General features: G+C 36.2%; 3 protein-coding genes and 1 non-coding gene across 4 annotated transcripts; 1 reads left to right on the top strand and 3 right to left on the bottom strand.

Moving 5' to 3' along the window:
• The first annotated feature begins 40,761 nt into the window (after positions 1 to 40,761).
• Positions 40,762 to 44,821, top strand: LOC107607514 (GDSL esterase/lipase At3g14820-like). The gene is made up of 4 exons (XM_088493424.1): positions 40,762 to 41,187; positions 43,725 to 43,855; positions 43,947 to 44,180; positions 44,284 to 44,821. Exons 1-4 carry the CDS (start codon positions 40,884 to 40,886, stop codon positions 44,551 to 44,553), a joined length of 939 nt encoding a protein of 312 aa, XP_088349550.1. The 5' UTR covers positions 40,762 to 40,883; the 3' UTR covers positions 44,554 to 44,821.
• A 69-nt stretch (positions 44,822 to 44,890) lies between these two features.
• Positions 44,891 to 52,279, bottom strand: LOC107609856 (CO(2)-response secreted protease). The gene is made up of 9 exons (XM_016311904.3): positions 51,336 to 52,279; positions 50,906 to 51,156; positions 50,610 to 50,721; positions 46,912 to 47,428; positions 46,377 to 46,477; positions 46,054 to 46,296; positions 45,860 to 45,974; positions 45,574 to 45,787; positions 44,891 to 45,503 (listed from the first exon to the last, which is right to left on the bottom strand). The coding sequence occupies exons 1-9, from the start codon at positions 51,533 to 51,535 to the stop codon at positions 44,938 to 44,940; spliced, it is 2,319 nt and encodes a 772-aa protein (XP_016167390.1). The 5' UTR covers positions 51,536 to 52,279; the 3' UTR covers positions 44,891 to 44,937.
• A 10,641-nt stretch (positions 52,280 to 62,920) lies between these two features.
• LOC148553847 (small nucleolar RNA R71) lies at positions 62,921 to 63,024 on the bottom strand. Its single transcript, XR_015893747.1, has one exon. It is a non-coding gene; the product is annotated as a small nucleolar RNA R71 (small nucleolar RNA).
• A 6,235-nt stretch (positions 63,025 to 69,259) lies between these two features.
• LOC107607513 (uncharacterized) lies at positions 69,260 to 70,324 on the bottom strand. The gene has a single exon (XM_016309462.1). The coding sequence runs from the start codon at positions 70,322 to 70,324 to the stop codon at positions 69,260 to 69,262; it is 1,065 nt and encodes a 354-aa protein (XP_016164948.1).
• Between the last annotated feature and the right edge of the window lie 1,765 nt (positions 70,325 to 72,089).

The raw sequence follows: 72,089 nt of genomic DNA, 5'->3' as shown, positions 1-72,089 counted from the left end.
AATTTGTGTGTTCTGGGCTGAAAACTGGGTCAAAAGCAGCCCAGAAATCGCTTCCTGTGATTTCTGTTACGTTCAGGTCGCGGGCAAGTGACGCGGAGGCGTCGTCCACGCGGCCGCGCGGATTGCTTTCCTGCCAGGTCACGCGTCCGCGTGATCCACGCGTTTGCGTCACCTGGCGTTGGGGCAGCTATGGCAAATTATATATCAAATCGAAGCCCCAAACGTTAGCTTTCCAACGCAACTGAAACCGCGTCGTTTTGATTTTTGTAGCTAAAGTTATAGCCATTTGAGTGCGAAGAGGTCAGGCTGGACAGCTTAGCAATTTCTCCAACTTCTTGTATTCCTTCCACTTTTGCATGCTTCCTTTCCATCCTCCAAGCCATTCCTGTCCTGTAATCTCTGAAAACACTTAACACACATATCAAGGAATCTAATGGTAATAAGAGAGGATTAATAATAAGCAAATATAAGATCAAAGAAGCATGTTTTCAATCATAGCACAAAACCAGGAAGGAAAATGTAAAACATGCAAATAGTATGAATAAGTGGGTAAAGAGTTGATAAAAACCACTCAATTGAGTACAAGATAAACCATAAAATAGTGGTTTATCAAGCAACAACCATTCTACGATGCATCCCAAGACAATATTTATGGTGGACCTTTTCGTGACAATTCATCTCCACCATTTTACTATGAGCAAGAGCCATTCCAAGGTGCGTACCAAGACAATGGATATGGTGGACCCCCTTGTAGTTACCAACAAGCCCCACCATATTCCTATGAACCCTCTCCTCAACATAGCTTTAAACCACCATACTCACAAGCCCCTTTTCACGATTCACCTCCATATGACCCTAACCCTTATCCACCACACCAACCACCATACAAACCATGTGAACCATACCCAGAACCACCACCTCAATATACACCATCTTCATACCCTTATCAAGAAGAACCACCTCCGTATTATGAGCCTTTTCTCCCAACAGATGAACCCTCCTATCCACCCCAAGCTCCCATAGATGATACCTTTAGTGTTATTCACCAAGGGCAACAGGAGCTTCAAACCACACTTACCTCTGCTCTCACCAGTCTCACCTCTACTCTCTATGCTCTTATATCCCATGTGGATCTATTCTTTACCCCCAATACTCAACCCCCAAGATCTGGTGCACTTACTTTTTACCCATATCCATCAATCCAAGAGCAACATGATCCCAATTACGCTATTGACATAGAACAAGAGAGAAGGGATCGTCTTAGGGACGTAATGGATCGGGTTCACGCATACATACTTCAAGAGAAGCAAGAGGAGGCCCAAAAAGTAGAGGTAGGAGAGACCCTTGAAGATGAAAGAGTAGTTGAAGAATTAGGGGAAATTGAAGAAAGTTGTCAAGAGGTGGAAGTTATTAAGGAGGAGTTAGATTTTGTACTAGAGCAAGTGGAGAAAACCAAAATTATCGAAGAAGAGGAAGTGGTTGAGGACTTAGTAGATGCGGAACCTCCCTGGGAAACTCAAGTCATAGAGCCTCCTTCCAAGATGTTTGAATTTGATGTTGAGGAGGGTGTACAACCTCCAAGGCATATCATGGTTGAAGACTTTGAGGAGGTTGATCATGAGATGGGTTCAATAATTAATGAGTTTCTACCTACAATTGAACCCTCTCCCATTAAACTAGAGGAAGAGGTTAATGTTGCAGAAGCTTGTCAAGAGGTGGAGATCATCAAAGAGGAGCCCAAGAGAGTGAAGCATACATTGGCAAGGCTACCACTAGAGATATCTCCCCCCAAGCCATTACCATCCAACACAATATTCAAGTGGGTAAAATTCTTATCCTTAAACTGTACCTTCCCACTTGAATATGGTCTGCTTGAAATGGATGGACAACTTAGAGCTATCTGTGGTTTTAAGAGTAAAAGGGATATTGTTAGCGGTTGGCAAAAACATCCTAGGTTTGTTATGGTTGGAAGCTCAATGCCTAATTGTAAGGGTTGGTATAATTCGCAATTGATTGGGTCTAGGAGGATGTTTGGGTTCTTAAATGAGAATTCCAAGGCAAAACCACCCGGATGAAATCATGATGATCAACTTAAAGACGGGTGTAGAAACAAGATTTGGGATCCCGGCATACAAGAGGATCAACTTTGGGAGCTCGAAACTTGTGAAGAACTTCATCAAGGCTTGGTGAATTCACTTAGAGAATGTTAGAGCTTATTGGAAGTCCAAGCATTGATGGAAGTTTCAAGATGAGTTCAAGCACAAGCCACCATGACAAGGAGCTCGCCGAATGTCCAACTTAAGGACAATAACTAAAAGTGCTAGGTGGGAGACAACCCACCAAGGTATGATCCTCCTTTTTATTAGTTTTAATTTATTTCTGTTAGTCTTAATTTCCAGTCCTGCATATTTACTTTTATTTTGCATTAAGAATAAAAATAAATAAAAGAAGGGGAAATCGACGCGCACGCGTCGTGTGTGTATGCGCAAATGAACATAGAGTTACGCGAGAGCCGAGCGGGAGGGGTGCTAGACGCATAGCCAGACCCATGCGTACGCGTGCCGTACGCGTACGCGTCCCCTGCATTTTTGCCAATCCACGCGTAAGCGTCAGTGACGCGTACGCGTGGAATGAAAAATCGGCATACTAAGAAAATTGAACAGAGAGTTGGGCTGCCACTGTGCTAGAATCGCGCGAGCAGTCGCGCGTACGCATGACCGACGCTCATGCGTCAGTGTGCATTTTGGCCACCCACGCGTACGCATGAGGCACGCGCGCGCGTCGCGCCCTGTTTTTCATTTCTTACTTCTTTCTTCTCTCCTTTCTACTTCTCTCTTTCTCCTTTCTTACTTTCTTCTTTTTCATTTCTTTAACTTCTCATCCTTATTCTCTTTCATTCTCTTTTGCATATTGCATTTGCATACTTTCCTTCATTGTATTTTAATTTTGTTCATGTTTTTATTATCTTTTCTAATTTTCTATTTTATCATTGGTGTTAAATGTTCTTATTCATACAATTGTTGCATTTTTTCTTGCATTATGTTGGTGCTTTGTGACTTGTTTTACATTGTTAGGTAATATTATTTAAGTCAATGCTAATCCTATATGATACTTGTATTCCTTTTGCATTGACATGAATTTATATTGCCTTCATGACCCGCTCTCTTCCCCTTTGTTGCAATTTTTTTTGCACTATTAATATGCCAGTTGCTTCTACTGTTTTCCACACTTGCATGTTCTAGCTACCATGTAATTGAGACCCTCATTATTTGGCATTAACCCACCCATATTTTATTTGTTTTCTATCTTTGTTTCTGGGTTACTTTCCTTCCCTTTTTCCTTCTTTCAGGATGGCCATTAAGAAGGGAAACGGAAGACTTTTACATGGGGCGACAGACAAGTCCATCTGCACAATCGTTGGAGAAAAGCATCACTTGGAGCCACCCGTCCACTAGCACATCTTAGCATGGACCGAGGATGGTGCAATCTTTAAGTGTGGGGAGGTCGATACCGACTTCTGTGGGTTAGTTATTTCCTATTTTAACACCAATGTTTAATTTTTCTTGTTACATTAGTTGTTGCATTTGCATGTTTGAGTGCATGTTTGTTTTATTTTGTGCATATTCTTCTACCACTACTTAGTTGGAGTGATAAGTTCTTTTTCAAGACCCTTTTTATAGCATTTCACTAATTTAAATTAAAACTTTTTTGTTAAACTTGTTTGAAGATTGTAATTTGGAACATGGTTTATAGCTAAGAACACACAACCTGTGAGATTATGAGCTTGATTACATGGTTACATTATTTAACCATGAATTTTTATTCTTTTGTGTTTTCTTCTCTATGATTGCAATCTATGGTTTGTTCCATTCTATATGTCTATTGTTTAGTGTATATTCATGCATACATATGATTGAGGCCATCATTTGTTATTAGCTCACTTATCCCAAATAGCCTACCATTTCATTTACCTTTGTTTGCCACTTTGAGCCTTTTTAATCCCCATTTGTTCTTTATATTACCACATCACTAGCCTTAAGCGAAAAAAAATTAATTACCCGATTTGAATCTTTGGTTAGCTTAAGATAGTGTGTGTCAACTAAGTGTGGGGAAATGTGGGAATTTGGGTTGATGAGAATGTGTTGTGTTTTTACTGACAAATATTGGAAATTTGGGTGCTTACTCATGTGAAATTAGAAAAATCATATGCATTGATATATTATGTTTTCATTTATGATAAAAAAAAAAGAAATAAATGAATAGGGGATAAAATTACCCCAATGCTAAGTTCAATAAAAAGATCAATGCACATGTGATGGAATTAAAAATTGATGCATGAGTATGTAAAATATACAAAAGTGAGATTTTGGGTAGCTAGGCATGATTTTAGAATTATATAGAGTATGTGTGTGTGTTAGGTGAGAACTTAGGTTAGTCAAAGATTCATATTATAGCTCACTTGGCCATACATATATCCTCACCCTTACCTTAGCCCCATTACAACCTTGAAAAGACCTCATGATGTTTGCATTTGTACACTAAATATTTGTTGATTGGTTAGATGAAGAACAAAGTTTTAGAAAGTATGACTAGAGAAAAGTAGAGTGAATTAACCCTAGACACTTGTGCGATTAGAGTACATATACACTTCTAGTGAAGGTTCAATGCTTGATTCTGTGTTCACGACTTTTATGAGCTACCTTCTTACAAGTTTACTTGTCTCTTATTGTGTGATTTGAATTACTAGAATCTGAGTTATGTTTGTCTTGGAGAATTTGTTTACTTTGAACTAAGTAGATAGAAGTATTTTTGCATTTAGTTGCATTCATATAGATAGGTTGCATTTCATAAGTTTTACCATTCCTCTTCACTCCTTTATAGCTTCTCTTGAACTTAGCATGAGGACATGCTAATGTTTAAGTGTGGGGAGATTGATAAACCCCATTTTTAGGGTTTATCTTGTGCTTAATTGAGTGAATTTTATCCACTATTCTCACACTTATTCATATAATTCGCATGTTTTACATTTTCCTTCCTAATTTTGTGCTATGATTGAAAACATGCTTCTTTGGCTTTAAATTTGCTAATTTTAATCCTCTCTTATTACCATTCGATGCCGTGATATCTTTGTTAAGTGTGTTTCAGGATTTACAGTGCAAGAATAACTTGGAGGATGGAAAGGAAGCATGCAAAAGTGGAAGGAATACAAGAAATTAAAGGAATTGCTAAGCTGTCAAGCCTGACCTCTTCGTACTAAATTGATCATAACTTGAGCTACAGAGGTCCAAATGAGGCGATTTCAGTTGCGTTGGAAAGCTAACATCTGGGGCTTCAAAATATATACAATTTGCCATAGTTGCCATGCAGTTAAGTGACGCGTACGCATGCATCACGCGTACGCGTGACCTTGCGAAATTTCAGCGACGCGTACGCGTGACTTATGCATACTCGTGACGTGCGCCACATGCAAAAATTGCAAAAAATATTGGGGGCAATTTCTGGGCTACTTTTGGTCCAGTTCCAAGACCAAAAACACAGATTAGAGGCTGCAGAGTGGAGGAATCAGGAAGACAACTTTCATTCACATAATTTTAGGTTTTAGATGTAGTTTTCTAGAGAGAGAGGCTCTCTCCTCTCTCTAGGTTTTAGGATTCTTAGGTTTAGCAATTTTCAATTCCAGATTTCTACTCTACTTTAATTTAGTTTCTCTTCTACTCTTATTTATTCTAGCACTTTTGTTTCTCTTCTCTTGGTGATTTATTTATTTATCCACTTTAGTTTATGAATTCTCATGTTAGATTTGATTTTCTATTTAATGCAATTTGAGGTATTCCGTATTTATGATTGTTTTCTTCAATTTATGTTATTGATGCTTTCAATTGGTTGTTTGAATTTTATTATCTCTTATTGCTTTTCTATGCTTTTATGTTGTGCCTTCCAAGTGTTTAATAAAATGCTTGGTCGGATTTTAAATTAGCTTTTTATGTTCTTAGCTTAGATTGAGTAATTGGAAACTCTTGAGTTATCAAACTCTTTTGTTGATTAGCAATTGAAAGTTGCTAGTTGATTTGAATTCCACTAAAGCTAGTCTTTCCTTAGGAGTTGACTAGGATTTGAGGAATCAAATTGATTATTTCCACTTGACTTTCCTTCATAGTTAGAGGTTGACTAAGTGGAGCAATAGACGATTCTTGTCACAATTGATGATGATAATGAGGATACGACTTCTAATTATCAATCCTTACTAGGACTTTTCATAATTATTAGTTTATTTTATTATCATTTACATTCCTTGTTCAACCTTTCAAAAACCCAAAAATATACTATCTCATAATCAATAGTGGCATACACTACAAAAAAAAAAGAGTTTAAAATGACACTAATAAAATGGCGGTTTTATAGATGTGCCATAATATTAGGATATAATGGCATATTCTGTTGTTGCCGTATTGAGTTTGCACAAAATGGCAGTTTTTGATAATTATGGCGGTTTAAAACCGCCATTATCTGGGCCATGATTTAAACATACCCACGCACACTATCTGATTCCAACCCTAATTGTGAAACTAACGCGTTGCCGCACACACTATTTCTGTAAGGTAACGACGCCTACCACTGGGATCTACTCCGGCGCGATTTGCTCCAGCGATAACTTTCTCCACCAAGGATCTCCTCAGCGGCGTTCTCCTCCGACTAGAATCTCCTCGCCGTTCACCGCCATCGTTTATCTCCTTGCCGCTGCCTTCAATGAGCTTCTACAATCTTGTTCTGGCTTCGATTTAAAGGTTAGCCATCGCCGCTCATCTCCCTTGCTGCTTCGTTTATCACCTCGCCGCCGCAAGCAAAATTGTTGTTGCTTTAGCGAGCTTCTAATTTTTGGTTCCACCTTCTCTTCACTTTTGTGATTATGTCCTTGCTCTCACCGTCGAGAACTCCCTCGAGCGCCACCTCTAGACTCTCGTCAATCCCAACATGGCCAAGGCAATCCACCACGCCAGGGTCCTGATCCGCCAGTGCCACATTAGGTCTTCCTTTCTTCTTTTAACTTTTTTTCTGAAATTTAGGGTTTTTAAATTCCTAATTTAATATCAATTGTTCTTTACTTTTGCTTACTGTCAAATTAAGAATCTAATTTCCTTGATTTCTAGGCTTTTGATAAAATTTTCTAATGTCAGATTAACCTTTCTGTATAATTGCTCTTAGATATATAATATCGGTATTACTGAAGGCATAGGATCATCACAATTCCGGTTAGATCTTCTATAATTGCTTAGACTTTTTCACTCAAAAATCTAACCAGAATGCCTTATTAGCTTAAAAATATTTTGAAAATATTAAATTTTGTGATTATAGAAGATCTGTTCAATATAAAATTAGGCGGATAATTCCTTCTGAGCATTTTTGTTTGCTGAAGTAGGATAATTCCCATATTCTTAGGATTTTGACTTCGACTATCATCTTTTTTTATGAAACTTCCATTTGCACAGTTACCACGACTATACAATGTATACAAGAATATGGGAATTGTTACCTCCTTCCAGAATATTTTGGATAATGTGTTTATTCCTCTATTTGAAGTCACAATTGATCCAAACTCTCATCTTCAATTACATTTGTTTTTGAAGCAGGTTAGTCAATTTGACCCTTCCTTTGTGCTCATAGCTCTATTATGTATGTTCAAATGTAGAAGTCATAAAGTTAAATGACGTTCAGTATATATCATTTGATTATAGCAGTGAACATTTCTTGTGTAACTATGTCATGTTGTGACAATGATACATCAAGCAACTTTGTGGTGTTTTACCGGTGCCACCATGTAAATTGCTCATTGCTACTATGTGGCTACTAATGACTGACTTTCTATATTAGATTTGAGTGAGCCTGTTCAGCTAGTTGAAAGGCATACTCAATTATAATGGAGCTAAATATTCGTGAGCTTCAGTTTATTTGAGTACTTTGCAAACTGCTTTTTTTATTCATCTTGCAAATACCTTGTTATCCAATAACAGTTATGTAATCAACCCTATATATTTAAAATCAAGCAGTTTTTCTTCTTTTGTTCAAAGATTTTTTTTTAAGTAGCTACCATCTGTGTAGTGTTGCTTTGTAGTAATGAAGGCGTGCTTTTATGAACATTAAGTTTTACTTCATAGTTCATATGTCAGCAGTAGAGGATGAAGTTTGATTTGAGAGCCGGCATTCGATTCTTTAATTCTTGTCTTCATAATTTACTAGGTATAACATGTTACTTTTTTTAAAGCAGGTGGTGGGATTTGACCTTATAGATGATGAAAGTAAACCTGAAAGGTGTCCAACTAAGCACATGCCTACACCAGCAGAATGGACTAATGAATTCAATCCAGCATACTCTTACTATCTTTATTACTATTATGCAAACCTGTACACCCTCAACAAGGTTCTAGTTATTGTCTTCTCTTTCTTTTTCCAACTTATTTAATATATTACTTTCTATTGGTTTCAGCTCCGTGAATCTAAAGGAATGACCACTATTAAGTTGCGGCCCCATTGTGGAGAGGTTGTTTTTTGTGTGCTATAGTAGCTGTATGATTTGATTATTTATTTTATTTAAGATGGTTAATATATTTTACTTGCTTATGCAGGCAGGCGATAGTGATCATTTGGCTGCTGCTTTCCTCCTATGCCAAAATATTTCCTATGGGATTAATCTACGGAAAACTCTTGTGTTGCAATATTTATATTACCTCACACAGGTTAGCCCCTCATGAATAATCAGTCATTTGGTCAACATAACAATATCTATCATGCTCCAGTAAGTCTCCATTTTTCCACTTAGCATGTTCTTCTGGTTTCTTTATAGCTTTTTTTGGTTTCAATTATCTGTGTTTGTATGGGATTTTGAAAAAGTTCAATTTCTATTTGAAGTGATAAAGCTGTTAGTTGAATTTGATAGTAATATACTATGAAGTGATTGCCACTTTGTTGTTGTTGTTGTTGTTGTGGAGGAACATAAATGTTCTAGTATACTTAATTATTGAGGGTGTAAGAAATTAGCTTGTTAATGATTTACTTTCTGTAGAGCACTAGTGCTAACTATATGGCAGAATAATAGTGTATATAGTCCATTTTCTTATATCTTTCTTGTGTCCTGTTTTGTGAAGGGTTTTCAAACTATTTTATTTCTAGGAGTGATTTTTTCAAGTGGAGGAGCAAGAGGAGGTTGAAATTGCAAAGGGATACACTGTGACTCAGTTTTGTGACAAAATCATAGATATATTCTTAAATGAGAAGACCAAATTAAAGGAATGGAGGAAGTATTTGGTATTCAGGGAGGAATGGAACAAATAGATTTATCTTGTTTTATGCATGAGATGTATGTGACACTGTTAGAAATTGGAGCTAATCTAAGTGAAGACATTTAGAATTAAAAAATCATGTTATATTTTATACTTTATTTGTATTGAAGTTATTACTTTCGATTTTCAATACTAAAAAATTTTATATTATATTTAATATTTTATTTATGAATTATGTAATATTTTGTTTATAGGTTATGATTTCTTGTTGTGAAATTTTAAACAAAAAATTATTTGTTTAATATGGTAAAAACGACGGTTAAAACTACTTTTTTAAACGATAAAAAATGTTACTTTTACCCGGTAAAAATGGCGGCTTGTAATTGCCATTTTAAACAACATGAAATGCCATTATAACATGGTAAAAATGGCAGTTTTAAACGCCATTTTAACCAATAAAAATGTCACTATCAGGGTAAAAATGGCGGTTCAAAATGCCGTTTTAACCAACTAAAAATGCCATTTTAATCCGGTAAAAACGGCAGTTTCAAATGCCATTTTAACCAACAAAAAATGCCACTCTGCCAAGGTAAAAATGGCGGTTCACAAACGCCGTTTTAACCAACAAAAAACGCCATTTTACCCTGGAAATAACGGCGGTTTGAACTGCCATTTTAACCAACCAAGAAATGCCATTTTATTTGGAAATAATGGCGGTTTGTACCGCCGTTTTAACCCAACTCAAAAACCGCCATTTTAACCAGGTAATTGTGGCGGTTTTTTAAAAACCGCCGTAATAACCTAATGGCGCTTCAAATTATGGCGGTTTTTCTTGAGCGCCTTCAAGGTAATAATGGCGGTTCAAACCGCCGTAATAACCTTAAAAAACCGCCGTAATTACCAAATTTTTTTGTAGTAATACTTCCCTGCAATTCCTTGAGAGACGACCCGAGGTTTAATACTTCGGTTATTTTTATTGGGTTTGCTTAAGTGACAAACAAATTAAATTTGATTGAGGTTTAATTATCGGTTTAGATCTATACTTGCAACGCGCTTATTTTTGTGAATTCTTTACCGACGATTTCTCCCCCATCAAAGTTCTTTTTCTGTTAAGAGATTTCTAGACCGACAATAATTCACACTATCACAGAGATTCTTTTAATTAATATATTCTTTTCTTTTTTTTCTGTTGTCTTTCCTTTTCTTTCTTATGGCTCGGTGATGAATGAGAAGAAATGAAGAAGATTAAGGCTGATGGTGATTTGTGGTGTAAAAGCTTTATTAGGTATCAAAGTTATACGTATATGTATTCATGCTCCTAAGCCACGTTCCCATTTTCTTTTCTTTTTTTTCTTTATTTGAATAGAATTGAAGAGCTTGACGAAACAAACATGTGACCGCAAATGGTGTGATGATCGGAGCTCCGGATCAGAACTTACGAGGAATTGATTATTTGGGTTGAGTTAGGTTTCGTTTCTTCATTCTCTCTTCTCTCAACGTGCTTCCCTTCATTTTGAGGGGTGACGTGCTGAAACTTTGGTTGAAATGAGGTTATATGAGTTGGGCAGTAAGCTCAGTATGGATTCGGTTCAATCGATTTAGTCTGTTAGTCTAATTTTAGGCCAAAATTTTTAAAATTAGTATTTTAATTCCTATTTTAAATATTTTTACTTTCTTAAAATATAAAATTTAATTTCTTTAATTCATAATTAATTTATTAATTAATTATTTATTAATTTACCGAATTTTACAATTTCTAAGTCATTAGCCAAGATCATGTTATACTATTACAACTATAAGCAATTATTATGGTATTGTATAACTTTTTATACGTTAGCATAAGTTATTACAAAATTTAGTATTAATTTTAAGTCCATAATTTACCAGTGCTATCTAACTAACTATCTCTTAATCTTGTAGTAAACTATATCAACTATATCAATTTTATATATAGTGTCTATACTAACATACCTTGAACATATTGAAACCGTATTTTTATTGATTTTGTCAGAACTCCAGAATAATACCTTAGTTTGAAGCATCCAAATCCATAACATCTAATAACTACATCTTTGAGACTAATATGAAAATGACAAACAAACTTACAGCTACTAATAGATTTAAATAAGCTAGATATGTCAAATTTGGGGGGGGGGGGAAGGTAATTGATACCTCTGTCTCTATTTAAAGGCATTTCTTCTTAGGAAATACTTGGCAGTAGATCTTTGTTGTAGTGGCCGTGCTATTTTGAGTCTGAGATTAAAATACATTAACTTTAGAAAATAAAATAACATTACTGTAAGCTAAGGTATTACAGTTCCATCATACAGGTTCAAATGCAGAACTGATCAACTATTAAAGCTGAAATAAACAACACCTCATTATGATGTACAAATTCTTTTACTCATCTATATGTTCTATATGCATATGCATATCAAATATCTCTCTCATGGCTAATGACTAATGAAAGATCTAAAGAGGTTGTTGAGGTTGATAGAAAACAAAATCAAGCACTAAACAAAAATACAAAAATATATAATATAACAGCACCCATAAAAAATAGCCACCACAGATAGAATACAATATATATATAAGAAAAAAAAATAAATAAAAAATAACTATTTGTAACTTTCATTTTAATTTGAGGAGTGTCGTTTACAAAATCTGCTGTATATTTTATATTTCCATATCATTAGCATGGTTATGAAAAAAGAGTTCATAGAAACCATCATAAGTTGTGAAAAATTCACAATTATAATTTAAACCATAAAATAAATCAAGTGAAAAAAAGATATGAGAGAAATAGCTTATACATTTTTTAATCTAAAATCACAAAAAATTATGGTGTAAATTTCTCTAAAATAAAAATTGAAACCAATTAAATAATTTGATAATCCAAAATCTTTAAAGCCAAAATTTATATCCATCAAATGATAAAAAATCAAAACACAATATATAAGCAAATCAAAATTATCACACAATTCTTTGAAAAATAAATAAAAAAGAAAAGGCACATATACCAAATCTTCTTATCCACTTAATTGCTCAATGGTTCTATCATATCAGATTTATCGATCATATGAGTAAGTCTTTTAAGAACTTCTTAACCCTAAATCATTTTAGAAATATAAATGGTTATTTTTCTAGAAAATTGAATGCACAATACACAAAGCTGAATAAAGAGGACCAAATCACTAAGAAATAGCAGCCTAAATTCTTTACCTAAGATCAGTATATAATTATGTAACATAACATATAAAATACAAAAAAAGAATTAAAGTTATATCAGATATATAATAATTCAACACATAACATTTTTCTATCAACTGATTAAATGAATTTCCAAAATTTACAACATTCCCTAATTATCTAGCTTATATATACGGATATAGTCAAACACACACATAAGCACCAAAAAAGGAAAAAGAAATAAAAAATACAACTTATTACCAATCACAAACCTATAAGATGAAAAATCTATCTTCAAATTTCACCTCCTTTGATAAAACAATATGCTCCAATAGTTTTTTTGTACTAATTGCTAAACTTCTTATTTACATTGCTAAATTATATTTATTAAGAAAATATAAGAATATAAAGTTCCTTGGTATAGCGTTAAACTATACAAAAATAAATCACAATAAAATAAAATAAACATACATGTTTGCTTACAGATAAACATACATGTTACTCAGAAAGAATTGATTTAAAAAAAACAAATGAAAAAGGAAAACATGAACACAAATAAGGCATCACAATTTTTCAATAGAGTAACAATATGCTTCAGAGTTAGGACTCAAAACACACACAATATAATCTTTACTCTTTTAATGCATCCTTCCTTTGAAAAAAAAAATAAAGAATGATCTTATAAATATTTGAACCGTAAATCTGTAAATCTATAAAAAAGAAAAAAAAACAAAAATATTGAATCAATAAGTCAACTAAATTGTAAAACAAAAAGATTCTAACCGACTAATATTCAAATTCCAAATCCAACAAAAGGAGTTGAGCATCTGTCAACAATAATACTTATCTTATATTTTCATTTTTTTCACAGACCTTATTGGTTAGTCGGTTGCAAAATACCTAAAAATCTCATAATTCTAACATGCACGACCAACATCGCATCCTCCATTTTGTCCATCACCACCATGTCGACCATAACCACCGCCCACTGGGACCACCACTACCTTAGACTCCTCCACCACCATAACTGTTGCTGCCACCACCTTATCCACTACCCTTGTTGTCCCTTCTACCGCGACGACTCCTCTAAAGGTTGGAGTCATCGGGTACTGACATTAACCATCTTGGTTTAAAAAAAGAGTAAAGTATCTGATGGTTTCAGTGGCTAAGAGAAGGGGGGTTGAATCTTAGCCCCTTTTTGCTTGCTAACACTTGCTGGATTTAGAGGAGACTTTTCTGTTTTTAGCTCGTCCCTAGCCACGAGACATTTTTATTTTGTCTCATCACTTGGCACGAGACATTTTTTGTTTTTGCTCCTGTGCAGTAGAAAACAGAAATGGAGTATGAGAGAAGGAAAATTACACCCAGATATATCCTGGTTCGGCTGCTAAGTGCAGTGCAGCCTACATCCAGTCTCCATCACAACAATGATGGAATTTTACTATAATCAACCTGATTACAAACTGTAAAGTCCTAACCCAACTTACAAGGGGAGTCCCACAGAATCATGAAACACAACATAGATGAACAAAGAAACTCTAAGACATCTATGGCTTTTTCTTTTAATTTTGCACTCTCTGCCTTTTTCCGCTCTATGGCTTTTTCATTATAAACCTCACTGTTTGCCTTTTACCATGAGACTCAAGACATGACAAAATTAAATAGAAAAATACTAAACAGAATACATTGAAGGAGAAGAGAAACTGCTAGCTTAGGTAGCTCTGAGACTTCTGTGCCTTGCACTCTCAAATCTTACTCCTTACTTCAACCAGTGGCTGTTCCCCCTTTTTATAGAAGAGAGAAGCCTTCACACTTGAAGCCAAAAACCCAAGCCAACTTCTTCTTCCTTCAAGAAACCGGTTCGGCCATACAGAGAGAGAAGAGATAACCATGCAAAACCCAACATGCAATTACCTCTAGTCCCTTCTTGATCATCACCCTTCATCAATCCGAGCTCTCCATCCTTGGCTTGCTCTCCAAGATGGATTTCTGGCCCTTGATGCTTCATGATGATAATGACTTCATCTGCTTTAATCTCTGCCTCAACCATCACTTCGCCACTCTAGCTACTTCCTGTGGTGGTTGAGCAGAATCAAAGACAAGCCATGCTTCAAGAATCTCCCTTTGCTGGCCGAGATCTTCTTCTTCCTTTTTTGGTATGAAGAAGCCAAGATCTCGTCACCATATCTTACCATTCATGGTCGAAGATCTTAGCCACAGCACACTTTTATTTTAGTATGTTTTCTTGCCATCATTGTGATGGTCTTTAGGCTTGCTTTCTCTTCCTTTCGGTAGCTCATTTTTGCTTCCATGGCTGGCAATATTTTCTGAGTAATAACCGAAGAGAGAAAGAAGTGAGAGAGAAGAAGGAATCTGAAGAAAAGCAATAGTGGTTAAACTAATTAATTGAAAAATAGCTTGCTTTTGCTTCCCTTAGTTGGCGTGTAGCAATGATGCCCTTAGTCAAATCAATCTTCTCTCACTTGCTTATATTCCCAATGTTTAAATTAGCTTTGAAATCCTTTCAGGAAGTGTAATGGAATCCGTTGGAAGCATTTGAGGATTTGTTTTTCTTTGCTTCATGGATTCGGACAAACCATGAGGAACTCTCATGGAATTGGGCTTGGTTGCAATAATCAATAAGTTTCTTGGCCCAAAATAACATTTGCTTTCTTGATAAAATTTTGGAACGGATCAAGCATAGGAAAACATTCATCAAAATTAAATATGGGCTTGGTTGCAATAACATTGAGCTTGGCCCATTAATACAACAATTCAGCCACATAATAGATAACATGTAGCAAGATGTAGCAAGGCTGATTGTTGGTTTTAATTTGGGCTAGCAACATATTTATTTTCCGGCCCAATTAAAAATCTGCATCACAAAATTATTAATTAACATATGTTAAGTGAAAATCAAATTAATAATTTTGTAATTAAAAATTTCAATAATGTTTGTTCATCATCAAAATTAAATTAGAGTTTTCCAAACTCATCAATCTCCCCCTTGATGACAAACATTATTAAAATTGAAATGGAAAGAAATTTGAGAAAAATTGAGTATGAGTACTCCCTTTGAAGATTGAATTTCTCCCCCTTTCTAAATGTCACATGGCTCCCCCTTAATATATACCATTTTTACCAAGGGAAGCACTAACCTGTAACATTTTAATCAAGCTTCAAGAACAATGTTATTTAGCATGTTATATGATGCTAAATGCTTAATTTATGAGCAGTTTAAATTGATAATCAAAACTCATTTGATATCATAAACTGATTTACTGCTCAAACTATACAACAAAATAAAGTTGTTTAAAAATTTCAAATATTTTCCAGTCAAGATATCAGAGCCATATTATTCAAGTAAGGAAAATATTTTAAATCACATATGATCATATCAAAACATGGCAACTATTTGAAGGAACTGCCAAAAATAAATTTTCAAACCAACATGTTTACCAAGATGCATAAGAATATTCCTATTTCAATACAAGCATGTTCATCAAAATGAAATAACAATCAGACATTCATATGATCAATACAAACATATTGTCAAACATCATTATAAGCCAAATGCCAAGTGCATTTCCAACAGCAGTAACCATAGTGAAACAAATAACAAGAGAGATCATGAATTTTCAATTTGAAAATTTCATCCCCTGTTTCAGCAAATCCTCCCCTGTTTCATTAGTTTCAATTTCAATTTTGGAAACTAATTTTCCTCCCCCTTTTGGCATCAAGGGGCACCTGCACAAAATAGGAACAACATAACAAAATATCCATAATAAAATAACAAGAGAGTAGCAAAGTATCATAGAGCAGTGAGTATCAAGTCATGCTCCTACAAAAAACAGCTTGAGCCTAATGGAGCCAATATCAAATAAAGTAAAGAAACAGTCATTAATCATCAGAAAGATTGATCTCTGAACCGGAATCATCATCATAATCCCCTGTTCCCATGTCATCATCAAAGCTTTTAATCATGAAACCAACTCTTTCGTGACATTTCTTCCAAGCCCTTTCCTATTCATATTCCAATTTCCGGGCAGCCTTGTGAGATTTACGCATTAACTTGGCCATGTTGCGAAATTCTTTGAGAACTTCCTGGATTGATTGAGTGACATCTGAGGGTTCAGGATGGCTTTCCAGATCGCTGAGAGATGGTTCAGAGGGAACAGACCGCTTGCCTTTTTTGCCCGAAACTCCTCCTCCTTTAATCATGGAAATCTTGTTCTCAACAGATTCATTAGACAAATCAACCTTAAAGTACTCAAATATACATGTGAGAAACATGCCATATGGAAGATTAGCCTTTTTAGTACTCTTTACTGCTTCCCACATATGACGTATCATAATATAAGCAAATGAAATTGGGGTGGAAGTAATGAGAGCAAAAAGGATAATAGAATCAGAAACTGTTACTCTATGGTGAGAACCACTTTGAGGAGTGAGGATATGAGTGATGATACGGTGCAATAGAGAGTTCTCCAGGCCGAGGGATTTGTGAGTTGGGATTAATCCATCTAGTCCAGAGAGGTTTGCACAGATGTGTTGCAAGACAGCTTGTTGTGTAACTCCCACTTGATCATCCCATTTATCAACCATGTAGACTTTTGGTCCTTCATCTTCATACCCAAGAGCAACACCTATGGTTTGAGGAGTGAGGGTTATGTAAACACGCTTGACGTAAGAGTGGATTGAGCCATCAATCAAACGCATGTTTGCATAAAATTCCCGGACTAGCCCCGGGTAAACCAGTTTCTGAATGTGAACTAGAGGGGTCCATTTCAGAGCATCAAACAGAGAGGAAAAGTTGATTCCTTTGGTGGCCAGATTTTCAAGATTCACCAAGTAAGAAGGGCAGAGATGTCTTTTCAGCAAGACCTCTTTGTGAAATTCATAGAACGCACATGAGTAGAACCTAGAGGGATCGAAATGTGAATGAGGCTTGTGAAACTTGTTCTTGAATTCGAGTGACTCCAAATTCGCAGGTTCATTAGTATCATGCAACACAAAGCTTTTCTGCCTCTTTTGAGAGCTCCTTGCATGTGGGGTGGATCTTTTCGGCGATGATTGAGGGGGCAAGGTGTGAGACTCGTCTTCATCTTCTTCAACACTAGGTTCCTTGGCCTTTCCAGATTTGCCTCTCCCTGACGTTTTCTTGGCAACAACCTTACGGCGCATGGTTTCGGTTCTTTTAGAAGGAGGTGAGTGAGTAGAAGATGAGGTAGAATGGAGATGGATGTGTGTATGGGTTGGATGTGATGAAAAAGGTGGGTTTTTTGGAATGGGGGTTCGGCTACTTCTCCTAAGTGCAGTTTTCTTTTTCATGGTAGGAGGAATGAAGAGGTTGAATATGAAGGGTGAGTGCCGAATGAGAAGGGGGTGGAAGGAGGTTAGTGGTGCAATAAATGAGGATTGGAGAGAGATGATGGGAGGTTAATGACCATAATGGCGCGGTTATTATCCAAATGGGAGTTTCAAAAAGTGATAAAGAGGGAGTTTTCCTTGAATCAAGGGATTTAGTTGGAAGGAGAAGATATGATTTGACAACATACTTCTTCCAACAAGATTTGAAAAGACAATCCAAGGGATTTTGTGATTTTATTTTTCAAAGAGGGAATAACTAACTAAACTGCCATGGTGGGGCAAGAATTATTAGGTGGGGCCCATGAGAATTTTAAATCTGCGTTGCCTCCCCCTTGATCATAGCTCCTCCATCAAGCTTGCATTTTTATCTCGTCCAAACCTACGAGACAAAACTGAACAGAGTTAAAAATTCACAAATTTTCAATGAAACTTAAATCAAACATTCCCAAACTTTTTCTCAAGGTACAGAATCTGTCTTCACAGAGTGGTTTTGTAAAAATATCAGCAATTTGGTCTTCAGATTTTACAAACTGAATATCAATAGTTCCCTTTTGCACATGTTCTCTAATGAAATGATATTTAATTTCAATGTGCTTTGTTCTTGAGTGTAAAACAGGATTTTTTGAAATGTTTATAGCACTCATATTATCACAAAATAGGGGTATACTATTGATTTTTAATTTGTAATCTTCTAATTATGTTTTTAACCAAATTAATTGAGTGCAACATGCAGATGCAGAAATGTATTCTGCTTCAACTGTGGATAAAGCCACTGTGGCTTGCTTTTTGCTTGACCACATATTGAGTGAGCTTCCAAGGAAGCAACACATGCCGGATGTGCTTCGTCTATCCACTCTATCTCCCGCAAAATCTGCATCACAAAACCCTACTGCACAAAAGTCATCAGATTTAGGATACCATAATCCATAATCACAAGTTCCCTTAATATATCTAATGATGCGCTTAACAGCCGTGAGATGGGATTCTTTTGGGTGAGATTGGAATCTTGAACATACACCCACACTTTGGACAATGTCCGGTCTAGAGGAGGTAAGGTACATGAGTGAACCTATCATTCCTCTATACCTTGTTTCATCCACATCTTGACCATCATCATCCTTTTCAAGTTTTGTGTTGGGTTGGTGTACCCATTGCTTTGGAATTTTCTAGGCCAAACTTTTTGATAAGCTCTTTTGCATACTTTTCTTGGTAAATAAAAGTACCACTAGGAGTTTGTTTAATTTGGAGGCCAAGAAAGAAAGTAAGCTCTCCCATTAAACTCATTTCAAACTCACTAGTCATGAGTTTTCCAAACTCTTCACACAAGGAAATGTTGGCCGATCCAAATACAATGTCATCAACATAAACTTGAACAAGGAGTATATCATTATTAGATGCTTTAATAAATAAAGTAGTGTCGGTGGTACCCCTTTGAAATTGATTTTCCAACAAGAAGGCACTAAGCCTTTCATATCAAGCTCTTGGAGCTTGTCTAAGACCATAAAGAGCCTTAGTTAATTTGAAAACATGATTTGGAAACTCTTTTTGTTCAAAACCGGGGGGTTGTGCCACATACACTTCTCTATCAATAAAGCCATTAAGGAAAGCACACTTAACATCCATTTGAAACATTTTGAAACCTTTATGGGCGGCATAGGCAAGAAGCAATCTAATTGCTTCCATTCTAGCTACCGGAGCAAAAGACTCATCAAAATCTATACCCTCTTCTTGATCGTAACCTTGGGCCACTAATCTAGCCTTGTTACGAACAACTTGTCCATCCTCACCAAGTTTATTTTTAAATACCCACTTAGTACCGGTAACTTTCTTACCATCCGGATGAGGTACTAGTATCCAAACCTCATTCTTGTCAAATTGAGCAAGCTCTTCTTGCATTGCTTTAACCCATGATGGATCTTCAAGAGCTTGTTTGACATTGTTGGGCTCTATTTGTGACAAGAGAGCAAGATTGCTAGGTTCGGCTTGCCTTTTGGTGGATGATCTTGTTGTTACACCATGAGAGGGATCACCAATGATGAAGTCATGAGGATAACCCTTCATAGACTTCCATTCTCTAGGCTTTCGGACAGGTTTAGAGCTTTGATGATCTTCTGGTGGTCTTACTGTTTCAGTTGCTCGTGCCTGCTCAGGAGCCAAAATGGAAATGTCTCCTCCAATCTGACGAGACAAAACCGGGCTGACAGATTCTTCACTTTGCACAGATTTGGGATTTTCTTTATTTGTTCCAGCCTCTTCACAATCTGAATCAATATCCTTCACAATACTGGGAATTAAGTTAGAATCGCAAAAAGTAACATGTATGGATTCCTCTATTGTCCTATGCTCCTTGAGATAAACTCTATAGGCCTTGCTTGTGGTGGAATATCCAACAAACATTCCTTCATATGATTTTGGATCAAATTTTCCAAGGTTTTCCTTATTGTTAAGTACAAAATATTTGCATCTGAAAACATGAAAATACTTAATATTTGGAGGGGTTCCTTTCCATAGCTCATATGGTGTTTTCTTTAACCCTTTTCTAATGATTGTTCTATTCAAAATATAACATGCTGTGTTCACAGCTTTAGCCCATAAGAATTTAGGAATTTCATTCTCACATAGCATAGCCCTAGTCATCTCTTGAAGTCTTCTATTCCTTCTTTCAACCACCCCATTTTGTTGGAGGGTTCTAGGGCATGAAAAATTATGAGAAATCCCTAAGTCATCACATAATTTTTCAAAATCTTGATTTTCAAATTCTCTTCCATGATCACTTCTCAAATGGGCAATTTTCAAATCCTTTTCATTTTGAATTTTCTTACAAAGGGTGGAAAAAGCATGAAAAGCATCATTCTTATGAGCAAGGAAAAGTACCCAACCAAATCTAGAGTAATCATCTACCACCACAAGACCATAATGTTTACCTCCTAAACTTTGAGTTCTAGTAGGACCAAAAAGATCAATATGTAACATTTCCAATGGCCGTTTGGTTGAAATTCCATCTTTTGATTTAAAAGATGATTTTACTTGTTTGCCCAATTGACAAGCGTCACAAGTAAGATCCTTATCAAACTTAATGTTTGGAATTCCTCTAACCAATTTTCTTTTGACTAGCTTAGAAATTTGATACATGCTAGCATGTCCCAACTTTCTATGCCAAAGCCATTTTTCAGATTCAAAAGATGTAAAGCATGTTACATTTTGTTCCTTTAAATCCTCAAGAGTTAATCCATACACATTGTTGTATCTTTTAGCTTCAAGAAGAACATTCCCAGTTTTCTCACACACAACTAAACAAACAAATTTCTTAAAAATAACTTCAAAACCCAAATCACAAAGTTGACTAACACTAAGTAAATTATGTTTCAAGCCATGTACAAGGAGAACATCATTTATACAAGATGAGAAATTTTTACCCACTTTCCCAACAGCCACAATTTTTCCTTTTGCATCATCACCAAAAGTGACAAGCCCTCCATCATATTCATCAAGCTTTATAAAGAAGGTTGTCTTTCCGGTCATATGCCTAGAGCATCCGCTGTCCATATACCACATATTTTCCTTTCTTTTGGATGCTAGGCACACCTACAAAACAAGCTCAAGTAACCTTAGGTATCCAAATCTTTTTGGATCCTTTTACGTTAAACCATCTTCTATGCCCTAAGCCATTGTAATCAAAAACAATTTTATAAACCTTGTCACCGACCATTCTTTCACCGAAAAAGCATTGAATGGGAAAGTGTCCATTCCGATTGCATAGTCTACAAAATCTTGGAGTTGATGTTTTGTTAAAGTAGGTGGGATCTTGAAATCTTGTGTCATTAGAAGATGAAGCAATATTTTCAAAATGTGAATTTTCAGATTTATAGAACCCCAACCCAGCCTTATCATAAAGAGGTTTTTGACTAGCCAAGATGTGATTTAAACTTTCGGAACTTTGTGTAAACTTGGTTGTCTTCCTTAAGTCTTTTAACCTCTTTAAGCAACTCTTCATTTTGCTTAAAACAATCCACATATGCAAGAACAGAATGGTTACTTTCACAGCTTCTAACTTGGGCTCTTAACTGCTTATTCTCTTCAACAAGGTCACAAGCAATTTCGGCCTCTCTTACTTTTTCTTTTAAAAAACTATTTTCAGCCTTGAGAATTGTGATTTGTTGTTCAAGTTCTTGATTTTCCAGCAAAAAACATCTTATTTTTTCAGAGAGGTGGTCTATCATAAGATGAAGATCTTCAGTATTAGGGTTATGAAAGACTACCTGATCTATGTGGTCTTCCATGAGACATGTTTGTGACTTGGTCTCGGTTTCTTCATTATCATCATCAGAATCATTCTCCAAGTCTTCCCATGTGGCCATCAGTCCTTTCTTCTTTCCTCTTTTTGGCTTTTCCTCTTTTTTCAGCTTGAGACAATCATATTTGAAATGCCTCATTTCCTTGCAATTGTAGCAAGTTACTTTGCTAAGGTCTTTCTTCACTCTCCTTGTGCTGCTGCCTTTGCCTTTGAGCTTAGCCATTTTCCTGAATTTTTTTGCAAATAACACAAACTCATTTTCAGAAGAGTTATCACTAGATTCATCATCCAGAGGGTTAGACACAGAAGAAAATGTAATTCCTTTCTTTTTTGTATCCTTTTTTAAATAGGTATTTTCAAAAGCAAGAAGATTTCCTCTCAAATCATCAAGTGTCATGGAGTCTAAGCTACTGCTCTCAGAAATAATTAAAGCTTTAGTTTTCCACTCTTTTGTGAGACATCTCAACACTCTTCTCACTAGCACAGAATCAGAATGTGTAATTCCCAAAGCATCTAAGCCAACAATGATAGCATTGAACCGTTCGAACAGTTCATTAATGGACTCTCCTTCCTTCATTGCAAACATTTCATACTCTCTATTCAATATGTCTGTCCGAGTCTTCTTTACAATGGTGGTTCCTTCATGGGTGATTTGCAATTTGTCCCAAATTTCCTTTGCCGTTGTGCATCTTGATACCCGTCGGTACTCCTCGAAGCTTATAGCACAGTTGAGCAGATTTATTACCTTGGCATTTAACTCTACCTTCTTCCTATCTTCTTCTGTCCATCTTGCTTCAGGTTTGAGAGAAACAACTCCTTCGGCACTTGTAACAGTTGGATATTGTGGTCCTTCCAAGATGATTTTCCATAGTCTGTAATCCACTGCTTGTACAAATATCTTCATCCTCTCCTTCCAATAGGTATAATTTTTTCCATTGAAAAGAGGGGGTCTGTTGCTTGATTGACCTTCAGTTAGATTATAAGACACCACATTTGCGCCACTGTTTTCTGCCATGAGGATCTTTGCTCCAAGCTACAAAGCTTGATCTCTTTGAGACCAAGCTCTGATACCAATTGATGGTTTCAGTGGCTAAGAGAAGGGGGGGTTGAATCTTAGCCCCTTTTTGCTTGCTAACACTTGCTGGATTTAGAGGAGACTTTTCTGTTTTTAGCTCGTCCCTAGCCACGAGAGATTTTCATTTTGTCTCGTCACTTGGCACGAGACATTTTTGGTTTTTGCTCCTGTGCAGTAAAAACAGAAATGGAGTAGGAGAGAAGGAAAATTACACCCAGATATATCCTGGTTCGGCTGCTAAGTGCAGTGCAGCCTACATCCAGTCTCCATCACAATAATGATGGAATTTTACTATAATCAACCTGATTACAAACTTTAAAGTGCTAACCCAACTTACAAGGGGATTCCCACAGAATCATGAAACACAACATAGATGAACAAAGAAACTCTAAGACATCTATGGCTTTTTCTTTTAATTTTGCACTCTCTGCCTTTTTCCGCTCTATGGCTTTTTCATTACAAATCTCACTGTTTGCCTTTTACCATGAGACTCAAGACATGACAAAATTAAATAGAAAAAAACTAAACAGAATACATTGAAGGAGAAGAGACACTGCTAGCTTAGGTAGCTCTGAGACTTCTGTGCCTTGCACTCTCAAATCTTACTCCTTACTTCAACCAGTGGCTATTGATAAACGAAATTTATCATGCCGATATAGAATTCAATAATGGATATAATCGTGAGTATAGTCTAATCGACATTCAAACTTCGCATCAAACAATCCTACAATCTATAACCGAGAGTACTAGTCTCCCGAGTCGTCCTCCCTTGGAATTGCTAGAGCATGCATCTTATCGATTAGGAAGCCTTGTTGTGGTTCTTTTGAAGGTTTAGCAAAATAAATGGCAAACAAGCAATCAATTTTTAGAAGACTTGGCCTAGGGTTGGCATTAGAAATTCTATCCTTATAGTCCCGTCAATGATGACAACAATTAGGTCTTGCTTCATTTAGTTAACCCCTAGGTATAGAGGAAAGTCAAATGAGAGTAACTAACTTGAGTCACAAGTCCTAGTTTTCACCTTAGGGAAATCTAGCTTTAGTGCACTCCAAGTCAATTAGCAATTTCTAATTCCAAATCAACAATTGACATAAACTATTCAACTTTTTCTAATGACTCAAACCCTATGCCAAGTAAGAAACTTTTACTCCATAACTAATGTTGGCATTTTATCAAACAATTGATGAGCAAGGAAAAAAGGCACAGTAAAAAAAATGAGAAGGAAGTAGAATTGAAAGTGCTTCAACACAAGGAACTAACAACAATTAACAAAGAACAACAATGGAAATGAGCTTCTCAAGAAATTGAAAAAAATCCAAAACTACAAAGTTGAATATAGGATCTATGAGGATTGAGCAATTACAAGCACTAATTGAGATTGGAGAAGAAGATCTATAACATGAACAAATGAATTGAGAATTGCAATGGATCTCACCAAAGTGTGATTGGAAATTCAGAAAATGGATGAAGATGAACCCTAATGAGAGCTTGGAATCTCCCTCTCTCTCTCTCTACCCAAGAGTGTAACTAACAATAGCCAAAAAAATCTAGAACCATCTAAAAAAAATGAGCCAAAAGTCCTTAACCCTTCAACCCTTGGTCTTCTTAAGCTCTTCCCGCCAAGGCACTTCCCCCAAGATGAGATCTCCAACTATCTCCACGCACAGGTCACGTGACTTCTAAAAAAAATCATGTTCGAGCATCGGCGCGTACGCGCAAAGCACGCGTGCGCGCCACTAGGGCATTTTGCAATGTGAACGGAGGCGCAGCGTACGCGTGCGCCTCCATGGGGGTTATGGCCTAGCCGCTACACAAGCCGGCTCGTGGCTTGGCTTCTGGCTTTGACTTCTAGCTGCGCAATCCACGCGGGCGCGCCAAGTACGCGCACGCGCCCTTGTTGAAGTTTCCAAAGCTCAATTTCCCATGCTCCTTTCCTTCGCGCCCATTCTCCTCCTCTCTTCCGGTTCATCCCTGCCCTATATTCTGAAACCACTTAACACACAGGTCACGATATCGAATGGCACCAAGAGAAGATTAGAAATGTATCTAATTTAGTGCAAAATAAGCATGTTTTCATCCATGAGGCAAAAGTTAGGAAAGGAACACAAAGTCTTGTATTTTCATATGAAAAGCGTGTGGAATCATTGATAAAACCCCTGAAATCGATACAAGATAAACCCTCAAAATGGGGTTTATCAACCTTCCCACACTTAGATCCTAGCTTGTCCTCATGCTTAGAGAAATGCAAGAGAAACGCAAAAGACCGAAGGATCATAGAGGTATAAGACTCATGAGGTGCAACCTAATTACGTGAATGCAACTACGACTAGTGCTACCATCTACTTGGTTAGGAACAAATCAACCTTCCTAAGATATATGCAAGCATATAGGGCACGGTGGCGGTCAATATATGGGATTCACCAATTTTTGAGCATCAAGTGCAATATATGCAACTTCGCATGAAGCATGCTCGTGAGAGCCGGGAATCATGAATTAGAGCCTTCGAACCCTCACCGGAAGTGTTTACACTCTATTCGCTCGAGTGTCTAGGGTTGATTCTCTCAATTTTCTCCTAATCATGTTTTCTAAGATTTGTTTCTCATCTAATCAATCAACATATATTTCCTGCATGCATACATCTATCATGAGGTCTTTTCTTTGGTTGTAATGGGGTTAGGGTTAAGGTAGGATGCATATATGGTTAAGTGAGCTTGAAATTTGAATCTTTGATAAGCTTTAAACTTTCCACCTAACCTATGACATCCTATACAATTGAGTTCTAATCTAACTACCCATTCTTCACTTTTTCACATACTCATGTATTTTCTCTTTTTTTTTTTTCATTTCACAACACTTATGCATTGATCTTATTAAGTTGCACTTTGCTTTAGGGCATTTTGTCCCCTTTTCATTCCTTTCTTCTCTCTTTTTTTTTCTTTCTTATTTCTATTTTTTCCTTTCTTTTCATATTATTTATTTTTTTTCTATTTTCTTTTTCATTTGTTTTTCTCATTTTATCAATGCATAAGGTTTTACATCTGACCAATACATGAGTATGTACCCAATTCCCAATATTTTCAATAACAATACAAAACTGCCCCTTTTATTCCCCCAATGTCCCAAGGTTCCCACGCTTGAATGATACTCACACACACACTAGCCTAAGCTAATCAAAGATCCAAATGAGGACAATTATGGTTTTCCGCTTTAGGCTTGTAATGTGCTAATTTAAAGAACAAGTGGGTTAAGCGTAGGCTCAATTTTTGGCTAACAAGGGAAGATATAGGGTAAGGTTATTTAGTAGGTGGGCTAATGAAGTGATGGCCTCAATTATATAGATGCATGAATACAAGGAATAATGGACATATAGACTCAAACAAAGCAAGGATTACACTCATAGAGAGAAAACAATTACACACAAGAAGGAGAATAAGTGACTATAACATGTAGCCACAAAACAAGGCTCAAAGCTCACTAGCTTGTGTTCTTAACTCAAAATTCATGTTCCAAAATACAGTTCTTCAAGCGATTTTGGCATCAAGATATTCAAAATTGGCAATGTCAAGGTTGCCCCAAAGTATTAGTTTCCTAAGAGAGAGTTTCATTGTTCCAACCAAGTAAACTTATCATGCAAATGATATCAAAGAAAACCTAATCATGCAACCTATCCTACTACAAAGGAGTTCAGAAAACGAAAATTTATTTGGGTGTTACCTACGGAGATCGGTCGGCCGACCTCCCCACACTTAAAACTTAGCACGGTCCCCCGTGCTAGAGGTGATGCGCAATGGGTGGCAATGGCTGAGTCCCGAGTGTCCTTCATCTCCGTTATCATCGGTACTTCCGCTTGAAGTTGCGGTGGATGTGGAGATATCTAGTTCCTCCATGGGTGGGGTGACAATGCTTAGAAGTTTCTTCACGTGAGCATATCGGCGTTGGTTACGCCTCTCATAACGGTCCAACTTCTTGTGAAGGTCTTCAAGGCGTTGGGTGGCTGATTTTTGAGGCGTGGATGATGTAGTGGTGTTGCGGGTTGGTGTGGGTAGTCCAATGTCCTTGGTGACTTCCGGAGGCTTGAGGCACCTCTTGGTCGGAATAACATCGCCCTCGACCGGGATTGAGGTCCTCCTATCCTTAGTCTCTCGGTGGACTCCGGCTGCCACCACTAATTCGGTCACCATAGTAGGAAATGGTAGATTTCCCTTGGCATGAATGCGCCCCATGGATTGGCGAATGGCATGCGAAATGTCGACTGGTTTCTCGGTTAAGATGCACCATATCAATAAGGCAAGCTCGGCGGCAATGGATGACCCATGGATGCTTGGGAGCACGTAGTGAGCTAGAATTTGGGCCCATGTCGTGGCTTCTTGAGTGAGGAAGCGTGCATCTAAACCTTTTGGTCTTTGCTCTATGGTCCCTCGAATCCAACATGCTTCGGGTGAGGCAATTACGCGGAGGACTACATTCCAATCGAACTCACGGTCGTCGCATGCTGTCAAGACTTCTTGATAGGCATTATATCCATCCGCTAACGGCCCAATCCCAAGGACTCCTCGGATGGCTTCCACTGTGATTGACACTTGCTTTCGGCGCACAAAGATTGATGTGAGAAGAGGTGAGTGGTAGTTGGTGTAGAATTCCACCACCCATGATAAATTGACCTCCTTGGGTTGCCTCAAGAGGAACCTCCATTGCCTCTGGTCAATGTGTGGCATCACTATCGGAGTGAGGTGGGCCGGGAGGACTAGAAAAGGCTCTGGGTGATAATTTCTTTCAATCATCCTTGAGTAAACAAGTTCGCAGTAGCGGTTAGGGAACTTGTTTGGATCCTTCGGAGGGTTGTCCTTCTCTAGAACATCAACGGGGCCCTTAGCCTTCTTTAGGAGTGGCTTGGCCGTTAGTTCTTGGCGTGCTCTATTGGATGCTGGCTTCTTCGGGGCTTTCCCGTTGCTCTTTTTTATGACCATCCTATGATAGTAAAGAAAGGAGATAACATCAAACCCAAAGAAGCGTAATTGAATATGATTATGCAAATGAGAAATTGTGCCGTAAGAATATGGGTATCCTTATTACATGACAGCTGCAACATGTAACGAAGATAACATGTGATGAGCAAGGCAAATCATTGGCATGTGGTATAGGGGTAGTATAGGCATGCAAGGAAAAGGCATGAGAAGCATACACCCTCAAATACCAAAAGTGGGAAGCAATTTATGAAATGGTGAGTGGATGGATTGTAGAATGTGAAGGTGCACCCAAAAGTGACTAGTTAAGAAGCAAGAGTCACAATAAGTTCAAAAAGTATCATGTATGCATTTCTTCAAACACTTGGGGTGCATCCTTTTGTAGTATGTAAATAGATGGGGGGGAGCAATGTAACATTCCACAAACCAACATTAATCACTACAATGCACAGTGGTTATAAGAAAATCATGCAACACATCTCATTCATCAATGCAAGAGAAGTTATGACCCAAGTGCCTATGAAGAGTTAAATGGAAAAGGAGCCAAAAACACCCCAAAGAAGTGAGGGGCTCAAAAGAGGGGGGGAAAGAAAGAGACTACCTAAAAGAGAATGAAATTAACAGACTAAGAAGCAAAAGAGAGAAGTAGAGCAAGAGGGGAGCCTAGTATAGTACCTTGAGAGAGATGGAAAAGGGTATGGGGGAGGAAGTTGTGGGTTGGAATGATGGAGAATGGAGGCGGCAATGTAGGGGCCACCGGAGGTGGGTGGTTGCCGGAGGTGATGGTAGGGGGTGGTTGTTTGGGAGGAGAAGTAGTAGTAAGTAAATGGGTAGTAGAGGAGGTAAGAAGAAAAAAGGGGGAAGAAGAATGAAGGGAGCAAGTGTGCTCCCTATTATGTTGACGTCGGTCACCCACGCGTGCGCGCACGGGGCGCGCAAGCGCAGCAAGGAAGCGGGGGTGGAGTGATGGCGCGCGCGCGCACGGTGCGCGCACGCGGCAATGTGATTATGCCCCAGGCTTGAGATGGGCTTGGGGTTGGCTTAACTCTCTAGAATATGTACCAGGATTGCACAGAGGCAAGGGACGCGTGTGCGGCATGGGCGCGCACGCGTGCCTCGCGTTGCGGGCATGTGGGCGCGTTGGCGCCTAGTGCGCGCACGCGACAGAGGTGGTGGGCTGGTGGCTTAGTGCAGGCGCGAGAGTGGCCTAACTCTCTGGAATATGTACCAGGAGTGCACAGGGGCAATCGGCGCGCGCGCGCGCGAGGTGTGCTAGCGCGTCGATCTGAGGATTTGTCAAGGAGTGCGTACGCGCCCTGTGCGCGCACGCGTGAGCGGCCTGTGCCTCAGGCATGGTGCGGGCGTGAGAGTGGCCTAACTCTCTGGAATATGTATGGAGGGGTACTTCTTGCAATCCACGCATCCGCGCACATCGCGCGTCCGCGTGGATGGTCGGAAATGCTTTATGGGCGCGTGCGCGTTAGGTGCACGCACGCGCAGAGGGTGCCTTTTTCAAAGTTGCATGTTCTCGCACCACTTTCAGCATTCCAACCCTCCAAACAACCACTTTAGGTACTATAGAAGGATGTTTTGACATGATAAAGTACCAAATGAACTCAACAAATGAAACAAAATTTGAAACGAAATCTAGCTACAACTTCATCGATCATCTAGCTACCAAACATGAAGTCAAGTAGTAAGCAAGTATCAATCAAAGAAGAATTCAATGGCTATGTACAAATGGTAGATCTTACCATGGTGGGGTGTCTCCCACCTAGCACTTTTGTTTACCGTCCTTAAGTTGGACGTCCACTAGCTCAAAGCTCTTGTTCAAGAGATGCATCCCTCAAGAGGAACACTTCAAATTCCTTGGAGTTCTTTCTTTGCTCACCATGGTACAATTTGAGACGGTGCCCATTCACCTTGAAAATGTCCGGACTTGATGGGTGGCGCAAGTGATAGATCCCGTAAGGTTCTACTTTCTCTACTTGGTAAGGTCCATCCCATCTTGATCTAAGCTTTCCGGGTAGTAATCTCAACCTTGAGTTGTAAAGGAGCACTAGGTCACCGGGTATAAATTCCCTTCTCCTAATGTTCTTGTCATGAATGGCTTTCATCTTTTCCTTGTAGAGTCTAGAATTGTCATAGGCTTCTAATCTCAAGCACTCCAGTTCCGCCAATTGAAGCTTTCTCTCTACTCCGGCTCCACCCAAACTTATATTGCATTCCTTTATGGCCCAATAAGCTTTGTGTTCGATTTCTACCGGGAGATGGCATGCTTTACCATATACAAGTCTAAAAGGGCTCATTCCAATGGGTGTTTTGTAAGCCGTTCGATATGCCCAAAGTGCATCGGAGAGTTTAGCGCTCCAATCTTTCCTATTCGGCTTCACAATCCTTTCCAACACATGTTTAATTTCCCGGTTAGACACCTCGGCTTGGCCGTTTGTCTGAGGGTGGTAGGCCGTGGCGACTTTGTGTATGATGCCATACTTTCTCATGAGGCCGTCCATTTTTTTGTTGCAAAAATGGGATCCTTGATCACATATGATTGCTCTTGGAGAGCCAAAACGACAAATGATATTATTCCTCACAAAAGAATAAACAACATGGGCATCATCCGTCCGGGTGGGGATTGCCTCCACCCATTTTGACACATAATCGACGGCTAACAAGATGTAGAGAAAGCCATTGGAATTTGGAAATGGTCCCATGAAGTCGATTCCCCATACATCAAAGATTTCACAAAAAAGCATATTTTGTTGGGGAATTTCGTCCTTCTTAGAAATATTTCCAAACCGAATGCATTGGGGACAAGATTTGCAATAGAGGGAAGAATCTTTGAGAAGGGTTGGCCACCAAAATCCGCAATCAAGGACCTTTCTTGCCATTCTTTGGGGGCCGTAGTGGCCACCTCCTTCGGAAGAATGGCAAGCGTCCAAGATTGCTTGGAATTCGGTTTGAGGTATGCACCGTCGTACTATTTGGTCCGCTTCACACCTCCACAAATAGGGATCGTCCCAAACATAGTATTTGGATTCGCTTTTCAGCTTATCCTTTTGATGTTTGTTGAGATTGGGAGGGAAGGTGCGTGAAACCAAGTAGTTTGCTATTGGGGCATACCAAGGAACTACTTCCGAGATTGCGTGCAAACTATCTAGAGGAAAGGTGTCATTGATAGGAGTGGTGTCGCCTTTTGTGTGTTCGAGGCGACTTAGATGGTCCGCCACTAAGTTTGGGGAGCCACTCCTATCCTTGATCTCCAAGTCAAATTCTTGTAACAAAAGCACCCAACGAATTAATCTCGGTTTTGATTCCTTTTTGGCCAACAAATACTTTAGTGCCGCGTGATCCGAGAACACTACTACCTTGGAACCAAGAAGATAGGCTCGGAACTTGTCCAAAGCAAAAATAATAGCTAGGAGTTCCTTCTCGGTAGTAGTCTAGTTGGATTGGGCTCCGTCTAGTGTCTTTGAAGCATAAGCTATGACATAGGGAATCTTACCCTCGCGTTGTGCTAACGCGGCTCCTATCGCATAATTCGAAGCATCACACATGATTTCAAATGGTTGAGCCCAATTCGGTCCTCGCACAATAGGAGCTTGTGTCAATGCCACTTTAAGTTTGTCATATGCTTCCATACATTCCTTGCTTAGCTCAAATTCAGTGTCCTTTTGCAGTAGTCGAGAGAGAGGTAGGGCTACCTTGCTAAAGTCTTTGATGAATCTCCGGTAGAATCCTGCATGTCCAAGAAAAGAGCGGACTTCCCTCTCGGAGGAGGGGTAAGGTAAACTAGATATAACATTTATTTTTGCCGGATCTACGGAGATACCTTCTTTTGAAACTATGTGCCCCAAAACAATGTCTTGTTTGACCATGAAATGACACTTTTCAAAATTTAAGACAAGGTTTGTTTTGGTGCATCTCTTTAAGACTTTTTCAAGGTTACCTAAGCAATGATCAAATGAATCACCGTACACGCTAAAGTCGTCCATGAAGACTTCCATACATTGCTCTAGAAAGTCCGCAAATAGGCTCATCATGCATCTTTGAAACGTTGCCGGTGCGTTGCATAGGCCAAATGGCATACGTTTGTAAGCATACGTTCCAAAGGGGCAAGTAAATGTTGTTTTTTCTTGGTCCTCTAGAGCAATGTGTATTTGGAAGTATCCGGAGTAACCATCAAGAAACAATAATATGATTTACCGGCTAGTCGATCAAGCATTTGATCGATGAACGGTAGTGGGAAGTGGTCTTTTCTTGTGGCCGCATTCAACCTTCAGTAGTCTATGCATACTCTCCAAGAATTTTGCACTCTTGTTGCTATAAGTTCACCACTTTCATTTTTGATTGTGGTCACCCCGAATTTCTTTGGCACCACTTGGACCGGGCTTACCCACTCGCTATCCGAGATAGGATAGATGATGTCCGCTTCAAGTAGCCGAGTGACCTCTTTTTTCACCACCTCAAGAATGGTTGGATTAAGTCTCCTTTGAGGTTGTCGGACCGGTCTTGCTCCTTCTTCAAGGAATATGCGGTGCTCGCATACTTGGGGGTTTATTCCCACTAGATCCACCAAACTCCACCCGATTGCCCTTTTATTTTTTCTCAATACCTCTAGCAACTTTTCTTCTTGTTGAGGAGTTAGCTCTTGTGCGATTATCACGGGGAGCTTTTGGGCTTCATCAAGATATGAGTACCTTAGGTGGGGAGGTAGTGGCTTCAATTCCATCTTTTTGTCATGATTTGATGTTTGGGTTTTCCGGATGGTTTGTATGGTGTGTGGTGTTTAATTTGCTTGGATCTTCATTTGCCTCTTCAATCATGTACTTCTCATCTAACTTTGCAAGGTGCACTTCGGCAACAATGTTGTCAATTGGGTCACACCGGAATAGAGAGTAATTTTCTGGTGGATGCTTCATTGCTTCTTCTAGGCTAAAACTTACGACTCTCTCATCTATCTCAAATGAGTATGTTCCCGAGTAAGCATCTAGCTTAAATCTAGAAGTTCTCAAAAATGGTCTTCCAAGTAGGATGGATGATGCTCTCTCGGTTTCACTTGATGGCATTTCAAGGACATAGAAGTCAATCGAAAATACCAACCCTTTGATATTCACCAATACATCTTCCACAACACCCGTCACGGTTATTATGCTTTTATCCGCTAGGACAAATCTCGCCGTCGACCTTTTTAGTGGTGGTAACTTCAATACCCGGTAGATGGAGAGAGGCATGATGCTAACACATGCTCCGAGGTCACACATACAATCTACGAATTGAACTCCATTGACGGTGCAAGTGACCATACAAGGGCCCGGATCATCACACTTCTCGGGCAATGCTCCCATTAAAGCGGAAATAGAACTCCCCAATGGGATGGTTTCCAATTCAAGAATTCTATCCTTGTTCATGCATAGATCTTTAAGGAATTTTGCATATCTAGGAACTTGATGGATAGCATCAAAGAGGGGGATGGTTACCTCAACTTTCTTGAATATTTCTACCATTTTGGGGTCGAGTTCTATGCGCTTCCTAGCTTTCTTTGCAAGTGTTGGAAATGGGAGTGGTTGAGCAATTTCTTCTTCCAAGGTTCTCTTAGTCTTGGGGGTCTCTTTTGTTGGTTGAGTTTCATCCTCAACTATGACTTGTGGTGTCTCCTTTTCCACTACCTCTTCTATATCTATTCTCTCCTCCTCTTGAGTGATTATGATGGGATTTGAATCCTTTGCTCCCTTCTCTTTTAATTGTGTTCCGGATCTCAGGGTGATGGCATTGATGCCCCCTTAAGATTGGGTTGAGGTTGAGAAGGAATGACGCTTTGGATTGGGGGTTGAGGAGTGGGATTTGATGATGTGTCCATTCGTGCAAGAAGAGCTTGTAGTGTAGAGGTGAGGCCGGTGAGACCGGAAGCAAGTATGTTTTGTAGTTCCTTTTGGCCTTGGATGATGGTCCGGAGTGTTTCATCTTGGTTGGAGGGGGCGGTTGGATATGTGAGTTGAGGAGCTTGTGATTGGTTGTGTGGTGGTCTTTGATGTGGTGGTTGGTATGTTTGGTAGTTTCTTTGTTGGTTTTGTTGGTTGTATGGTGGGTTGTTTTGGTTGTATGGTGGCCGGTTTTGTGAATTGTTGTTCCATCTTTGACCTCCTCCATTGTTGTTGTTGTCCCTATTTCCTTGTTGATGATTGTCTCTCCAATTTTGATTGTGGTACCCACTCCCTTGATTGTAGCTTCCTCCTTGATAAGGGTGCCCTTGGTTAGGATTACCGCCTTGGTCGTACCCTTGATTTGGACGGTCATAGAAATTGTGGGTAGCCGCCAAAGTGTTGTCCTCTTGAATGCTTGGGCACTCATCCGTGTAGTGGGAATAGCAAGAACAAATGCCACACACTTTTTGAGGGACCAATTGTTGATTGTGTTGTTGAGGGGGTGGAGAGTGTTGTTGGTATGGTTGAGGTTGAGGTTGTTGTGGTTGTTGTTGGCTCAATTGGAGTTGCCTCAAGACGGATGTCATTTCGCTCAAGGATTTGGTTAGAGCGGTGGTTTCACTACTAGTGGATACCTCATTCACGGTTCTTGGGCGGTTGACTCTTCGTCTCATATGTTGATTGGATTCGGCTAAGTCAATGATAAGTTGCCATGCCTCCTCCGCTGTTTTATATTTAGACAAAGAACCATTGCTAGAGGTGTCCAAGAGGGTTCTATCTTGTTCTCGCATCCCTTGACATATGTATCCAAGCAATACTTGAGTGTCAAGCATGTGATTAGGGCATGCGTCTAGTAGCTTACGAAACCGTTCCCAATACTCGTACAGTGGTTCCATTTCACCTTGTACAATACAAGACATTTCCTTCCTTAGCCTATCCATCTTCTCCGGGGGCAAGAATTTATCCAAGAATCCTCGTCTAAGCAAGTCCCAATCGGAGGTAACTTCACTAGATAAAGTGTAGAACCATTCTTTAGCCTTGTCCTCAAGAGAGAAAGGGAAAGCAAACAACCATATAGCAACCTCATCGGATCCTTCCCGTCTTGTTGTTGAGCATATACGATGAAAGTCCTTGAGATGTCGAATAGGGTCTTGTGCGGGAAGCCCATGAAATTTGGGTAGGAGGTTGATCAAAGCGGTCTTGAGTTCAAAGTTTGCATTCAAATTTGGGTGAGTTACATGAAGGGGTTGAAGGATATAATCTGGTGCACCCGCTTCCTTGATAGTAACTCTCCTCGGAGCATCCATGGCGTTAGTACCTAAAACAAGAAAAGAATTGTTAGTGATTTTGATGGGAGAATGATTATTGCCTTCGTTGAGTGACGGTTCAATGTTCACTTTTAGTAAGGTGGTTGAGGTGGTGAAAACCTCTTCACCTTGTCCAAACCTTAACCGCTTCCGAGCTTGTCTAATATGAAACAAAGTTCGTTCTATTTCCGGTCAAAGGGGACTAAGCTCGGATTCGGTTGTGAACGCGTCATGCAATGAAGGGGAAGTGAAATTCATGGTAACGATGAGGGGTTAGTCACTTGGACGAAGAATCACAAAAAAAATGCAACTATATGCATGCACACATAACTACTCTAAGCAATAACATGGCACACTAAGCAATTTCCCCGGCAACGGCGCCATTTTGATAAACGAAATTTATCATGCCGATATAGAATTCAATAATGGATATAATCGTGAGTATAGTCTAATCGACATTCAAACTTCGCATCAAACAATCCTACAATCTATAACCGAGAGTACTAGTCCCCCGAGTCGTCCTCCCTTGGAATTGCTAGAGCATGCATCTTATCGATTAGGAAGCCTTGTTGTGGTTCTTTTGAAGGTTTAGCAAAATAAATGGCAAACAAGCAATCAATTTTTAGAAGACTTGGCCTAGGGTTGGCATTAGAAATTCTATCCTTATAGTCCCGTCAATGATGACAACAATTAGGCCTTGCTTCATTTAGTTAACCCCTAGGTATAAAGGAAAGTCAAATGAGAGTAACTAACTTGAGTCACAAGTCCTAGTTTTCACCTTAGGGAAATCTAGTTTTAGTGCACTCCAAGTCAATTAGCAATTTCTAATTCCAAATCAACAATTGACATAAACTATTCAACTTTTTCTAATGACTCAAACCCTATGCCAAGTAAGAAACTTTTACTCCATAACTAATGTTGGCATTTTATCAAACAATTGATGAGCAAGGAAAAAAGACATAGTAAAAAAATGAGAAGGAAGTAGAATTGAAAGTGCTTCAACACAAGGAACTAACAACAATTAACAAAGAACAACAATGGAAATGAGCTTCTCAAGAAATTGAAAAAAATCCAAAACTACAAAGTTGAATCTAGGATCTATGAGGATTGAGCAATTACAAGCACTAATTGAGATTGGAGAAGAAGATCTATAACATGAACAAATGAATTGAGAATTGCAATGGATCTCACCAAAGTGTGATTGGAAATTCAGAAAATGGATGAAGATGAACCCTAATGAGAGCTTGGAATCTCCCTCTCTCTCTCTCTACCCAAGAGTGTAACTAACAATAGCCAAAAAAATCTAGAACCATCTAAAAAAAATGAGCCAAAAGTCCTTAACCCTTCAACCCTTTGGTCTTCTTAAGCTCTTCCCGCCAAGGCACTTCCCCCAAGATGAGATCTCCAACTATCTCCACGCACAGGTCACGTGACTTCTAAAAAAAATCATGTTCGAGCATCGGCGCGTACGCGCAAAGCACGCGTGCGCGCCACTGGGGCATCTTGCAATGTGAGCGGAGGCGCAGCGTACGCGTGCGCGTCCATGGGGGTTATGGCCTAGCCGCTACACAAGCCAGCTCGTGGCTTGGCTTCTGGCTTTGACTTCTAACTGCGCAATCCACGCGGGCGCGCCAAGTACGCGCACGCGCCCTTGCTGAAGTTTCCAAAGCTCAATTTCTCATGCTCCTTTCCTTCGCGCCCATTCTCATCCTCTCTTCCGGTTCATCCCTGCCCTATATTCTGAAACCACTTAACACACAGGTCACGGCATCGAATGGCACCAAGAGAAGATTAGAAATGTATCTAATTTAGTGCAAAATAAGCATGTTTTCATCCATGAGGCAAAAGTTAGGAAAGGAACACAAAGTCTTGTATTTTCATATGAAAAGCGTGTGGAATCATTGATAAAACCCCTGAAATCGATACAAGATAAACCCTCAAAATGGGGTTTATCAGCTGTTCCCCCTTTTTATAGAAGAGAGAAGCCTCCACACTTGAAGCCAAAAACCCAAGCCAACTTCTTCTTCCTTCAAGAAACCGGTTCGGCCATACAGAGAGAGAAGAGATAACTATGCAAAACCCAACATGCAATTACCTCTAGTCCCTTCTTGATCATTACCCTTCATCAATCCGAGCTCTCCATCCTTGGCTTGCTCTCCAAGATGAATTTCTGGCCCTTGATGCTTCATGATGATAATGACTTCATCTGCTTTAATCTCTGCCTCAACCATCACTTCACCACTCTAGCTACTTCCTGTGATGGTTGAGCAGAATCAAAGACAAGCCATGCTTCAAGAATCTCCCTTTGCTAGCCGAGATCTTCTTCTTCCTTTTTTGGTATGAAGAAGCCAAGATCTCGTCACCATATCTTACCATTCATGGTCGAAGATCTTAGCCACAGCACACTTTTATTTTAGTATGTTTTCTTGCCATCATTGTGATGGTCTTTAGGCTTGCTTTCTCTTCCTTTCGATAGCTCATTTTTGCTTCCATGGCTGCCAATATTTTCTGAGTAATAACCGAAGAGAGAAAGAAGTGAGAGAGAAGAAGGAATCTGAAGAAAAGCAATAGTGGTTAAACTAATTAATTGAAAAATAGCTTGCTTTTGCTTCCCTTAGTTGGCGTATAGCAATGATGCCCTTAGTCAAATCAATCTTCTCTCACTTGCTTATATTCCCAATGTTTAAATTAGCTTTGAAATCCTTTCAGGAAGTATAATGGAATCCGTTGGAAGCATTTGAGGATTTGTTTTTCTTTGCTTCATGGATTCGGACAAACCATGAGGAACTCTCATGGAATTGGGCTTGGTTGCAATAATCAATAAGTTTCTTGGCCCAAAATAACATTTGCTTTCCTAATAAAATTTTGGAACGGATCAAGCATAGAAAAACATTCATCAAAATTAAATATGGGCTTGGTTGCAATAACATTGAGCTTGGCCCATTAATACAACAATTCAGCCACATAATAGATAACATGTAGCAAGATGTAGCAAGGCTGATTGTTGGTTTTAATTTGGGCTAGCAACATATTTATTTTCCGGCCCAATTAAAAACCTGCATCACAAAATTATTAATTAACATATGTTAAGTGAAAATCAAATTAATAATTTTGTAATTAAAAATTTCAATAATGTTTGTTCATCATCAAAATTAAATTAGAGTTTTCCAAACTCATCAGTATCATTTTTGTCCTCAACGTTTGGGGTAAGTCTCGAAGTTGTCCCTAACATTTCAATCGTCCTATTTAAGTCCCTAATGTTTCAAAATTGACTCAATGTTGTCCTGCCTGTTAGGGATCCGTTAACAGAATTGACGGCAGGATAAAATTGTGACGATTTTGAAACGTTAGGGACTTAAATAGGACAAAAACGTTGGGGACAAAAACGATACATAGAAATAAATTTTAATTTTATCCTTCAATAATATCTATTTTTTACTATACACAGTATTCAATTATTTTTTAATCACATATAAGTAAATTACACTTAATCATATTACTTTTATTCTAAATAAATTAATTTTTTTATAATTTTACTCTTAAAGATTTTTATTTATCATGAAATATTTGTAGAATGATTAGTATATAAACTTGCGAAAAAGAAAAAAAATAATATATATATATATATAATAAAATATAAATTATATCTTTTGTGTCTAATGTATCAAAATTTTTTAAAATTATAAAAAATAATTTTATTTAAAATAAAAATAATGTGATTAAGTGTAATTTACTTAGATGTATTTAAAAAATAATTGAATACTATGTACAGTAAAAAATTGATATTCTTGAAAGACAAAATTGAATTAAAAATTATTTTTATGTATCATTTTTGTCCCTAACGTTTTCGTCCTATTTAAGTCCCTAACGTTTTAAAATTATTTCAATTTTTCCCGCCGTCAATTCTGTTAACGGATCTCTAACGGCAGGACAACATTGAGTCAATTTTGAAACATTAGGGACTTAAATAGGACAATTGAAACGTTAGGGACAACTTTAGAACTTACTCCAAACGTTGGGGACAAAAATGATACTTTACTCTTAAAAAAAATATACCCTATAATCTCTACCTTCAAGTCAAAATATGAGCAATAAAATTGAAAAAAATAGAATAAGAGAATTGAGAGGATAATTGAAGAAGATGAGAAAATTATATCCTTTTAGCTGTGATTCAAATTTTAAATTTTAAATTTCACCTTTCTAATACTTGTTAGGTGAAGAAAATAAATATTGAAGTAAAGAATGAAATAAAAGTAAATAAGAGAATGAGGAAAACAGGTACAAAAAGAAAAAGAAAATTAATTGAGAGAACGTGAAAAAGTGTAAAACTTGAAATAAAAGAACAGTGATGCAGAATAAATGATAAGAGAATGAAAGACCACATATGATATAATTTGTAGAGAGAATACCATAACTAATTCAATTTTAAAATTCTCTCTTTTAAGACACGTTGGATTTTTACTACTTGACAATCTTTTATTAATAATTTAGTATTAGATTAAATTTAAAGACAGATAAAATGATAATTAACATACCAATATATTATATTAAAAAATCTAATCAACCATATTAAATTATCTAATTTCTTTTAATACTTAAAATATCATATTTTTTAACTATCATATCACATAAAGATATTTTGACTTAAGTAGTTATGTGTGTGCGTGTGTGCAAGATTTTTTATATTTTTAATTTGTGTGTGTAAGCTGTGCAAGACTCTTTATATTTTTAATTTGCATTTATCAATTTTAAAAATTAATGTGGGCGCCCGCGTTTGTATGCAGTATACTATAGATCGATTGTTTTCAGATTCAAAATCTCTGATTAGTATATAATATTTTATTTTCTATTATTATAATTAGTTGTCTGTCTCCTCACATTTAGTTTCCCATGAAGTTGTTGAGCTGATTTCGAAGTACTTCTTATTATTCCTGTCGTGCAACCTACTTCTTTTCGTTGGCATGATTCCAATTCTAGATCATTCACTACATATTTTTCTTGCTTATAAATATAAGGAACATAGCAATATCTGAGTTATTCTCCTTGCATTGTTGGGGTTCTCCGTTATTACTATTAATTGCAGAAAAGCAATATTATAATTGGTGATACATATTCTATGACAAGATATGTGGAAGTGAATTGGAGCAATAAACTCTGATTTGTATGTGTGGGGATCAGACTTGTGTATGTTTGAAGCAATTATGTATGGAAAATTGGAAATCACACAGAAAATATCCCAGTACATGTTTTATTATGTTAAAAAAATGAGATACATGAACCTTCCTAGCGCTGTGTTTGCTGGACTAATAAATGATGAGAAAATTTGAGCATATCATATAATATTTAATATTTCATATACGAGCATGAATTATGCTCCAAGTATATAGCTCTCTCTCTCTCTCTCTTTCTATATATATAAAATGTTATGGGGCTCACGAGTCACGAATCACACAATTGAGCATTAGCGAATTAAAGGAGAAATAATATGGAGGCACTACAGTGCAGGAACAATAATAATAGTAATACTAATAAGATTATTGTGGTGTTTCTTTCTTATTGGGTTTTGTTGCTGGGTGTTTATTGTTACAGAGCAGAGGGTATAATTAAGATGCCAAGGAATGAAACGGTGACAGGAATGATATTATTTGGTGACTCAATAGTGGACACAGGAAATAACAATGAGCTAGCAACATTGGCTAAGTGCAATTTCCTTCCATATGGAAGGGACTTTCTTGGCGGGAAACCAACGGGAAGGTTCTCCAATGGCAAAGTCCCAACTGACTTTATAGGTACTTGGTTAACTTATGAAGAATGCTTTCTAGGTTCATTTGATTTAGTCATTTTTTTTTTAATTTTTTAAGAGATATAACCGTAAATATATTAAATTATTTAACTATTTTTATCTATTATCTCCACATAAAAATAATTAGGTGAGATTGTGTTCATATAAAAATAATAGCTGACAGTTTTATTTTAGTCACCAAAACTTGTATACTGTCATAAAACAAAAAGAAACAAAAATGTAATTTAATTTGAATGTACTAATAATATAGAATTATTTTACACTTTTATCTATTCTATACTAATTAAAGTATACACAGTCCTTGCACGATTGGCCCTCCTATATATCAGTATTGAATATAAAATCGTTTAAATGAATCAAATTCATAGGTCAATCCGTTTACTTACTCAAATGGTGGTTTTTATCTTTAAAATTAGACCTTTTAAACTTAAAAAGTAATTATTTATATAAAATATATATATTAAAAATATAAAATAATATATATAAATATACACAAATACATGATGAATGGTACTTGACTTTTACTGTATATATAACATTTTTCAAGAACAAAATACAATAAGATGTAAAACTAGGCTCATTTTTTTGGTTATTGGAGTGATGAATGTGTTGTGCTGAGTTATGGGATAGGGTGGTGCTAAACTTCAATGTGAGACAGAATTTTTTGACATGCTAAGGTAACTAGTCGGACCATACAACTTGTATGAGAAGAAAAATAGTATGGACAAATCGGATGGTCCGATTTGCATGGAGGAAAATTCGAATTTTGAATGTAGCAAATCGGACCGTCCGTTCTCTTTTTTTTATATATATATAATTCGTAAATCAATTCGGATGGTTCGAATTGAATATTTTAATGTTGGTACAATACGGACCGTCCGATTTGGCATGGAGAATTCAAACGGTTCGATTTCTCTTTACTTGATCCCACAGGCTGGTAAAGCACACACACTCTCCATATCCCCGTCCTACCCTAATCCCTCCTCCATAACAAAAATAAAAAGCGGTAAAACTATATGCATGTCCTTTTAGATTATTTTCTAAAAGAATTTATATAAGGTAAATCTTTTAGGCTAAATAGGTAGAGTCTGATCTACCCGAAAAAGTAATGGATCAAATGAGCTATCTCCCAAGTTAGACGGGTGGTCCGTTTAAATATTTTTTTGTATTTTACAAAAAAAAATAAATACTTTTATTTTTAATGTTTTTTCTTGACCTAATCTAAAGATTTGACTCATTAAAAAAATTATTTGTCTAAAAGTGATATTTTTTCAAAAATTTTTAGCTTAAATTTTTTTTTCAACAATAAAAAAAAATCTAGAGATCCAACTTTATATACAGCTAAGCAATCAATTTTTTAAAAAATTTTGATTTTTAAATTTAAAAAACTAGTTTTATACTCAAAAAACACACGTCCTCCCACTCCTTCACCTCTCTTCTCCTCTCCCTTCGCATCTCTTCCGTATCTCTCCCTTCACATCGCCTCCTCATCAGCGACGGCCTCTCTTTCGACGCCGTCTCTCCATCAGTGTCGTCTCTTCCTTAGCTTCTTCTTCTTCTCTAGCTCACCTTTAAAAATTCTTGTAGAAGATTTTGGATATTTCTTTTTGTTACGTTTCAGATGTTTTTTTTATTGGATTTTAATGAGTATTCTTTTTACAATGATTTTGAATATTTTTTCATTTAGTTTTAGATGTTTTTATATTTTGTATGTTTCTTTTTTAAAAATAAAAAATCTAAAAAATTAAAACATAATACTTTTATAATGATTTTAGATGTTTTTTTTTTATTTAATTTTAAATGTTTGTTTTATTTTATTTTGGATGTTTCTTTTCTTTTAGTTTTGGATTTTTTTTTTTAAATTTAGATGAGAATGGTGAGAGGCTAACAACATCGGAGAGAGACGTATAAAAAAGGAACAACGGCGCAACGGAGGGAAGCAAAGATGCGGGAGAGAGAAGTGAACGCACAACAAAGAGAAACAAAGACATGGTGGAGGGAAGTACACACACGGCAAAAGGAAGCGCATCCACGGCGGAAGAAAACGTTGTGGAATGAGGCATTTTTTTTTGGGAAGAAAGATGTGGGAGAAGGAAGCGAAAGGATTAAGGTTTAGATGATTTTTGTTTTTATATTATGATAATAAAATTGACGTTTTGAAGTAAATTGCACATTATTTTTAGTATTTTTTAAACGTTTTTGCAACCAACTAATAATTAACTGTAGTTGACTGATATCCTAGTTAATTACCTAACAAGGTTGAAAATTAAAATATAAACTAATCAACCCATTTAGTCCGTTGGCCTTAACATAACCAACGGTATAGACTTAAAAGTTGAAGCTCGTAAAAAAAATTAAGAGTGTTATAACCTTCAGATTGAGTCTAAATAGATCGGGTAAACCTGTTTGACAACTCTAATTAAATATTCTTTTAGTTCTTATCTCTAATAACTCCCTCTAAGACTCCACAAGAGTTCATCACATTGATTTTGTGATTCACTATTGTCTTGTTTGATAGTTCAGCCGAAGAGTTGGGAATAAAAATGCCGATACCATCGTATATGTCTGTAAGTTTGCGGCCCGCGGATCTTCTTACCGGAGTCAACTTCGCTTCCGGTGGCTCTGGTTACGATCCTTTGACTCCAAAACTTCTGGTACATTAATTAGTAGGTGTATTTATTTACATGCATGCATTTCAATAAATCCGATCCATACCTCTTAATTAATATAATGCATATGCATTAGTCTGTGATACCATTATCCGAGCAACTGGAGCAATTCAAAGAGTACATTGGAAAACTGAAAGCAAATTTTGGAGAGGAAAGAACCAACTTCATCTTGTCAAAAAGTGTAGTACTTGTGGTAGCCAGCAGCAACGACATTTCCAACTCTTATTTCGCAACCGGAATCAGGAAAGCGCAATATGATATTAACTCCTACACTGATATGTTGGTCCAAATTGCCTCTTCTTTCATTATGGTAATAAATCAATAATAATCTCACTAGCTAGCTCCTCTCATGAATATTATCATGAACTTTTATTACTTCTTATTTAATTTGTTGAAAGTTAAATAATGAAAAGGAAATATATAAGTTGGGAGCAAGAAGAATCGGAGTATTTAATGCACCCCCAATAGGATGCTTGCCATTTCAGCGAACTCTATTTGGAGGTATAGAGAGAAAGTGCTCGCAGGAAGTCAACGATGCATCAAAGTTGTTCAATGCTAAATTATCTTCAGTCATGAACTCCCTGAGACATAGTCTCACTCAAGCCAAGCTGGTAGATATGGATGTTTACAATCCTTTGCTTCATGTTATTGAAAATCCATCCGAATATGGTATTACAAATTAAAGACGTATATTTAATTTATACATACATTTCTTTATTATTATATTCTAAATGTTTCATTTCATTGACGATATACATACGATTCTAAATATGTATTTTGGGACAGCTTTCATCCCACACAAAGGACCTACCAGATTCTTGTGAGTCAAGTCCTAAATAAATATGTAAACAACTTTTGATTTGAGTAATATTAGACGTCATGAATATATAACTATAGATATTATATATGTAAAATTATGAATGTTAAGCTAAATAAGACAATTTTGGATTATTGTCTCCCTCGCAGTACGGTACCTTGATATATAGTTAAGAGCAAATAAATAATGGAACAAGGCACACATAAGAAGTTGCATTTATTCATATTACTGGCTTTTACGCACTAGCTACTTAATTAGTCAATACAAATGGACTTTGAACACTATATTTGCCATCACTCCAAGTAATGGATCCAAACTGATCTCCATTCAACGACGTCGAACTTGAACTCAAGCTGAAGCTAACTTGGTAGCTTAGTGTTTTACTACTTTCCGTGAATTCAAGTTTTTCTGGAATTAGCTTAACATTTACCCCACTGGGAGCATCCACAACAGAGGAGTAGGTTGTTTCATCGTCTTCACCAACATTTGTCACTGTTCTACTCACATTCACTGCTCCTCCACCTTTGAGGTTGGAGACTACTATGGAAGGGTAATTGATGTTGGAAATTTGATAAGGGCTCAAATCCTTTGGGCAATTGAAGCTTTCAGGGACAGTTTTGGAGATGATTTTAATGGTGGTCACGTTAAGCCCAATGTAACACAAGAAGTTCAAGTAGTCAATGGTGGTGGTTTCGTAAACTAGCCCTGGTTGCAACGGTTCAGATGTCGTAATTTCCCCTGCTCCATAATCATAAGGTGTGGCTACTGACCCTGAATCCGTTGTCAATAAAGCCTTCATATTGTTGTTCTGAATTGCTGCATTTAGAAAGATGATTAAGGAGTGGATTACATTAGAAAGTAATCGTTAACCGATTAATTAACCTACCTGAAGTCATTATGGCTGACTTAATAGCAGAGGGAGTCCAAGTGGGGTTACGAGATTTAACGTTGGCTGCGAGGCCTGAAACATGAGGGCATGCCATGGAAGTCCCTGAAAGGACTTTGTATGCTGAGGGCTTTTGTCCTTGTGGGACATCATCGTCTGCGCCGTTGCCAAGCCATGCCGCAAGAATGTTAACTCCCGGTGCTGCAACATCAGGCTACAACGCAGAAACAGCCTTCAGAGAACCATATATAAACGTATTATTGGCGGCTTAATTAAAAACAATTACCTTGAGGATATTACTTGAAAGTGTTGCAGGGCCTCTTGCAGAGAAGTATCCCACCACGGGTGCAGGCTTATACTTAATGACTGAAACTGTTGGCAGAATTGTTGCCATTGATTTGCTTCATACACATGATAAAATTAATAAATTCATGGTCATAGTAAAATTATAAAGATGGATGGGAGATTGATTTAATTTACCTAGTGGAATTGAGATACTGAAAGATTGGGGCGCCATCTTTTGGGCTTACGGTGGTTGCTGGAAAGTTCCCAAGAAATTGTGTCACAGATCCACCTTGGTCAGTGACATGAACCATGCCTACTCCTCCTGCTTGTGACACTTGGAAAGCCTTTTCGGTAGTTGAATAAGTATCGTTTTGCCCATCGCAAAACACGATCTTCCCTTTCACCTTTGTTCCATCTAACGCATTTGGGTGGCATTGCCTGCATGCGTTTCACAAATTAAAGTAATACAAGGGAGTTTATTTAATTCACTGCTTGGTAGAATTTGCATGCATGCGTACCTTGCGTCAGAAACCGTGGCACTGCTTGTCTTGGCAGACTCGCCATTTATGAATGAATAATCCGGTGTCTTTGAAAGCGGAGAGAAATTTATAGCATTGCCCTGAAATTTAGTAACTTCCATTCATCACCAGTTCACCACATATATCAGTAGACACTAGTCCTTAGTTAAACCTCTATAGTAACCTACTGTTTCATCGTGAATTCACTAATTCCAAGGGGAATACTCATATATATATATATATATGAAGATACCGTTAGATGATTTAGTAAAACATATTCAATCAAACATGTCAAACTATTAGTCTTCATGCGGGTATACCATTATTAAAAATACTAATAAAACTACCTAAAAAGAAATATAAAGAATTTGATTTAATTTGGAGAGTTAACAATAGCAATGGTTATTAGTTGTTATTATTACAAAGCAGTATCCAGAAAGAAAAGAAAAAAGGTAATGGAGATTAAAGATTGAAATTAAAAGTGAAGAAGGAAGAGAATATAGAGAAAGAAAAAAGTCGCCACATCAATTGGTACCTGGACCACTTTGTTGTCACCCAACACAAGGTTAGACTCAAACTCCCGATCGATAGTGGTGGCTGCAACCGTTAAAATCCATGGCGCGTCGTTCACGACAGTTTTCGACGACGGTCCATCATTTCCGGCGGCGCAAACCACCACGATCCCGCGCTCCACCGCGTGGAACGATCCGATGGCAATGGGATCGGATGTGAGGTCTGGTCGGAGCACTGACGGCGATCCAAGTGAGAGAGACAGCACGTCGACGCCGTCGTTGATTGCATCGTCAAAGCCGGCGAGGATGGCGGAGCCCCGGCACCCGAAGTTGGTGCACACTCTGTACATTGCCAATCGGGATTGTGGGGAGCCACCGACGGCAGTCCCCTCCGCCAGACCGTAGAAGGATACATTTGCGACGTTGACACCCGCCGCCGTGGACGAGACGTGAGTCCCATGGCCATTGGAATCTCTTGCTGTGTTATCCCCGTCATTACCCCCATTAGGGTCTGCATAATACCTCGCTCCAATTATCTTCCTGCCCAAAATGAAAACCACGCCTTTATTATTATTATTATTCACAACATGAAAATGTCTAAAAAGAATTAAAAAATAAAATATTTGGAATAACAAATAATAAGTGTTTAAAAATGTTTGAAAATAAATAAAAATTAATATAAATCAATTAAAATTTATTTTACTTTCCATTCATTAATTACCGTTCAAATAAGTTATTAATAGACTAAACCACCAAAAGTAATCATAAAAGATTGATTCGGTGACAAAAATAATCATAAAAGATCATAACTCCTCATATGTCCACAAATGATTAGATTTGTCTGACAAAAATAACCACGTATACAAGCTATACTCTCATAGCTTTGATTTCACCTTTAATCTTCTTCTCAACCTTGATGGCCATGTTAACATTTCTCTCCCTATGGTCTATTGGAACAATCGTCTATTGGCTATTTTTGACAAACAGATTTTTTAATATTTTGCTAATTTTAAAAGAAAAAATTATTTTAATTGTAATAAAAAATTATATATCTAATGATGCATTTTGATTTGTCAAATTACAAATATAAATTATAAATTATATATAAAATGAAAAGAATAGACAGAAATAGAAAAGGGAGACAGGATAAGAGAATCCAAAAAGAAAATTTATTAATTTTGAAAGGAAATATTTTTCTCAATTTTAATAAAAAAAATATCATACAACACATTTTGGTTAAGTTAGTAATATATATATATATATATATATAGCTATATTTTAATTTTAATATTTTAATTTTAATTTAATTTAAATGCAATTAGAGAATGTCATGTTATACATTTAATTATCAAATTGTAATTAATCTTTAATAATGATATATAGAAGAGATAAAAGTGGTGAAAGAATGAAAGAGATAGAAAAAGAGAGATGAAGGAAAAAAAAAACTCTTTAATTTTGGAAAAATAAATTTAATTTTATTTGCAAGAAAATAATATGTAGGATATTTTGGTTATAAAATTAATAATATATAATAGATATATAATATAATTATAAATATTAAATTAGATAAGATAACTTTAAGATGGACTAAATTATTGTATTAGTTTATAATTTTATCAAATTTATAATTAAATTACTATAATTTAAAATTTTTTAATTAAATTAAGTCATTATCGTGCCAAAAAATTTAGAATTAATAGAATATTTTTTTTATTAAAATTGAAGATACTAATATTTATGGATTAAATTCTTAAATCAAACGTCTTCTCATTTTTAAAATATTTTATTAACTCAAATGTTTTTGGTACAGAAATAACTTAATTATAAAATTAAAAATAATATAAACACTGAATTTAAAATATTATTTCAAATTATAGAAATTTAATGAAAATATAAGAATTCACATAATAAGTTAACCTTTAAATTATGATATCCCTAGTATATGATACGTAGTGTTAGCTCATATTTTCATATTAATAAATACCTCATTATATATTTAAAGGAGATAAATAGAAAGAGACCTTACAAATTAAATAACATTTTCCTTTTTATTTTTTTTATCTCGAATAATTACTTAGGTGTTCCAAAAACAAATGAGGACTTTTATTCTATTTCATTTATGTTATGATATATTAGATCATTTTTATTGTTTGAAATTAAATTTCCAAAATTTTAAAAATTCATACTTTTTGAAATTTGAACTAATAACTTCCTCTTTGCTAAGAATAGAATAGAAATTCTAATTGCTTGAAACAAAAACGAAACATAACACCTAAATGATTCTCTTAATAAAAAGGGACCACTCGACTCCTCCATGCATATCATAATAAAAGTAATGATTATGCGATTAATAGAAAGCCTCAAATATTAATAAATTTAATTTATGTTAACCAATATTTTTAGTTAATCTAATATTTTTATTTAGAGAAAATTCTATTTTTTTTTGAGAGATGCTAAAATGACACTCTCATTTTTTTTTATTTGTAAAATATATATATATATATATATATATATATATATTTATAATTTTTAAAAAATTTCTCTTTAATCTATTTTAATTTTACTCATTTTTTAAGAAAAATAAATTATCTTTTACAAAAATATATTTTACCAAAAAAATTATTTTTTGATTAAATTTTGTTTACCAAAATACTTTTTAACAAATTAATTTTTTATTGATTAAATTATATTTTTATCAAAATATTTTTTTAAAAAAATTTTAATGATTAAATTATTTTTTTAAGATACCCTTCAATAATTTTTTAATTATTAAATTGTGATTTTACCAAAATTTTTGTTAACAATTATTTTTGTACTTTACTATTAATTTTTTGATATTAATGTTTATTATTTTAACATTAAATTAAAAAACTCTTACCACTATTAATATGTATAACAATTGATATTAATAAATAATTTATTTCATAAAATTATTAACAACTTTATCAAGATTTAAAAATAAGTCGAAATAGATAAATCCCAAATTTAAAAATTAACATATCATTCCTTTACATATTTACAAAGCAAATTTTTTAATAATAAAAAAAATTATTGAAAAGTATCTTAAAAAAATAATTTAATTATTAAAATTTTTTTAAAAAAATATTTTAAAAAAATACAATTTAATTAGTAGAAAAATAATTTGTTAAAGGACATTTGATAAATAAAATTTAATCAAAAAGTAAAATTTTTGTTAAAGGGTATTTTTGTAAAAATAATTTATTTTTCTTGAAAAATGAGTAAAGTTAATGTTTTTTTTTTATCAAAGATAGGAGACTCGAACCCGCAACCTCTTAATTGAGTATGGGGAGACTATGCCATTTGAGTTATTACTCATTGGCAAGTAAAGTTAATGTTAATTAACACAAAAAATTTAAAAATGAATTAAAGATAAAATTTTTTAAAAATTACAAAAGAGGAGAGTATACATTTTATAAATAAAAGAGAAGAGAATATTATTTTAACATCTCTCAAAAAAAATGTTCTCTTTTATTTAATTCAAAAGTTCAGTATTATATTTTTAATATTTTTAATATTATTAAATTTAACTGTTATTAAAAAATAATAAATTATATCATTCCTCATGTAACTAATATTGATATCTGATCAGAAAGGCAACTAATTAACTTAGCAAGGTGCGGCATAGCAGTGGTGGTACGTAGTTTTTCATTGTTCTCTTAATTTGGTGGGATCTCAATTATCAATTTTATTATAACTATACCTGTTGCAGTTGGATGAATTGAAATCTGTCGATTTCATGCAGGTACCCTTCCAACGGGATGGAACAGGATCCATGCCCGTGTCCACGAAACTTTCCGCCTCTGGCCATATACCTGATAAGTTTCAAATATTGAGTTATTTAATTTGTTAATTAATTAATGTTGAAAGTTAAATGATGAAACATATTAGGTGCGTCCAGATATTCAATTAATTCATGAAAGGCATACATATAAAATAAAATAGTAGATTATCGTGAACTTGAACTAATAGTTATGTATAGGATATATAATTAATAACCTGTGTCTAAGATGCCAATGATGGTGTCTGATGACTGAGAATTTGCGGCGGTTGGGAGAGAATCGATTTTGACTTGAGTTTGATACTTGAGGAACTCCCATGAACGTGTTGTGTGAAGCTTCAGAATGGGATCAGGGAACACAGATACCACTCCTGGTTTCTGAGCTATTGACTCCGCTTCTTCCTTTGATAGATGAGCCGCAAAACCCGAGAATCCATGCTTGTAGTTCTGTACTAGAGCCTTCTCATTCCTTTCACATACATCAACTTTATATTATTACAATCATCCCAATTTAATTAATAAATAGACATATTACATTACAAAAAATCTTAAGTGACCAACATATTTTTTCTTTTCTTTATATTTGAATCAACTTAGTCACCAAGAGTCTTAGCTCCCTGCTATTTTCGTTCCTGTTAATATAATTACCTTTTTAAGACCAAGTTGAGAACACGAGCATGATCATTACGAAGGGATGCATTTGTTGAATCCGCGGCTCCCATATATACTATATAAACTTCATTATTATTATTGTTATTGTCGTTATCTGCTGACTCTGCCAGGCACAAGAGAACACAGCAGCAGAATAGTAGCGGCAAGGAAGGTAAATAGTTGTTATTCTCTTTCATGTATGTTTTTGCTGTTAATGTGAACTAATATTATTGAAGATTAGGCATGGGTATCATGCGGATATATATAGGAGCAATCCGTCTATTCTACTATTAGTTCCTGATTAATTACTATTATCATCTGATTTGAAAACGATATTATTAAAAAATAACAGTGTACAATGTGTGATGCTGGGTGGAGTAACTGCATGTTGATGCGCATGCGTATTCCCTTTATGCTCCTCGCATATACGCGTCCAAGCATTCAATCCACGCAAAGTGCGCCATAGCCATATACTTGTATATATGTATTGCTTGGCTTTGACTAGTGATGACTAATATTTTAACCCAAAGTGGAGGTAGCAACTACTAATGAGTAACATAACATGTAATGATGCCATGCAGTTTATCATAAAAATGTGTGGGTTAAACGGTGTATTAGCTTGAGTTGTTAGTGGCGGCAAGTATAAAACTTTGTTGGCTTCATCTGCAAGCCTTGACATTAACATTACCGTACGTATGTGTAGCTTGGTAGCTAATTTATAATGACAGAGTCCTTTTAAAATAGAAACCAAACTAGCAACGTAACAATAACTTCACGCGATTCAGCTGAGCAAGATTCTCCTTATCCTTGGCAGCAATCGATGGCACTTTCAATTAGTTGTTATTTGTTAATACTTCATTGTTTCTGGCTGACTGTACATGTTATATCGAAACGAAAAAATAAAAAGATTTTTATTGAGTGAAGCCATTATACTCTTACCAGAAGCAAAAACTTAATGTCATTATTATATATATGTAATGAAAGGACATTTTACCTTTATTTTAGGCCTAATTAAGCTAAACTGGTGGGTCCTTTAATCTATTAAATACAGCATAAATGTATTAGTGGGTTTGGCAAATGGATAATCAACATGGAAATTAATCATTTAGCTGATGAATGGTACGCTTAATAAGTTCACCGTTTGTGGAGAAATGGATATCTTTAAGGCAAGTAATATTTTTCAATATTGGGAAAAATATATACAGTGTTGAGTAGGTATCGAATTGGTTTCTCAAACTTCAAGTTAAGTGATGGAATCTAATTTATTTGATGCGTATTCCCACACTGTTCGGTGCATCTCTGACTCTATATTATCTGCGAGACTCTATCATGTTGAGAATAATTCTAGTGCGCCACTGATATGCATTTTGTCTGTGCACGGCCTCATAATCCTGATAGTGCTCGCAATTAATTAATTAAGTCTTATTAATATATATAACGAAAATGTTATTTGTATATTAAAATTAACTACTAAAATTAGCTATTAATATATTTGTGTATAAATACATGTGATTTAATTTATTTTTCATATGTATTTATATTCTAACGTGTATTTTATACTTCGGTGACTGATTTTGGTATATACATAATATATCATAAAAACAAGATGATAGGTATATATCAAAATCAACTACTAAAATTAGTATAAAATATTTATTGAAATATAAAATATACACTAAATACGGGATAAATGACTTTCATAAACCAAAGCTAACCCAATTTTACGTGTGTCCCCAAAGCCAAAAAAATGTTACGTGGGTGTCTCGTTGCATGTTTTTATGTAAATCGAGTTCATTGAATTCTAATTAGACTTGATCGTACTAAATCGAATCAACTTGATTCGAATTAGTTGATTTGGAGTTTACACATAAATCGAATTCAATAAATACGAATTAGGCTAAGTAGCATTAAATCGAATCAATAAATTTCGGTTTAGTTGGCTACTACTAAATCGAATCAAGCAATTTCGATTTAGTCCCCTTAGTAAATCGAATGAACTAAAGTCGATTTACAGTCAGTAGTGGCTAATGGTAAATCGAGTCCAATAGGCTCGGTTTACTATGAAATCTGCTATATGTATAAATCAAAAGGAGTTAATTTGATTTAGTATATTCCTAATATATATAAATACGAGATAAACGTGAATTTTTCACAATAGTGGGACTCACAATGGTTAGTGATGAGAGTTTTTTTAGTTCTGGTGCACTATAGAGAATCGATTAAAAAGAAAATGCGATCGAAAATTAAATTTACTGATAAGGACCCATTGAGTGTTTTTTATAAAACTTCGACGAGTTTCACCAAGTTTCAGAATACTATACTCCAAAAATTGGGGCTGCACGGCGTGAAACAGATGGAGAAGTTATTCTACAGAATTTCGATTTGCATGTTGCGTGATGATGTGAAGTACGATTCATTCGTCATAGGCAGTAACAAAGATTTGTAAGTTCTGTTCCATTGTCGTCGTCAATTTTTCGAGGTGAGGAGCCTTGAGCTGTTGGCGAAGTTTGTGGATGTGGTGTGTAGTTTAGGAGGTTCAAACTAGAATCCTCAATCCTCAGCAATACCAGTCTGTTCTAGTTCAATGCCTTTTGGTGCCTCATCAGCTGTGCCGGTGATTACACATGAGGCAGTTTTAGTTGCATCTCTGTCCTTTGCAGCTGATCTAAACCATAGTTGTGACGGAGGAATAGGTGATTTTCGATTCTTGGGTGAGCTTGCGATTGCGACGGCCAGTGCTCTTGTTATGGTCACAGTTTTCAGAGAGGGTGGAGTACCGGATAGTGTCGAAGATGTACTGAATGATGATGATGATGATGATGTTTCATGATGATATGGAGTTTACCACGATAGCTGATGATAGTGATGATAACATAGCAAGGACTTCTCCAATTGTGGATAGTGGAGCATCTATTTTAGGAATTCAGCAGTACCCCCATACTTTTCATATTAGCGATGAAACATATTGAAACCATAAATACTCACATTCTTGAAGTGAAGTAAATCTATCCTAAGCCTCCAATGCGTAATTCGAGACCCCTTGTCGCTCAACGTTGAGTGATAACCTGACCATTTGAAAACCGAAACATTTTATCAATGAACGAAATAAACTGATAACATTAAAAACATGTTGCATAACCCAAAAGCAAGTACCTCGACGCCAACGGCCAATGAAAGACATAAAATCCATCAGGCCGGAAACCAGGGAACCTTCAGAAGATCCACGACCGCAGGAGCTGCAATGGACTAGCTAACTTGACAACATTCATGTTGGCCACACGACACATGCACTGGTATAACCATGACAGAGTAGCAGAACCCCAACTATATCGACTCATGTCCTCTAGCTTACCTACGTAGGGTAGCCAACGAATGTGAAGACGTGTACCAGACTTATCACTGAATAGCTGCGTCGATAAGAGCATCATGATATACGCCTGGGCATACCTCCTAACCGTCTCATCGTCTGTAGCCTACGGAAGCTCACTAAATGTCTCTTGCGTCTAAGTGTACTTCACTGTGAACTTGTCGATACAGTTCGCGAGAGGTAAAACACCCAACAGCTCCTCGAACCATACCCACGCTGGGCGGCCACCTTCGATATGTCGCTCAAAGTCCGTGAGGCATCCGCTGACATATTGACCGTCAATCGGGAACCTTAAACGCTAGATCTGGTAGTGTGATCGTGCACTCCTTGAACGGCATGTGAAAAGTATACATCTTCGGACATCATCTCTCTACGAATGCACTCACTAATGGCTCATCCAATCTAAATCAAGTCTCGTTCAGCCTTACAAACAAGATGGTATAAATCTGCCATATTTACTTTTTATAATTACTGTATAAATAGTCAACCATAAAAACGAATACAATTAAATGATTATATAAAGTATTTTATATTACTAATATATTAAAATAAAATTTATTTTTGTTATTATATTCTTAATATGTATTCTAAATATATATTTTAACTAAATCTATTAATTAGTAATATTTGTAACAAAAAAATTATTACAAAAAATCGAAATTTTGAAACAAAAGAAATTTGTAATAAAAAAAGGGCTGTTGCAGTGTCTCATTAAAAAAAGTTTTTGTAATAAAAAATGAAACTGTTACAATTCAAAGTAATATTTTGTAACAAATTTTTTTGATACAAAATCAAAATTCGTTACAAAAATGATAACAAATTTGTATCTTCAAAATATTTTTGGTGACAATATATTTTTTCCTATCACAAAATTTTGTTACAAAATATAACTTGATTTTGTAACATTTTGTTTTCTTTAGTTTCAAAAGCACAATATTTTGTAATAATTTTTTTAATACAAATTAAATACATAATTTACCAAATTATTTTTTAATTAATTAATATATTAACTATTTTACTGAACAAGTTAACATTTATATAATATGTAAAAAATATATAATTCAAACATGTTTCATTTAACTAAAATTTATTTTAAAACAAAATAACATTAATGTCTACATTGATTAGTTCTACAAGTTATATTTCTTACATAAATTCAACCAAAAGTTAAAAGTCTAACATAGATTAGTGTCTCTATGAATCAAAATATTCTTTTAGGTAGTATGTTATCACCATTTTAGCACCCCTGTAAATGAGAAAAACCGAAACAAAAAATTAGAAACAACATATAACACCAATTACAATTTTTTCTATTAACTTTTATTCAAAATTTTTAGAAAATTTTGACAAAACCTCCCCTAAAACTTGGATATTTCCACCGTCTACAGTTCCATCAATAACAACCAATTCATTACTTATTTCTTAGCCAATACACAATCAAATTTATCAAACCAAATAATAGGACATTTGTTATTTATCAATCATGACACAAGTAAAATATAATAAATAAATTCATATACAATTAAACTATACTAATAATATATTAATCATCTAAGTATATGTATTAAAACCATAAGCAACTTTTGAAACAGGTTAAGATTCTATGTGAATGTAATTCAACCCATAACTCATAGAACTGTATAGAAAAACTCACCAAAAATAAACAGAAATAGAAAGTGAATATCTCAATCACATTACAATTTAACAATGAGGAGTATTTATTAAAGCTGGGTCAAAAGTCAAAACCAACTATCTTGTACGTAAATCAAATAGATATAGACTTATAAAAAAATAACAATCACAATAACTCATACTCTGAAATCAGTGATAGAGTGAAATACAACTATACAGTGCCTCATATAGTAAGGATATTGCTGAACTCATTGCTTCAACCTTTGGAGGTTCTAAAGCCTGATAAAAAAAGATATTTAAAAGAACTATCCCGATAACCTATTTGGAGAGCAATTTTTAAGTAAAAAAAATATAGTTGTTTACTTTGGACAAAATGGCTCAATATGACCAAGAGACAGTAACTTAATCTGCAAACGCCGTTCAACGAATGGCATCTGAAGCATCTCTAGAACCTTGATAAGAATAATATAACAGGAGCAGGTATTAGTGGAGAAGAATGGAACGGAAATACAAAATATAATGCTAAAGTACCATTTTGAACATTTTCATTACATACCTGATAAGGACGCATGAGTCTTTTAAACCTGTGACGAGTGTACAGGCAAAAACAAGTTCCAAGTTTTACACATCCAACTCTGTCCCGACACTGCCTTATATTTACTTGAGATATCCAATCTTCAACCATACTAGACAATTTCTATAGCAACCACAAAACAATAATAGTAAAACAGATTTAAACAAATTCCGATCCGATTGCATATAAGCACATTACCTGTGCAAATGCAATATTAATGACATGTGAACCAGTTCAGCAATATATACCACGAGAATTCAACAATAAAAAACAAAGGTATTTTCAGCCACTGATAAAAATTATTATTATTATTATTATTATTATTATTATTATTATTATTATTATTATTATCAAACAAATAATAATTTTTTCTTACATTTAAATCGGTACTAATTAATTTTTCTATTTTTTGACTAAAAATATTATTATCCTAACATCCTTATTTTTCTTACGTTTAAATCGGTACTAATTAATTTTCTATTTTTTACTAAAAATATTTTTCTCCTACCATCCTTCTTAAAATTAATAATGATATGCCCGGAAAAAAATGTTTTCACCAATGTTTTAAGTGGCATTTGATTTGCTGGGATAATATAATTACTAATTAGAGTTAACTACTAAAAACGGAGTTAAATCTTAAAATGGTTTTTGAGATTGACGCCGTGTACTAAAATCGTCCCTGAAATTACAATTACACTAATTACGTTCCTGAGATTGACAAAAATGCACCATGTTAGTCCTTGACCCATTTTCTATTAACGGCGTGATGATATGACTTGATGACGTGGCGTGTTAGTAACACGTGTCACTCCATGATTTGACCACGTGTAATGGTATAATGATGTGTTACGTTGACCAGTGACACGTGGCATGCTGACGTGGATAGTTGTGACACGTGTCACAATGCTATTTAGCCACATGTCTGTTTGTGCCACGTGTCACAACAGTATTCGTCCATGTGTCATCCATTATGTCATCATTGTAGATGCTTCAAATTAGTCCCTCACTTTGCGTTAAGTGACTCATTTTAGTCCTTGAAATTGAATGTCGTGTGGTGCACGAATTCCCACACTTCGTACAGCTGAACCAGCAAGTGCACTGGGTCGTCCAAGTAATACCTGAGTGAGTCAGGGTCGATCCTACGATGATTGTGATTTGAAGCAAGTTATGGTTATCTTGTAGATCTTAGTCAGGCGAATAGAGAAGTTGGTTGATTGTTTAAAACGCATAAAAGTAAAATAAATAAAACGTTACTCAGTAATTATGAATTCGAATAATGATATAGAGATGGTTAAGGTTTGGAGATGCTTTGTTCTTCTGGATTACTCTGGTCTTACTGTCTACTTCAACTGTGAATGATTTCTTCTATGGCAGGCTGTATGTGATCAACGCCTTTCTTACAAGGTCGCTAATGCTCCTCCAGATCTGAACCCCAAGGTTAGTGCGGATCCATTCTGATTGAGGGTGAAGCTCCTGTAGTTCATTCTCCTTAGTGATCCTATTCAAAATGCCACAGACAAGGTTGAATCTTCTGGATCAGAGAATGCTGTGCCTTTGGGTCTAGCCTCTACCACAAAGACTCTAATCTCCCCATACCTCGGTTGAACTGGTATCTCGAGAAGTCCCCAATGAAGTTATGGACTAGCTGTCTAGGAGATGTATAATCAAACTAGTGATTCGTCATTGTCTGATGAAAGACTCACTCTGAACCACTATAGAATGAGATAACCTTGTGCCGGTTCAACGCATTCATAATGATGAAGAACGGATATACATCTTAGAATAGAGAATCAAACACGTATTGAGATAGAATAGTAGTACTTTATTAATCGATAAAACTCAATAGAGCTCCTCCCCTTAACCTAGGAAGTTTAGAAACTCATACTGATAGAAAATACAATCATAAACATGTAAAGTGTCAAAAGGTCCTCTAAGATGTAAAAGTTCTCAAATAAATACTAGACTGATGACTAAAGATTACATAAGAAGGGTAAAACAGTCTTTTAGTGCTAAAATCCACTTTTGGGGCCAACTTGGTGAGTGTTTGGAATGAGCCTGATTGAGATCCACGTGCTAGGAGGCCTCTAGGGTATTGAACGCTGGCTAGGGGGTCCTTCTTGGGCGTTGGACGCTGGTCTCTTCTCATTTGGGCGCTGGACGCCAGAATAGGGCAGGAGGATGGCGTTGAACGCTAGTTTTGGGCCTTCAATTCTAAAGCAAAGTTTGGACTATTATATATTGCTGGAAAGTTCTAGATGTTAGCTTTCCATAGTCATTAAGAACGCTCTATTTGGACTTCTGTATCTCCAGCAAAGCTCTTTCGAGTGCAAGGAGATTAGATTTGGATAGCATCTGCAGTGCTTTCTCTGTCTCTAAATCAGACTTTTGCTCCAGCTCCTCAGTTTCAGCCATAAAATACCTGAAATTGCATAAAAATACACAAACTCAAAGTAGAATCCAAAAATGAAGAGAAAGTAGTTAGGAAGTTTTGAAAAAGAAGAGAGGAAAGAGAATAGGATAAAACAAGTAACTAACTAACCAACAAGATTTGAAAATAAAATAAAAGATTTGATTTTAAAAATTTGAAATTAAAAAGAGAAAGTCAAAGGAAGATCTTGAAATTTAAAATTTGAAAGAAAAAGTCAAACAAGGAAAGATAAGATTAGAAAGATTTTGAAAAGATTTTGGATTTAAATTTTGAAATTTGGATTTTAAAAATTTTGAATTTTAAAATTTAAAATTAGAAATCTTGAAGTTTGAAAATTGAACTTGAATTATGATAAGATAAGAATTTGAAATTTGAATTTAAACAAGATAAGATAACAAAAATTTGATTTCAAAGAAAGATAAAAAGATAAGATAAAGATCTAAAAAGATAACAAGATAAACACTAAAAGATAACTATCAAGACACTAAACTTAAATTTTGAAATTAAATCAAAATAAGATAACAAGAAATTTTAAATTTTGAATTTTTGAAATTTGAATTTAAAGCAAAATAAGATAAGATTTTTTTTTTAAATTCAAAGAAAGATAAAAAAAAAAGATAAGATAAAAATTTGAAAATATTAATAAGATTGATGCCAGGGCATCTTGGCTAGTTTTACTGGCCATTTTTTCTATGTTTTAGGTTAGTTTCATGCATTTTCTTGGGAAATAAGCAAGTAATTGGTTGAATATGCATCCATACCTTGATTCAAGTAAACATTGTGAATTCTAAACAATTTCATGAGAATAATGCAAGAGTTGAATGATATAATGCATGATGCATCATCTCATGATTAAGAGCAGGACTTTGATGCACTTTGTTTGTTTGTTTTCAGGTAACAAGAAGAAGTGAAGAGTCACGTTAGTGCCATTAACGTGGAGAAGGGGAAACCTTGCAATGTCAGTGGTATAGTTAACACCACTAACGTCTTCGAAGGTCATTCAAGCCCACGTTAGTGCCACTAACGTGGGCACTAACGTGGGCACTAACGTGGAAGAAAGACGAAGCCCCAACGTTAGTGGGATAGTTAACACCACTAACGTTAGGAGTGCCACCATAAGCCCACGTTAGTGCCACTAACGTGGGCACTAACGTGGAAGAAAGGGGGCTTTGCAACGTTAGTAGCATAGTTAACACCACTAACATTGGGGATGACTAAGAAGCCCACGTTAGTGGCCACATTAGTGCCACTAACGTGGGCACTAATGTGGAAGAGGAGGAAGTTTGCAATGTTAGTGGTGTAGTTAACACCACTAACGTCTTCGAGCCAAGGTATGCCCACATTAATGGCCATGTTAACTCCACTAACGTGGGCCATTAACGTGGAGGAAGAGATGAATTTGACGTTAATGGTGTAGTTAACACCATTAACGTATTCAAGGTTAGGAAAGGCTACGTTAGTGGCCACGTTGGTGCCACTAACGGTGGGGTTAACGTGACTTCAAAAGGGCTTTAGAATGTTAGTGACCAAGTTAGTGTCACTAACGTCTTCGAACCAGGATTTACACTTGACGTTAACCACACTAACGGCCTAACTAACGTGAAAGTACCTGACTCAAACTCTTCCTGCAAGCTGAGCTAAACACACTAAAATTGTAACTGCTTCAACTATGCTTAAAGGCCCACATCCAGAGACTTGCAGAGCTAACTGAAGATCAGAAGAGTAGTATATATAAGGGTAGTTTTGAACTAGAAAAAAGGGAGAGAACTTGGTAGATCCAGGATTGTAAACACTTTGTATTTTTACTTTCTCAGTAATTCAATTTACTTTTCAATGCACTCTCCATTTTCAATTTCCATTCCCAGAGCTATGAACAACTAAACCCATTTTCATTGGGTTAGGGAGCTCTGTTGTAATTCAATGGATCAATAATAGTTTTCATTCTTCTTCTTCTCCCTTTTCTCTTGATTTACTTGAATGCTTTCGATCTTCATCCAATTGAGCAATTGTCTCGAAAGAGAAATTGCTCATACATGGATTTCCTTTGAACCTTGGAAGAGGAATGAGGAAATCATGCTGGAAATACTTTCTCATGTTGGTCTGGATTGGGGGTTGGATGGATACGGTGACATATAATCCTACCAATGCTTTAATCTAGAAAAACATGTGGTATAATTAGTGATTATACTTCATCTCTTCCCATGAGCAATTAGATCAAGGAATTGGGCAATTGTTCAAGCTTAGATAGATTGGATTGCCAAGGAATTGGGATTTAATCACCTAAGATTGCCAAGAGATCAATGAATGCATTGATTGAGGAAGAGATGAGAATGAATTTGATCCGGAGAATGCAACATCTCCTAAGCCCAATGAGCTCCCCTATTTCTGATCTTACTCATTCTCTTTAATTCTGTTATTTACATTTATGCTCATCATCCCTATTCCCATTTAAATTCCTGCAAGTTTACTTTCATGCAATTTATATTTTGCAATTTACTTTCCATCATTTACATTTCTTGTTATTTACTTTCCCGCCATTTTGCTTTCTGCATTTCTCAACACAAATTTGTTTAGTTCAACTGAAAAACTCCTCTAATTAAAATTGCTCAACCAATCAATCCCTGTGGGATTCGACTTCACTCTATTGTGAGTTTTCACTTGACGACAATTCGGTATACTTGCCGAGAAAAATTTGTTGAGAGACAGATTTCCGTGCATCAAGTTTATGGCGCCGTTGCCGGAGTTTGATTTTGCATTGGCAATGATTAAATTGGAGGATAACTAGATTGAACATTTTCTTTTCTTTGTTGATTTGTTCATTTCAGCTTAGTTACTTTCAGTTTCAACACTTTGATTTGTTTTTCCATTGCTTATTTACATTTCAGGAAATTAACCCACTAACTATTTGATCAATTGCACCACTCATCTTAACCACAATTCTTAACAAGAGTGATTCCGTCACTTTTCTCTTTCTAGTGTGTTTTGTTGATTGTATGACAGGTAGAAGAAGAGAAGTTTCAACCTCTTTTGAATCTGAATCTGAGAGGACATTCCCTAGATTAAGGAGGAAAGCAAGAAGAAAAAGGGTTATTGGTGCAGAGGAAGAAGAGGAGGAGCTGGATATAAATATGGAGGATAATATGGAGAACCATCATGAGGAAGAGGTGCATAATCATGTTAGAGAGGGTGCAGCCAATCATGTTGGACAAGAGAGAAGAGTTTTAGGCTCTTACATCAACCCAAACCCAAGAAACTGTGGAAGTAGCATCCTTAAACCAACCATTCATGCTAATAACTTTGAGTTAAAACCTGAACTCATCACCCTTGTTCAAAATAACTGCTCATTTGGAGGAACTACCCAGGAAGACCCCAACCAACATCTAACTACATTTATGAGAATATGTGATACAGTGAAGTCCAATGGTGTCCATTCTGAGACCTATAAACTGCTTTTATTTCCCTTTTTTCTCAGGGATAAAGTAGCAAAGTGGCTAGAATCCTTTCCTAAGAAAAGCTTGACAACTTAGGAAGAGGTGGTAAACAAATTCCTGGCAAGATTCTACCCTCCCCAAAGAGTTAACAGGTTGAGGGCTGAGGTACAAACGTTCAGACAACAAGATGGTGAAACTCTCTATGAAGCATGGGAGAGATACAAGGAGTTGACAAGAAAATGCCCCCCGGACATGTTCAATGAATGGGTACAGTTGCACATTTTCTATGAAGATCACTCTTCAGGAGGCTCTCTTAATAAGAAGAAGACAATTGATAAGGCCATAGACATCATAGAAACTGTGGCCAACAATGAATACTTCTATGCCTCTGATAGAAACTCAAATAGAGGGGTGATGGAGCTGCATCACATGGATGCATTGCTAGCTCAAAACAAGTTGAACACCAAGCAATTGGCTGACCTCACCAAGCAGATAGAGAAGAACCAAGTTGCAGCAGTCCATACTCAACCACAAGCTCAAGAAGGGGTGAATGCAGAGGAAGAAGGTGATTGGGAGCAAGCCAATTATATTGGAAACTCATCAAGAAAACCCTATGATCCACACTCCAAAACCTACAATCCTGGTTGGAAGAACCACCCAAACTTTGGGTGGGGAAACCAGCAAAACCAAACTCAAGATCATAGGCCCTAAAACTCCAACCATTACCACAATTCCACCTATCAACAAACTAACCAAAGACCATACCAAACCCCACACAACAACTCTTTCCAGCCTCCATATCAAGCCCAAAATAGCCATTCTCAGCCTCTCAATTCCAACCTACCACCACCATCTGAGGATAGACTATCCCGGATTGAGGCCATGCTTGGAGAACTTTGCAAGGATTCTAAAGACATGCAAGCTTTCAAGGAAGAGGTGAGATCCAATATGCAAAACCAGGATGCTGCCATCAAGAAACTTGAAGTACAGATTGGATACCTATCCAAGCAAGTTTCCAACCACAATCCATGTAATACCACCAGGGCCAACCCAAAGGAGGAATGCAAGGCCATCACAGTCAGAAGTGGGAAGGAACTGAAGGAAACCTCAAGGGAAATGCAAGAGAAGAAAGTGGATGAAAGCTCAAAAGATAAAGAGGAAGCACAAGTACCTACTCCTAACCCACCTCAAGAAAAAGAAGTCTTGAGGCCATATGTTCCAAAAGCTCCTTATCCTCAACGATTAAAGAAGAATGAAAAGGACAATCAATTCTCTAGATTCTTGGAGGTTTTTAAGAGACTGCAGATCAATATTTCCTTTGCTGAAGTACTAGAGCAAATGCCACTCTATGCTAAGTTTTTGAAGAAATTAATGACCAAGAAGAGAAGCTGGAGAAATGATGAAACTGTGGTGTTAACCGAAGAATGTAGTGCCATCATTCAACACAAGTTACCTCAGAAATTGAAGGACCTTGGGAGCTTCCAAATCCCTTGTATCATAGGAGAAATCATAGTGGAAAAAGCCTTATGTGATTTGGGAGTGATGGAGGAAAAATCGTCGGTAAAGAATTTCACAAAAGTAGTCGTGTTGCAAGTATAGATCTAAACTGACAATTAAACCTCAATCAGATTTAATTTGTTTGTCACTTAAGCAAATCCAATAAAAATAAACCGAAGTATTAAACCTTGGGTCGTCTCTCAAGGAATTGCAGCGAGGTGTATCTATTATTGGTTATGGAAAAGTATCTTTTTTTTGGGTTTTTAAATGTTGAACAAGGAATTTAAATGACAAGGAAATAAAATAATAATTAAGAAAAGTCTTAACAAGGATTGATAATTAGAAGTCCTATCCCCATTATCATAGTCAATTGTGATGGTAACTGTAAATTGCACTCACTTAGTTGACCTCTAACTATTGAAGGTAAGTCAAGTGAGAAAAGCATGGATCATTAGGAACCATGATCAAAGTGTGAACCCGAATCCAAAGAATTGGCTTACAATGGTTCGGGAGAATTACTTAGATTTCAGTCCGGAAAATGTAAGGTTGGTGTTCAACTTGCCAATGATGCAAGAAAACGGACGCCCCTACACTAGAAGGGTCAACTTTAATCAAAGGTTAGACCAAGTCCTCATGGACATATGTGTGGAAGGAGCTCAATGGAAAGTTGACTCAAGAGGCAAGCCGGTTCAATTGAGAAGATTGGACCTTAAGCCTGTAGCTAGAGGATGGTTGGAGTTTATTCAACGCTCAATCATTCCTACTAGCAACCGGTCTGAAGTTACTATAGACCGGGCCATCATGATCCATAGTATCATGATTGGGGAGGAAGTGGAAGTTCATGAGATTATACCTCAAGAACTCTATAAGGTGGCTGACAAGTCTTCCACTTTGGCAAGGTTAGCCTTTCCTCACCTCATTTGTCACCTCTGCAATTCGGCTGGAATTGACATAGAGGGAGACATCCTCATTGAAGAGGATAAGCCCATCACTAAGAAAAGGATGGAGCAAACAAGAGATCATGGACCTCAACAAGAGCATGAGAAAATTTCTCACCGTGAAATCCCTGAGATACCTCAGGGGATGCACTTTTCCCCACAAAACTATTGGGAGCAAATCAACACCTCCCTAGGAGAATTAAGTTCCAACATGGGACAACTAAGGGTGGAGCACCAAGATCACTCCATCATCCTCCATGAGATTAGAGAAGATCAAAGAGCTATGAGGAAGGAGTAACAAAGACAAGGAAGAGACATAGAGGAGCTCAAGAGCACCATTGGTTCTCCAAGAAGAGGAAGACGCCACCCTCACTAAGGTGGACCCGTTCCTTAATCTCCTTGTTCTTATTTCTCTGTTTTTCGTTTACTATGCTTTATGTTTATTTATGTTTGTGTCTTATTACATGATCACTAGTGTCTAAGTGTCTATGTCTTAAAGCTATGAATGTCCTATGAATCCATCACCTCTCTTAAATGAAAAATGCTTTAATTACAAAAGAACAAGAAGTACATGGTTTCGAATTCATCCTTGAAATTTGTTTAATTACTTTGATGTGGTGACAATACTTTCTGTTCTCAGAATGAATGCTTGAATAGTGCATATGTCTTTTGAAATTGTTGTTTATGAATGTTAAATATGTTGGCTCTTGAAAGAATGATGAAAAGGAGAAATATTATTTGATAATCTGAAAAATCATAAAAATAATTCTTGAAGCAAGAAAAAGCAGTGAATACAAAAGCTTGCGAAAAAAAAAAAGAAAAATGGCGGAAAAAAAAAAGAGAAAAAGAAAAAGCAAGCAGAAAAAGCCAAAAGCTCTTTAAATCAAAAGGCAAGAGCAAAAAGCCAATAACCCTTAAAACCAAAAGACAAGGGTAAAAAGGATCCAAGGCTTTGAGCATCAATGGATAGAAGGGCCTAAAGGAATAAAATCCTAGCCTAAGCGGCTAACCAAGCTATCCCTAACCATGTGCTTGTGGCGTGAAGGTGTCAAGTGAAAACTTGAGACTGAGCGAGTGTTTGTCAGGCATGTTCGTCTTAATGTGATGAACAGAGCTAATTGGTTAGATCATCCTATTCACCACGATGAAGTACAAATATACATCTTAGAATTAATCAAACACGGATCGAAGAGAACCAGTAGTACTTTTATTAATTCATAGGACTCAGCAGGGCTCTTCCCATCAACCTAGGAGGTTTAGAAACTCATACTGAAGTAAAAATATAATGTAAAACGAAAATAGGGCTGAATAGGTTCCAACACTCTTTAATTACATAAATTAAATCCCTTAAATACTAAACAAATAACTAGTAAGGGTAAAACAGTCTATTTAGTGCTAAAATCCATTTTTGGAGCCCACTTGATGAGTGTTTGGGCTGAGCTTTGATGATATCCACATGCTATGAGGCTCCTTGGGCGTGGAACGCCAGCTAGGGGGTCCTCTCTGGGCGTTTGTACATTGGTCTCTGCTCTTTGGGCGCTGGACGCCTGGAAGGGGGCAGGTAGCTGGCGTTGGATGCCAGTTTTGGGTCTTCTAATCCGAAGCAAAGTATGGACTATTATATATTGCTAGAAAGATATAGAAGTCAGCTTTCCATAGACATTGAGAGCACTCCATTTATTCTTTTGCAGCTCCAGAAAAGCTTTTCCAAATGCAGGCAGGTCAAATCCGGACAGCATCTGCAGTGCTTTCTCTGTCTCTAAATCAGACTTCTGCTCCAGCTCCTCAATTTTAGCCAGAAAATACCTGAAATTGTCCAAAAACACAAAAACTCATAGTAGAATCTGAAAATGTGAATTTAACACAAAAACCTATAAAAACTTAATAAAAACTAAATAAAACTACTAAAAACTATATAAAAGTGATGCCAAAAAGCGTATAAAATATCCGCTCATCACCTCTCTCAAGCAATGGTGAGCAGCAGCCTCCTCATAAGTGCAAGGATCAGGATTTGAAGAGACGACCAAACAAAAAGACTTGTAATTAAAATTCAGCTTATCATATGAAAGATAGTTAGAAATTGGATATCTTTGGGTAGAAGGAGGTGCTAAACCTGTTGTGGCCAGCATACAATGATAGTCCTTTAAGTAGGAGGGTGGCTTGCGGTTTTTAATAGGTCTTGTTGATGCAATAGAAATGATGTCAGTAAAAATATTTGTGGCTAAATTCTGCTGAGATGCAGGGTGATATTGTGTTGTATTTAAATTCTCATGTGTTGTGTCTAATGAATGAGATCCAATATGATTTAATGAATGAGATGTATTATTTTCTAATGAATATGCTAAATTATTTTCTAATGAAATAGGAATGTCAGGGGAATTTGCAATTGAAGAATGCGGTGATGCAAGTGAGTGATAAGTGCAGTAAGTAAATCGATCCAAATCTTGAAATTGAAGATTATTAGTCTTGCAACCAGAACCAATGACTGAAGTGCAATTGGAATCATGCAATTTTGAAGAATGAGGCAAGTAGGGAAAATAATTTTCATAGAAGACAACATATCTTGAAGTAAAGATCTCCCTAGTGTTAAGATCAAGTGTAACCTTTTGTACCATCTTTAAAACCAAAAAATACACACTTCTTAGCTCTAGGATCCAATTTAGTTGTGACATGAGTGAGAGTAGTAGCATAAGCTAAGCATCCAAATGATTTCAAATTTTGTAAATTCGGCAAAGTTTGAAATAGAATCTGATAAGGACTGCAATGGTCTAATAAAATGCTTGGAACTCGGTTTATCAAATGAATTTCATGAGCTATGGCAAATTGTCAAAAAATTTTGGGTATATGAGACTGAAATAGCAATGCCCTTGCAACGCCAAGTATGTTTTGTTGTGGAGTTTTTACACAATAGGTGTGATAGACTATCCCACTCTTAGTGAAAAAATCTCTCAACAAAAACTCAGGTCCATTATTAGTTCTAATGCATTTTATTTGTGCATTAAACTGAACGTTAGCATATTGCACAAAATTTTGTAAAAGCATGGATGCTTCTGACTTTGTTTTCATGAAATAACCCCATGTGTATCTATTTTTGTCGTCTACCACTATTAAAAAATATTTGTGTCCAGAACTAGAAAGTGTGGATAGTGGTCCCCAAATGTCCATGTGTACAAGATCAAAATAATTCTCAAATTTACTAATACTATGAAAAAATGGTAATCTCTTTAGTTTAGCTAAATGACATGGGTCACAAGGTGTGACTTTGTTGTCTTTACATTTGATATAAGGAAAATCTTTCTGCAACATTGTAATTTTATTAAATGAAATATGTCCTAACCTTACATGCCATAGAAGTTCATTAGAAATAGAAACTACATCTAAATGCTTATTGTTCTGACCTAAACAAATTATTGGAAGAATGAAATGTTAATGCTGCAGATTTTGATGAATCACTATGTATTGTAGGATTGTTCATTGTATATAGTCAATCAGCACATTTAGCTACTCCAATCGTCCTCAATATAGCTTGATCCTGAATTTCACATGTTTCATCATCAATAAGCATTTTGCATTTTAAAAGTGTTGTAAGTTTCGACGCCGAAATCAATTTGAAATCAAAAGATGGAATGAAAAGAATATTTGTTAAAAATAGGTTCTTAGAGAACATGATGGTGCCTACAATGCTACTAGTTGTAAAGCTACCATCAGGTAAGTTAACAACTAAGGGCCTAACCCTTTGATAAGTTTTGAAATCAGTCAGATCAAACGAAACATGATCTGTGGCTCCAGTGTCTATGACCTAAAGAGCAGATTTTGGTCTAATCAGTGATAAATTTCTTGCACTAAATTGCAATAAATGAATTTTAGCTTGACCTGAAATAGGATTGGATGATTTCTAACCCTGGGTTGCACCATGAGAGTGTTGCTGAGCACATTGTTTTTTGAGAAGTGACATCAAGGCTTGCCTTTGGTTCACTGTTAACGCTACACTTGCAGTTTCACTCACTTCTTCTTGGTTCATAGCCAATTCATTACTATTGACTTCATCAATTTTTTACTCAGCAGTCATCATTTGATTGATATTGCCTTGTTGCCGCTGTCTTAAGTGTGGAGGAAATCCATGCTTTTTGTAGCATGTGTCCACAATATGTCCCATTTTCTCGCAGAAAGTGTACTGCATATTGGTGCCCCTACCCCTGCCTCTTCCATTTGTCTGACCACCTCTGTTTTCTTCTCTTCCTTGGCCTCTATTTCCTGAGCCATCTAAGTAGTTTATTCTTGCATTATTCAGTAAGATTTTGGAGTCAATCAAATCCAGATTGCCAAACTGCCTGTCTTGTTGAGCGAGCAAAGAAAATGTGGTGTTTATGTCAGGAATAGGGTTCATAAGCATGATTTTGGATTTTACATTCAAATATTGTTCGCCTCTTAGAAACCTCACTGTGTAACTCTCTTCTCTGTATGCTCTCATTTTAGCCAAGCCACACTTACAGTCCTTAGCACACACTACACAATTAGGAATTGGTCTGAATTCATTTAATTGCTCCCAAATTGCCTTCAACTTTGTAAAGTATGTTGTAATTGTCAATTCGCCTTGTCTCATTTGGTACATCTCTTCCTCTAACTCAGCCACTCGAAACTTATCCCCCTGATAATATCTATGTTCCAAATCTTTCCACAGATCAGAGGCAACTTTATTATTCCAAATCATACTTTTGGAAATTTCAGAACTCAAAGACAAATTAATCCACGAGACAATAAATGTATTGTATCTCTCCCATGCCTCAAATAATGCATCTGTTGGATCTGGCTTCTTTATTGAACCATCTATGAACTTCAATTTATTCTTTGATTTTAATGCTAACAACACTGATCTACTCCAGCTATGGTAATTATTTGCATTTAGAGTAATTGATATCAGAGGCAAACCAGGACTCTCACCAGGATGTATGAAGTAGGGACTTGAGGGATCTAAAATCGAACTTGAACCAACTTTGGAGATTTGAGCTTGTAATATGGACAATTGATTAAGCAAGCTTGCAATTTGATGCACATCCATGGATCCCAGTTGCGCTCCACTAGAAGATTGATTGAAATCCTCTGGACTTCCTTCAACCATCGAGAAATCGCTACTGTTGAATATCTCACTTGATTAGGAGAATTTCGAAGTAATTCCTCAACTAATTCAGCTTAATGACTTTGTTTCATCACAAATTCAAATCTTCCTCTCATGAAAAGGCTACGTGCCCTTTTGTTGACCATGCAAGAAAGATTGAATATTCTAAAGTTAATCCTCCCACTATTGTATAAAACTACTCCTCTCGCTTGCACTACACCTAAAAGACAAATTCAAGGTGATTATGTTTTGTCTAAAGGATCCCATACATTTGTCTACAACATCACCTCTTCATAATATTCTTTTTAGTTTTACAGTTCAAATAAGCAGCCTTGATAGTTTCTATGCCTTCATTAATAACAAAATCTAAAGAACTTAATGCATTGCAATGCAAGTAGAAAAAGAAAATCATCACAAAACCAAAAAAACCAACCAACACTTCAACCTAGCCACAAAACAGCCAACTAGCAATAACTCATTGAAATCAACAAGCAACTCACAGCATTCTCATAAATAAATAAGCAACCATAAAACCTAATTTGACTAAGGTATCTATTTCACTCTACACTATATTTTATGCACAAAATTTAAGATTGATGACCAACGAACACATATAGATTATTAAGTTGTGCACATTTAGACATATGGATACATCTAATCTAACCATGTTACATGTTAATCAAATTTACAGCTTTCTTTTGGTTGTGGTATTCTATGTGGAAGGCTATGGCCAAAGGTAGTGCAAACTATCATGATTCTCACAAACAAAATATCATCACCCACATATAAGAACGAGAAACTTTTAATTGAAACATGATTTACTATACAATTCTTTTGAAATCAAAATAATATTTGTACATTTGCAGACTTCTCCGAAGGCATACTTTGGCAAATGACTTTATAAAGATTATTATGGAATCTTACCAGAAAGAACTTTTAAATTCACTTAAAATTTTCGTAGAAAAAGAAATAAGTCAAATAAAAATAAAATAGAATCTTAAAGGAGTAGGTTGTAAAAGTAGAAGTGGAGGGAGAAGGACAAAGATTAAAGTCGCTGGTGAAAAAGAGGGATAGAGAGGCGACAAAAACCAATAAAGTAGTGGATCCGAGTGTTGCAGCGGCGAGGATCAGAAATCGAGTGATGGTAAAGGAAGATGAACATAAAACAAATAACGGTGAGTGAAAGAAGCAAGAACCTAGCAGAGCAAAAGTCTCTTCTTTAAATTTGGAATTATATATATATATATATATATATATATATTATAATAAATAAAGGGATCAATATCTAATTATTTTTTTTTAAATAAAAAATGGGATTTTTTTTAAATATTTTAATATTGATTAATAGTACTCTTATATAAAAGTCAAAGTAAAGAATTTATGGCTACAAAATTGTATGTGGTCATATAGCATGTCTAATTTAGTAATTTTAAAGGATAAATAGATTTTTAATCTTCTATTGTAAAAATAAATTCATCTCTCATGATTAAAAGATACAAAATTATTCTTCACTTATTACAAAATTATTCTTCTATCGCAAAGATAAATTAGTCTCGTGATATTGGAATCCTTCCACCCAATTGTTTGGACAAAAAGAATGAGCTAATGTTATTAGGATTGTCCATGTGTTTATAATGGTGCTGTTGCGAAAAGGTTTAAAAATAAATAAATAGGTATGGTAATAAAAGATGAAAGACTAATTTGTCTTTTATTCTTTTTTTTTTATAGGGGTGAGCACGGATAGCGGGTATCTAATTATTCGTCCGAA

Source organism: Arachis ipaensis, chromosome B7 (genome assembly GCF_059453495.1).
Source record: "Arachis ipaensis isolate K30076 ecotype BB chromosome B7, ASM5945349v1, whole genome shotgun sequence".
Classification (NCBI taxonomy): Eukaryota; Viridiplantae; Streptophyta; class Magnoliopsida; order Fabales; family Fabaceae; genus Arachis; species Arachis ipaensis.
The sequence above is the reverse complement of the archived record's forward strand: the minus strand, read 5'-3'. Positions and strand labels throughout refer to the sequence as shown.

Coding starts and splice junctions, on each gene's coding strand:
- LOC107607514 (XM_088493424.1), top strand. CDS start 40,884: ATGGAGGCACTACAGTGCAGGAACAATAATAATAGTAATACTAATAAG. Junction 43,856..43,946: donor CTTTGACTCCAAAACTTCTG/GTACATTAATTA, acceptor CATATGCATTAG/TCTGTGATACCATTATCCGA. Junction 44,181..44,283: donor TTGCCTCTTCTTTCATTATG/GTAATAAATCAA, acceptor AATAATGAAAAG/GAAATATATAAGTTGGGAGC.
- LOC107609856 (XM_016311904.3), bottom strand. CDS start 51,535: ATGAAAGAGAATAACAACTATTTACCTTCCTTGCCGCTACTATTCTGC. Junction 51,157..51,335: donor CTCAACTTGGTCTTAAAAAG/GTAATTATATTA, acceptor TGTATGTGAAAG/GAATGAGAAGGCTCTAGTAC. Junction 46,297..46,376: donor GCCACGGTTTCTGACGCAAG/GTACGCATGCAT, acceptor AAACGCATGCAG/GCAATGCCACCCAAATGCGT.
- LOC107607513 (XM_016309462.1), bottom strand. CDS start 70,324: ATGGTTGAAGGAAGTCCAGAGGATTTCAATCAATCTTCTAGTGGAGCG.